Source organism: Fundulus heteroclitus, chromosome 18 (genome assembly GCF_011125445.2).
Source record: "Fundulus heteroclitus isolate FHET01 chromosome 18, MU-UCD_Fhet_4.1, whole genome shotgun sequence".
Taxonomy (NCBI): Eukaryota; Metazoa; Chordata; class Actinopteri; order Cyprinodontiformes; family Fundulidae; genus Fundulus; species Fundulus heteroclitus.
The window spans coordinates 36,971,636-37,043,724 of NC_046378.1; the positions used below are offsets into that span (position 1 = coordinate 36,971,636).

At 40.8% G+C, this 72,089-nt stretch overlaps 1 protein-coding gene and 2 long non-coding RNA genes across 4 annotated transcripts; all 3 read right to left on the bottom strand.

The window, feature by feature from the left end:
* Window positions 1–26,765: 26,765 nt before the first annotated feature.
* On the bottom strand, window positions 26,766–35,503 carry LOC110369135. Its single transcript, XR_002428739.2, has 2 exons — window positions 35,208–35,503; window positions 26,766–26,941 (listed from the first exon to the last, which is right to left on the bottom strand). It is a non-coding gene; the product is annotated as an uncharacterized LOC110369135 (long non-coding RNA).
* A 2,485-nt stretch (window positions 35,504–37,988) lies between these two features.
* On the bottom strand, window positions 37,989–58,805 carry pld3 (phospholipase D family, member 3). 2 transcript variants are annotated; one of them, XM_021321447.2, is made up of 13 exons: window positions 58,649–58,805; window positions 55,487–55,653; window positions 55,238–55,309; window positions 52,727–52,777; window positions 52,492–52,649; window positions 47,013–47,190; window positions 46,621–46,735; window positions 44,625–44,752; window positions 44,322–44,519; window positions 44,096–44,235; window positions 41,967–42,132; window positions 41,768–41,867; window positions 37,989–39,836 (listed from the first exon to the last, which is right to left on the bottom strand). In XM_021321447.2, exons 3-13 carry the CDS (start codon window positions 55,262–55,264, stop codon window positions 39,649–39,651), a joined length of 1,449 nt encoding a protein of 482 aa, XP_021177122.2. In that variant the 5' UTR covers window positions 55,265–55,309; window positions 55,487–55,653; window positions 58,649–58,805; the 3' UTR covers window positions 37,989–39,648. The 2 variants fall into 2 exon arrangements, with proteins under 2 accessions (XP_021177122.2, XP_012727929.2); XM_012872475.3 differs by lacking the exon at window positions 55,487–55,653.
* Window positions 58,806–61,935: 3,130 nt separating this feature from the next.
* LOC118566803 lies at window positions 61,936–63,167 on the bottom strand. The gene is made up of 2 exons (XR_004933298.1): window positions 62,755–63,167; window positions 61,936–62,643 (listed from the first exon to the last, which is right to left on the bottom strand). It is a non-coding gene; the product is annotated as an uncharacterized LOC118566803 (long non-coding RNA).
* Between the last annotated feature and the right edge of the window lie 8,922 nt (window positions 63,168–72,089).

The following is a 72,089-nucleotide window of genomic DNA, read 5'->3' on the forward strand; positions in this document are numbered from 1 at the left end:
CTCCTGTGGAACCAGACACCCTGTCTACTTTTAAGACTAGGCTTAAAACTTTCCTTTTTGACAAAGCTTCTAGTTAGAGTGGCTCATGTTACCCTGAGCTATCTCTGTAGTTATGCTGCTATAGGCTTAGGCTGCTGGTGGACATCAAGGTCCTACTTTTCTCCAATTTGCATTGTTTATTGTTATTTCAACGATTAACTTTATGTTCCCTCTGTCATTTTTCTCTTCATAGAAGGTACACCTGGTCTGGCGTTCTGCTTGGAGAGACTTGATGCAGCCTGCTGGGTTTCCTTAGAGAGGAAACTTTCTGACCAACCTGGAGGATTTGTCAGACACACTACTCCTAACATTTTAGGAGTAGCAAAGACGCTCTCTTCCTGCTCTCTGTGAAGGGGAGCACTTTTACCCTCTCCTCTCTCCTTCCCCCATAACGGCCCTTCTATTAATCCTTTTGGAGCCTATTTGTACATATCATCCAAATTGTAAATTATGGATCTGGTCAGCTGGACTCTCAACGCAATGAGTTTCTCAATGAGAAGACTGGGTGAAGGAGAGCCTCTGAACCCGACGAGACATGTGCAGCTGGACACACGGTGGACTCCTGGGAGGATTGTGTCTATTGAGGATGTTGAAAATGTGTTCAAAATTGGATTTATGATAACAAGATTTCTGCTTTTTGGAGCTGCCGGTTACCTGGAGTATCAGAAAATTGTGAAAACGTCGACAGCTGTTTCGGCCCGTGTCAAGACTGCCTGAACTATATCAGTGACATGTCCGCTCCCAGCACTTCTTTCACTTCTTTCAATGATCAGACTGAAATGCTGTGTAAGCAGAACTGCAGGCCAGCTGCTATTTCAGAAATTGATGGCAGGATGGGAACGATCTTGGAGAAAGCTGGAAGCTGCAATCTGGCAGAAGGACCATAATTTTGTCTGTTTTGGAATTGCCATTGAGAAGAACCAGTGAGACTTTAAGGCAGACAGAAAATGAAAACAGTCTACCTGCCCAAAACAAATGCTATTATCAGAATCTGTCCTCTCCGTGTCCGCCTCGAAAGGCTGAATATCTTAATTTCTTCTGGATTTTATGTAAGCAAGACGCTCTGTGACATCTGTGGCCTGGAACAGAGCGCTACTGAACTGCCTGATAACGTTCCATCACTATTAATGACTTTGGCTGCAAGATCTATCTGCCACAGTTCACAGACTAACACACACACACACACACACACACACACACACACACACACACACACACACACACACACACACACACACACACACACCGCCTTTGCTGTGCTTTTTTCCTGCAGTTGCTTTTGCCTCCCATTTTAGCTGTAGCTTAGAAAAGTCAGATCAGAGACTTGCAGCTTGTAGCTTTACTTTGTTAGTGTATGAATAGTAACAATCCAGCTTTGAATTTTTTTGTGATGAAGCTTGTTCCAGTGAAACTAATCTAGTCAAGAATTTAATTAGCTTAATGTACTGTTTTTCTTTTGGTAATATATAAATAGAAATAATTAAGCTTTAAAATGTTAGTGATGAAGCTTGTTCCAGTGAAACAATGAAGGTTATTCAAAGTTATTCTAGTTGTAGCTTTAGAAAAGTTGAACAAGATTACTTAGATTGGAAACCCCCAAGGATATACTTAGCCTATTTCGGATTATGAATAGAAACAATTAGGTACTGTGATTTTATTCTTTCTGTATGTTCGTTTAAACATTTACTTAGCTTATTCCTTTGTTACTGTAATGTTTTTCTTTTCCTGTGGAATATTTCTCTCTGTAATGTTTTTCTGATGCTTTCTGATTAACTTTTATCTTACTGAGGTAAAATTATAAGAAAAATTTAGGAATTCCGGAAATTCTAAGATTTTTTCTAAAATTATGTGACTAATAGCTGCTTTTAATCTAAGGAATCTTTGAGAATACAGGCGGGTATAGAAAGTCAAAAGGGCCAATTAACAGAAAAGCTCTAAAATCAAGATTTATACATTTTAATGAGATGCATGTATAAAATTAAGGAATCTATGTTTAGCTTGAATAAATATATTTTTTCTGTCAGTTATTATTCTTTCAGTTCAGTAATTGATTAATAAATAAATAAATATATTTACATCATGGCCATGTGTTAACAACATCATGGATTTATGAGTTTGATTTGTTATCTCCACATAACAAATCAAACTCATTCTTGCTAAAAGAAAGCCAATCTATAAAGTGCTTTGCAGCTGAGTTGCTGTTCTGGTTAACCAGTCAGACATTAGGGTTTATTAAGTGAGATGCAGCAGCAATTAGCAAATATTTCCTGATGTACTTTAGCACATTAAGCAAAAAAGTATATAAAAAAAGGTAATTTATAATTTGTATTTGGTTCAGATTTAGATCGGATTCCCGATTAAATTATTGCACTAAGTAATTATGTCCAAGGCATGGACCAGATTAGGGGAGATTTTTAACAGAGAAAATATATGGAACAAAAAACACACCAGAAGAATGTATCAATTATGTCTTAAAAAAAGTAAATATGAATTATTTTCTACTATTTGCAGACTGCTGTGGATGGGGGCCCATCTTGAGCTGGCCTACTAACATCTGAGAGGAAGATAAATTCCACCTTAAGGAACAGCTCTGCCTCTGGTCCACATGATTTCCATAAAGTGATGCAACTTAAACACAACATAATGAACCAAATTGTAAAACATCTGTATGAGAGCAGAAAACTGAAGCCCTGTCTGGACTGGAAAGCTTTTCACATCCCACCGGCCAACATATCACATACCCTCTCCTTTTAAATCCAGCTAGCATCACTCAGCCAGCAGTAGACCCTCGGGCATAGCTGGGGTTTGTAAGGGAGGAGATGCTGTCAGCACAGATCAGGCAGCCAGCACTCTGTCAGCTAACATTGTCATTGTTTCATCCCAGCTCCAACACAAAGCGAGGATTTAGAGATGGGGGAAGCCTGGGACCTGAAAACAAGGGTTGGGTCAGACAGAGGCGTGAGTCTGGGTGAGGCAGATGGGGAGTGACAGAGATTATCTAGTGTATACCACATAAAATATCTCTTTTAGTAATTTTAAGTCATCTGAGTTCAATTACAGCTACTTAACACGTTACAGCATTATTTTAGACTGCATTTTCTAAGTGAAGATAAACAGACCAGAGCTGAGGAGCGCAGCTGTCGTGGAGGGCGGGGTTGGGGTGTTGGTAGGTGAGTAGGGGTGAGGTGTGTGGTCTCAGCAGACCACAGCTATGCCCTCATCAGCACTTAAATGAGCCAGGAAATCAGAGCTGGCTAAGGGTATGCATGAGTATGTGCAGAGCAGGTGTTACTCATGGTGTGGAGATCCAAACCTGTTTACGCTGTTGCATTATGTGGAGACTGCCTATGGTGATTCTCCAACTCAGGGGCCAGAGGGATCAGGGCCCAAGAGATGTCGCTCTAGAGCTGCAATCAATAAATCTATTTGTATACGCCTACCTAACAAAGTTAACAAAGTTAAGCAACCAGAAAGAAATGGTGACACTGTTCTGGTCACCAATCACCAGCATCAAATTGTGCACCAAGCATCACAGAACCCTTTGACCAGAACTCGACTTTTTACAACAAGGTATGGGATTCCCTGAGATGATCCTCTCATACCCGTCGTTGCTAACATCTGGCACAGAGATTGCACAAGCCAATCAACACTCGCCTTGATGACAGACCTTAGACAAAACAAACCCACATAATTTCCAGTTGGAGTTATGCAAAGATAAATAATGAATACGAAGGAAAATTTGACCAAGAAAATCTTACATAGTTTAAACTTTTAGGACCTCCTGTACCAGAACCAGCCAGTGCACAGAACCAGCCAGATACATTTTACCTTGTTCAAAAGCATCCCCAAAACCCCACAGCCTAGTCAGAGAAAAATCTTTTAACACTTCTTTCAGCTGCTCCTCTCAGAGGTCACCCAACCGGATCACCTGCCTCTTTCTCAACTAGTCCTTTGCCTCGTCAGTTGCCACAGCCATCGTCTCCATGCCCTCTTTCATGATGTTCATGGATCTCCATCTTATACATCTTCTTTCCAATGTGTCATCTACCTATTCTCAGAATATATCTCAACCATGACTCTATAACTTAATCTTCAAACAACACAACATCAGTTGTCCCTCTAATCTGTTGATTTTTAATCCTGGTCGCTTCCAGGTAAATCTCTGCATCTTCACAACTAGTTCATCTTTTATTGTTCAGTCTCCAAACTATCCTGGCTGGATTTACCACTGTAGACTTTACCAGTCAATTTGAGCTTTAAACCTTTTGATACTATAACAGATAAGTAGGTGTCTGCCCTTCGAATTTTTATGTTTTTACCCCCACATTGTATATATCAAAATGTGTGTCTTGATCATGTGAAGTGTGCTTTCTGTACCACCCGCCATTTTGAGTTACCATGGCGACGTAATAAGCCAAAAACCATGCCCGAATATCCCATAGTATTTTCTCCCCTTTTCAGGCACTTTTAACCAAACTAACAGAGTACATTCACGCGGTGATACTGAACACAACCATGTTAGCGGCTAATGGTTAGCATGTTGCTAACCGGAAGTAGCCCTAGGAAGGTCCTACCAACTTCTGCTAAGCCAGGTTTGTTCTGCATTTACAGAGAAAGAGAGGGCTGTAGCTGTGAGTGAGTTTTCATGACAACGGAACTCTGCTAGCCAGAGGCTCCTAGGAGGTCGGGAACATGCTCCATTGGCTTAGCATGGCACCTTTCGATGCTCACTGTGGGGGCTGTGATGAACGTAGGAATATGATATTCGCAAGGGTAACTCTTACGGTTAGGACGGTACGCACCATGAGGCAGGCACCTTTCTAAATTTCTTCAGAAATTTTCTAGTTTAGATATGATATTATGATAAAATGTTTAAAACATTTTACAAACCCCTTAACTGGGCCCCCTAAAATTTAAAAAAAATGGCTAAAAAAATATACACAAATTAAATTAGGTGCTGCCCTTGAACCCTTTGGAGTAGAGGCAAAAACTTCAAATTTTTAAAATAAGAAGTCCAGTATGATGTTCTGGTAACGAGGTTATAGTTATTGAAGTTGGAACACGCACATATTGTCCATTTTATTGCTCTTGTTTCTCTCTCCGACATGCAGCTGCAGGCTGATGCAAGGACATTCTAGCTGAACAATAAGGGAGTCAAAAGAGACAAGTAAAACATGATTATCCTAGACCTGTTTTTTCTGTAGTTATGTCGAAGTGCTCTCCAAAACTTTTCTGATAAGTAATCATAAAAAACATTGCCAGCCCTGTGACAAACTCCACCCCTTCTTCTGTTGCTATTCGGGTCTTCCCAGAAGATTTACACATATTTCCAAGTGAAAATGGACGTCAAACACCAAAAGCTGACTTTTACACACAAGGATGCACAGAGAGCACATGCTGTTGCTATGGAGTTTTAAATGCCCCAAAAGCGATACTTCGACATGATGGTAATTTCACTGGCTACAATCTCCTACATTGGCTCATTGGCTACAATGAGCATGTAAACTGACCAGTCCGAGCAGCGTAGCTCAAAACAGGAGGAGAGAGAGTTTTGAGAAATTACCTATGATGAATAAGATTAGCTCTAGTGAAACTGTGGCTCAACACAGTTGGTCAAAAGAGGTCTCAATCAAAAGAGGAAGGCCTAGATAACCATCCTGAAACAAGATTTCAAAATCGATGGTGCCACTGAAAATGATAGCTTAAGTGTACCCTTTAATGCTATCTCAGACTCAGTTGGCTTTTGTCAAAACATATGCAGACCTACCCACTTTTGTCTTCATACTACGCACCCTGTGCTGTCATATGGGATTGAGTGTGATCCTTTTTAGAACATTATTATTGAATTTAATTGAGTAAGCTACTCCTCCCTGAAAAAAATATTTCATTATAGTAAGCCCTTATCAGACAATGGTGTAATTTTTAATGAAAGAATTTGTGAAAGAATTTGATGTGTCGGGGTTGAGCTAAGTAACATAATGGACAAATATTTAACTGTCCACTTGATCAAATCTGGTAAAAGCCAAATCAGCTAAAATGAGAAAGTATGACAACAGTTACATTGAGTTTGGCTTTATCGAGTATGAGGATCTAATCTCTAATATTAGGTGTACTTATATAATTTTTTTAAAAACGTACATAATTCCTAATGTATTTAACAGTATAAAACACTATTTAAAAATACTATCAGCATGAGGAATCTAAAGGAGTCCTTGGAATAATGTCACTGCTGCTAAGGGGTCCCTGGCCACGAAAAGTTTCAGAATCCCTGCTATAGATGACACACTTGGCCTTGTCTTTCAGTGTTTACCCCTGTTTCTCTCCTAGACGTAGTTATTGGCTGAGCTTTTACTGCAACTAATGCAACTAGTAGGCCATAGGCTTTTACTCTTTTCTCACATAGAAAGTACTCCCAGATCAGAGCTGTGTTCTTCTTATATGTGTCATCTGTCTTCTCAAACCACCAGTAGGTTATGGCAGATGGCCGTTCACACTGAGCCGGGTTTTATTAGAAGTTTCTTCCTGCCAAAGGGGAGTTATCCTTTGCGTTGTCGATACATTGATGCTCGGTATGAGGGATTGCTGCAAAGTCAGTGACATGATGCCAGCAACAGTCCAGAGAGAGTGAATGCTGCAAGTCAATGACTTGATGCATCTGATGGGTTTCATCAGATAGAAAACTTTTATCCAGTCTGTCTGGGTGGTTTGATAGAACTGACTTTGTAAAGAGCCTCAAGATGAGGTGTTGTTAAGTGATGCTGCATAATGGAATTGAATTGAATAATGGAAACTACAATGGTTTAGAAATCGGTCAAAAACACTCATGTTTTGTGTAAATCTATAGTTTTACTTCTTAGATCTAGTTTCTGACTAATGGTCAGCCTAAAGAAGCTGCCCAGCAAATCTTAATTTGCTGTCAAAGAGAAACTGGGAGTTGCAGCCAATCATGATCAGCAACACAGACTTAATAAGTCTTCTCCAGTTAAAATACATGCAGGCACCTTCATCATTCCTTAATAATATATCTGAAGAACGCATTTATATATGTAAGCCTGTATGTATATATAATTCTGAGCTTGTTTTATCTAACTTCTTGTTTTTAGTGAATCATTCCACTGTGGAAAAACCTTCTTCAAACAAATTATTATCTCAAATAAAATTATGTTGATGCCATTGATAAGTATGAACTTCTGACCTTTGCTTACAACAAGAATTAGGGACAGAAGGTAATGTTGTCATATGTTGATTTAAGATGCTTGCCTTCATGCTTTGCTTCATGTCTCTGCCAGTTTTCTAGATATTTTCTGCTGTAGATTGTCATTTAAAGTTCTGTTATGCATTTCCAAAAAACACAAGAAGTGTCAACATCTATACCAGGCATAGTAGAAGGCTAAACGTAAACGTCACAAACAACATGTAAGCTTGTTGACAACCTAAAAATATATCAAAGTGATTTATGTTTTAAAATGCCATCTAATCGTTTATCACATCAAAGTTTAGCATGATCAGTATATTACATTAGTCTTCTGTGGTTCATTTCTCTGACCTGTACAGAAATTCAGTCTGACCTGCATTGGAGGAGGGCGTCCAGGTGACTCTGAATAACCCACGCAGACACTCACACATGATCCGCAGCAGGAGGCCAAAAAGGAGGAGATGAACCGCTGGAGCAGCCCACACACAGGCTGCACGGCCGGGAGAGCTCTGCAGCAGAGCCGGGGCAGGCCGGTGGGTGTTGGAGGCGATCAGAGGGTCAGTTTGAATGTTTGGGTCGGAGGGACACTGAGCTACACCGTCAGCATGGATACTCAATGGACAGACGACAAGAGAGAAAGAGGGTGGAGAGTACCATGGATGGATGGATAATGGATGGGTGGATGGATGGATGCGATAGTGTTTCATCAGTGCATGTGCACATAAAAGAGTGGAGCAGTTATCGTTTCCGAGAGAAATCTTTCTGTTTGAATGTGTGTGTTTATAAGTGTCTTGTTTGTTCGGAAAGGACACATATGTGTGTGCAAAGACAGAATAGGAGCGTATTAGCAGTAGTGAGCTGTCAGCGGTTTGAGGTGACGTTTGGTAAAGCCCGGCTCTATTGTCCGTTGGTGGTGAGGGCTTTATCTGTGGCCCGGTGTGGCCTTGTTTCCTGGCTTAGAGGGGCTGGACTCTGGATGTTATTCAGACAAAATGACTGCAAACTCACCACAAACATGGCAGCTTAGCTGAGAGATCATTTGTGATGATTTAAAACTAAACTTAGAAAACCCAGACGTACACTGTTGTTGGTCTTTCCGGATCAGTATTTCATTTTTTATATGGTGAAAGTTGTGCCTCTGTCTAAAACTCAGCTTCTGTTCTATCTCAAATATTAGAATGAATTTTCCTGAAAAAAAAAAAAATTTCACTTCTTATTTGCAAAGTTTTTTGTGCAAAACACTAGAAATTATGGTGTTAACTGAAGCTTCAGTTACACTTTTTAATAAAAGTGGTATTTTACTTAAAGATATAAAATTGTCTTATACATCTTTGTTAATATGTTGATAGAAAAAAGGCTGTTTTGAGGAATTTTGTGTCCTCTTGGGTGAAGTTAATTGAAAATCGTCACTCAAGGGCTAAATTTGACAATCCTACACATCATGTCCCATTTATCTCTGTTCCTGATAGGAGCAACATCTCAGGCATTGACAGACCATGCGGGAGAGAGACATTGTCATATGGGTGTTGGCTTCCCTCTCAACCAAGGCAGGCTGTGAACAAGGTCCAGCATCACTATCTGGGCCTTGTAAGATTGTAATAATAACTGGTTAGACTTATTTGGTCACAAGAAATCCCGTGTTAATACCATCAAAATATTGACGTTATTTTTGCACTATTTTTTAGTTTTGTGTCACCAGTGCAAGCATGAATAACACAGCGGTTTTGAATGCTTCTGATGAAGTTGATCTATGATTAAAGTCTAATATGGAGAGTAATACAGCATCTGAGAGGAATAATCAAGGAGTTTGGCTGAAATTCACCACTTTACCATCTGCGTCACCAATTTCCCCCGTCTCCAAAATGCGCCTGGGTCAGAGCTGCCGTGAGTGACGCATTTTCCCGTAATTCTTTTTAAATGGATCCCAAGTTTTGCGCGGAAAGTGACGTACACAAGTTTCAGGCCCCATTTTGTGTGTACGCAAGTTTCATAAATGAGACTCCAGGTGCTAAAGCCCCGGAGGCCCAGGTCCAATGGCCTATCAATCAAACGTGGAAGCAAATCATCAAACCAACAAAGTGGTCTCGTTATGGTTTACCTAAAATCTATTCACAGGAGTACTCACAGAATTACACATAGGCTACATGCCATGATTTACACTTATAAGTCCTCTCCCGCTGTTGTGGCATTTAAGAAAAATAGAAGTTTGTTTTCCTGAAATAAATAATGTCGTTATCACAAGAAAACAGTCTTTGTTATCTTTAGGTAACGAGGAAATTAACTCGTTATCTCGAAAAAAACATGTAGAACAGGTATGGGACGGCAATTCTATGCCACTCCTACTTTTTTCAGCAGCAACAGCATTGTTTAGTGTTGTTAATTATGTATTTATATTCTCTTTATCGTTAAGATTTCTAATTCCATTGGTGAGAAATTTGCGCTTGAAGTTTTTTTTTTTAATCTCCTGCCATTGCCATGGTGAATGGCGTTTATTAGGAAAGGCGCCTCAGATTGCTGTGCTGATTTTGGACGGCCTTTAACTCATTCGCGATGGAAACGCACATGGACGATACTAGTCAACTCCGGGTCTTCAGCCTTATGAAAAATAACTTAAAAAACCCCGGAGGTTAGAAAATATAGCAGATGGCTGAAGGTTTCCATTACACAAACCAAAACATATGAACGCGCGTACATTTTCAAATGTCACACACAGTACACATGAAGTAATGACGACACTGTAAAGAATACTAGCGTTACTGATTGGCCTCTCATCGCTTCACTCCACCCATAAGAAAGAGGAAATCTCCTGTCTTGCTGTGACTGTGTGTCATGTGACATTGTGCATTTTAAAGCCCGTGTCTGCCTCACCACAACTTTCATCACGGTGACACATAGATTAGATTAGATTAGATTAGATTAGATTAGATTAGATTAGATTAGATTCAACTTTATTGTCATTACACAGGTACAGGTACAAGGCAACAAAATGCAGTTTAGGTCTAACCAGAAGTGCAATAGCAGCAAGTGCAAGACATAAAGACAATAAACCTTCTTGATTCTTGATGACAGTGCTAACAACTTCAAAATAACTTTGTGCTTATACGGCATGTCACACAAAGGATTGTGGGATTCCTTGTGGTTCCTTAGTTCCAGTGAGGGACATTGTGAGCTTCCTATGCTAAAGGAACTATGATAGGAAGCATACAGCCTCCTTTTCCTACCTCCTTCCTTACAGCACTCAGGGTGACCGCTGAAGCACTTCCCCTTTGACTTAAGAGTCCTTAGCAGTTAGCCTCTTCGGACGCAGCCCAAGTGTTTTAGGAAGTAGTTTTACAGGCAACCATATATGGGCGTTAATTCCTGTTTAAATTGAACTGAATTAATTAGCTTTATTTGTCCCCCAGGGGGGAAATTACATTTCAGTGCAGTCCATCCTATGGGTAGACAGATGACTGAGGCTACCGCCCTAAGAAGCTCTTTCTTTTGCCATGTTTCAAAAGAATGTTTTTGTTTCAGAAATTTGTCATTTAGTTATTAGCTTATTCAGAAAGAAAAGAGTTGTAGGTTTCCAGGTTCAAAAATATGATGCTTTGAACTCAGTAAGCTTGATCCCTTTGTTTGAGATTTTGAAGTATAAATGGGTTGATTATCAGATAATTAGGATTTATCATGAAAAATGGCTACATCTGAGGTTATTTTTTAACAATTAATCACTGAAAGGCCTCAACATTTTTTTCTTTCTGCTTCTCGTTGAGATTTTCACAGATTGTTAAAAGCAGAATTTCCCCATAGTTTCACAGGAAGTTGACAGGGAACATATGACCTTCAGGATGGTAAACATGGTGTGATTCCTGTATTTTTGTGTGCAATAAGCCTCAGATAATCCGTACAAAGTGCAGAGCAGCTGACAGCTGAGTCACTGAGGATCCAGTCAGCATGTGAACACAGACAGGCGTGCATGCTTTCTCTTTTTGCAGAGCTGAAACCCTGAGAATACTGTGGGTTTAACAGAAACTGACTCAGATGGATCAAACAGGCGTTCTTCACCTTATTCCCACTCACATCTCCGCTCCTAAATCTTAAACACTTCTTTTTTCACCACTGCTCAGAGAGAAATTGTGTGCTATAAGCCATTAATCTTTGTTTTTACCCCGTCTTTTGCTGTTGGAAGCAGTAGCACTTATACAGCATGTCAACAATCAGCCTTGTTCCTTTGTGGCTTATTCCATTTGCTCATCCTTTGTTATCTAATTCGTGACGAGAATGTTTTTTTCTCTCTATCCAATGACTCATATGTGAGCTTTAACAGCAGAGAGTTTTAGTTTTTTAAACACAGTATTTACCACATAGACAAGGTTGGAAAAAAGATCTAAACTTACATCGTCACGAATCTGCTATAGCAGTCAGATACATCTGAGGAACCAGAGTCTGTCTGTCTTAAAAGGAAGCCGATGAAACACCAGTGTCACCGTCTACAGAGAGGTCAAATCTACGTTGTTGCGTACTGAGAGGGAGCCGACCAAAAAAACACAAACCCCCGCAACAAAGCTTACATCTTCAAGTTGGCCTGAAATTAGCAGAATTCTCTAATAGACAAGACGAATTCTTTCCACAGAGATGTTTTATGGTGAGATGAGACAAAGACTGAGGTTTTTTTTTGGCCACATTGACATAAAGTATATTTGGATTATTATTCAATGATTTATTAATTAATTTGTTTAATAGCTTGGGACTGCTGGACCAAGGTAGATTATTTCATTGTAAAAAAAACACACAGATTATCACTTTTTTTCTCTTTTAGCGGTAAAATTAGTCTTATTTTATTAATTGGAGCACATTTCTGCAGTGGGGAACGAAATCCAATGTTAAATTAAAACCGCAAGCGGTGATGATTGGCCCTCGCAGCAAAGCGCCGCTCTGGCCTATTGGCCACCGCTGGGATTTGCGCACCGCCCACCGCCCGCCACCGCAGATGCTGTCACGCATTTTGCCCACCCGTCCACTGGGCGATTTACACGAACGTGTTCGGCAGCGCTCCCCCACGACTCACAAAAAAATCTGGTGCAGATCGCTCGATGCAGCGAGGAGATACAGCCGTTGAATAATGATAATGCATTTGGCCACAGGACCGGACTAAATCGTTCGTCGGGCCGAATTCGGCCCGCGGGCCGTAGCTTTGACACCCCTGGTTTAAACATTAGTATACCAATTTAATCAAAGGTATCCTACTAGCTGTTAATCCAGCTTAATGTGAAAAGTTAACAAAACCATTTTAGTTTTTTAAAGTTACTTGCTATTTCATGTGTTTAAGGGTTTTGTTTCTTGCATTAAGACAGCTTTTTTGAAAGTTTAACATCTAAATTGGTGGATACACACCCAAAAGTAATGTAAAAGTAACACTTTAGCAATTGGACTATTGCTAAAGGAACACTTTAGCAATATCGCGGGGGGTAGCAGCTTTATAAAGGAGGCCCAGACGTCCCTCTCCCCAGCCACTTGGGCCAGCTCCTCAGGAGGAATCCCAAGGCGTTCCCAGGCCAGCCGGGAGACATAGTCCCTCCAGCGTGTCCTGGGTCTTCCCCTGGGCCTCCTCCCGGTGGGACGTGCCCGGAACACCTCACCAGGGAGGTGTCCAGGAGGCATCCTGACCAGATGCCCGAGCCACCTCAACTGGCTCCTCTCGACGTGAAGAAGCAGTGGCTCTACTCTGAGTCCTCCCCGGATGACTGAGCTCCTCACCCTATCTCTAAGGGAAAGCTCAGACACACTACGGAGAAAACTCATTTCGGCCGCTTGTATCCGGGATCTCGTTCTTTCGGTCACGACCCAAAGCTCGTGACCATAGATGAGGGTAGGAACGTAGATCAACCGGTAAATCGAGAGCTTCGCCTTTTGGATCAGCTCTCTCTTCACCACCACGGACCGGTACAGCGCCCGCTTCACAGCAGACGCCGCACCAATCCGCCTGTCGATCTCCCGCTCCATCTTCCCCTCATTCGTGAGCAAGACCCCAAGATACTTGAACTTCTCCGCTAGAAGCTGGCTCTTTGGACTTTCCTTTTTTTAAAAGCTTATAGTTAGAGTGGCTGATGTTACCCTGAGCTACCTCTATAGTTATGCTGCTATAGGTTTAGGCTACTGCAGGACATCAGGGTCTATTGTTCTTCAATTTTGAATGACTGTTGTAATTTCAGCTTTTAACTTTTTGATTTTTCTTTTTTCTTCATAGTAGGTACACCTGGTCTGGCGTTCTGTTAGCTGTGGCATCATCCAGGGAAGACAGATCACCCGCTATTACCATCTAATGTAGAACTTCTGTGCTTTTTTGTCTGTCTTGTTGTGTCTCTGCTCTGTCTTCTGTAACCCCCAGTCTGTCAAGGCAGATGACCGTTCATACTGAGCCCGGTTCTGCTGGAGGTTTTTCCTTCCCGTTAATGGGGAGTTTTTTTCCCGCTGTTGCTTCATGCTTGCTCAGTAGGTAGGATTGCTGCAAAGCCATCGACAATGCAGACGACTCTCCCTGTGGCTCTACGCTTCTTCAAGAGAGAGTGCTACTTGTCAAGACTTTGATGCACTGAACTGGTTCCATTATATAGGAATTTTTTTGACCAATGTGTATAATCTGACCCAATCTGTATAATCTGATTTATTTTGACTTTGTAAAGTGCCTTGAGATGACATATTTCATGAATTGGCGCTATATAAATAACATTGAATTGAATCATCTCTTTAGACCAAGTAAACTATCACATTTTATGAGACAGTTATCTCATTTTAAAGATATAATCATCTAACGTTATTACTCTTAGCAAGTTAAAGTTCCATAAAAATTTTAGACCAGCTTTTTTTTTTTAGACCACCAATTTTCACAGCAAGATGGAAATAACGACTATCTAACATTTTAAGATTTTGTAAAAACTTTTTTCCTCTTTTACCTACCTTTTGAAATTAATACTTGTTTCTACTTCTCCAAAATTATAATTTAAGAAAACTATTGTGCTGTCCTGGGCCCATATGCAGCTAGACAGCTGGGACAAAAGTTCCCCACACAAAGCTTCCTTTTCTTGCGTTCTCTGAATAACCTTTATTCACAAATCTGGCTTTAAACATTGTTTTTGTAAAAAGACGAATATTTTCTAAGGCAGAAGCGTGTAGAACAAATTCAACTTCAACATTAGCAGTTTCCCTAGCTTCATCGCTGAAAAGCAGCTTTTACCAGAGCAAAATACATCAAAGATCTTTTATTTAAGGTGAGAGCACTAACTATCTCACGTAATTCACATAGAGATCTAACAAAGTTGTGATGTCTCACTCTGATTAAATATGAACCCAAAACGTTTCTAACTGTTTTTACCATGGATTTCCTCTGACTAATAATTAATTTATATCTTATTTATGTAATGTATTCACGACATGAATTCCTTGCTGTCTTAACAAAAGGCAGAACAACTATAACGTTACTTTCTATAATTATTACAGGTTCTGCTGAGATGTCAAATTATGGAGAGTGCTTAGACACCCTGACACACAAATATGGATTAACTTCATTTCATGTGCACTCGTGAACTTGTTTTAGTTGATTTGGTTTTCTTGATGTACTGTAGAGCGTGATGAGGTCTGTTGTGGTATTGTGTGCACTGGATTGAGGGGACAGTTGGTGTTGTCTGTCAAACCCAATCTTCTTAAGCTGCAAATTCAGTATAGTTAAAAGATTTCTTGCAACCTTACATATGGAACTAGTCTAAAAAATAAATTATGCATTTTATTGTAAATATAAAATACTTAAAAACAAGATAAACATACAGTATACAAATGTTTACAAATAATTATAAACATTGTTTTGCTTTGAGTCAAGCTCCAGAAAAATATTTTACAATTCCTTTTAAATCTTTATTGTGCTCAGCTACGGCCTATTGGCCACCGCAGGGGTTCGCGCACCGCCAGCCGCCAGCCACGGCAGAAGCTGTCACGCATTTTCCCCGCCTGTCCACCGGGCAATACACACGAAGGCATTGAGCAGCGCTCCCCCACTACTCGCAAAAAATCTGGTGCAGATCAGTTGATGCAGTGAAGCATTTGGCCACCGGAGGCAGTGGCGACCCACCAGCTTAAAATCTATGTATTGACATCTTAAAAATGGTCTTATAGCTTAAAAGATCATCCTGTTTTGGTTGATTGTGTAGCCGAATAGAAGAGATATTCTCAAAGCATTAAATAAGCCCTTTGACTTTTAAAAATGTTGTCCTTCTAAGGTAATTTTAAGTTACTTTTTATTAAATTTGTCAATATCCTATGGAAGTCTGGACATGTGGCAGCGGCGTTTATGGTGACTTCGCCACGCCACCACGCTGCCCCGCTCCATCAAATCCAGTTGATTTTGTAGCCGAATAGAAGAGAAGTTCTCAAAGCATTAAATAAGCCTTTTGACTTTTAAAAATGTTGTCCTTTTAAGGTAATTTTAAGTTACTTTTCATTAAATTTGTCAATATCCTATGGAAGTCTGGACATATGGCATCGGCGTTTCAGGTGACTTCGCCACGCCACCACGCCGCACTGCTACATGGAATCCACTTGGGCCTGGAATCCACAACACACTAACATGTCTTCTGTTTCTAAACACAGTCTCATGTTGATTAGCTCAGAGGGGTAACATAGCGACTGTTAACAATAAAACATGACACTTCCTGTTGTCAGGGGGCGTGGCCTAAGCAATGTCATCATTTGACCATTGGATATTGTAGGAGACCTGATGATGATCAATCACAGAAAGTTTGGTGCCTCTGTGTGTGTCTGTGTAGGAGATATAACAGTTTTATTTTTTGTGGCGAGTAGGTGAACTTTGACCCCTGCTAACGCCCCTTCAGAATGCTCAAAAACTCACCATTTTGATAACGTTTAATTGGCCATGCCTTATGATCAGACTGACCGAGTTTCAAGCCGCTCACTAAAAATCCCTAGGAGGGGTTCGATCAAATACCAATGCTGTAAACATCAAAAATGGGGTCAAAATACGACATTCAATCTAAAATGGCCAACTTCCTGTGATACTTGCACTATGACATTAACTGTAAATTCTGAGCGTCTTGTTCAGTTCTACAACTATACCAAATTTCATGTCTCTACGATGAAGTAAGTGAATAGCAAAGGGTCCTTTGAAAATTGCTAGGTGGCGCCGTTGAGGCATTAGGTCACGCCCACCAAAGTTTGTTATGGATTCCTGTCGGGGGCTAGATAAGGATGCATCCAAGTGAGTTTTAAGCAGCTCGGCCCAAAAATGTGGAATTCAGAGCCAAACGTATGGCAGCGGCGTTTGAGGTGACTTCGTCACGCCGCCACGCTCCCCTGCTCCATCGAATCCACTTGGGGCTGGAATCCACAACACAACAACATGTCTTCTGTCTCTGGACACAGTTTCATATTGATTAGTTCAGAGGGGTAACATAGCGACCGTTTACAGCAAAACATGACACTTCCTGTTGTCAGGGGGCGTGGCCTAAGCAATGTCATCATTTGACCATTGGATATTGTAGGAGACCTGATGATGATCAATCACAGAAAGTTTGGTGCCTCTGTGTGTGTCTGTGTAGGAGATATAACAGTTTTATTTTTTGTGGCGAGTAGGTGAACTTTGACCCCTGCTAACGCCCCTTCAGAATGCTCAAAAACTCACCGTTTTGATAACGTTTAATTGGCCATGCCTTATGATCAGACTGACCGAGTTTCAAGCCGCTCACTAAAAATCCCTAGGAGGGGTTCGATCAAATACCAATGCTGTAAACATCAAAAATGGGGTCAAAATACGACATTCAATCTAAAATGGCCAACTTCCTGTGATACTTGCACTATGACATTAACTGTAAATTCTGAGCGTCTTGTTCAGTTCTACAACTATACCAAATTTCATGTCTCTAAGATGAAGTAAGTGAATAGCAAAGGGTCCTTTGAAAATTGCTAGGTGGCGCCGTTGAGGCATTAGGTCACGCCCACCAAAGTTTGTTATGGATTCCTGTCGGGGGCTAGATAAGGATGCATCCAAGTGAGTTTTAAGCAGCTCGGCCCAAAAATGTGGAATTCAGAGCCAAACGTATGGCAGCGGCGTTTGAGGTGACTTCGTCACGCCGCCACGCTCCCCTGCTCCATCGAATCCACTTGGGGCTGGAATCCACAACACAACAACATGTCTTCTGTCTCTGGACACAGTTTCATATTGATTAGTTCAGAGGGGTAACATAGCGACCGTTTACAGCAAAACATGACACTTCCTGTTGTCAGGGGGCGTGGCCTAAGCAATGTCATCATTTGACCATTGGATATTGTAGAAGACCCGATGATGATCAATCACAGAAAGTTTGGTGCCTCTGTGTGTTTCTGTGTAGGAGATAAAACAGTTTTATTTTTTGTGGCGAATAGGTGAACTTTGACCCCTGCTAACGCCCCTTCAGAATGCTCAAAAACTCACCATTTTGATAACGTTTAATTGGCCATGCCTTATGATCAGACTGACCGAGTTTCAAGCCGCTCACTAAAAATCCCTAGGAGGGGTTCGATCAAATACCAATGCTGTAAACATCAAAAATGGGGTCAAAATACGACATTCAATCTAAAATGGCCAACTTCCTGTGATACTTGCACTATGACATTAACTGTAAATTCTGAGCGTCTTGTTCAGTTCTACAACTATACCAAATTTCATGTCTCTACGATGAAGTAAGTGAATAGCAAAGGGTCCTTTGAAAATTGCTAGGTGGCGCCGTTGAGGCATTAGGTCACGCCCACCAAAGTTTGTTATGGATTCCTGTCGGGGGCTAGATAAGGATGCATCCAAGTGAGTTTTAAGCAGCTCGGCCCAAAAATGTGGAATTCAGAGCCAAACGTATGGCAGCGGCGTTTGAGGTGACTTCGTCACGCCGCCACGCTCCCCTGCTCCATCGAATCCACTTGGGGCTGGAATCCACAACACAACAACATGTCTTCTGTCTCTGGACACAGTTTCATATTGATTAGTTCAGAGGGGTAACATAGCGACCGTTTACAGCAAAACATGACACTTCCTGTTGTCAGGGGGCGTGGCCTAAGCAATGTCATCATTTGACCATTGGATATTGTAGGAGACCTGATGATGATCAATCACAGAAAGTTTGGTGCCTCTGTGTGTGTCTGTGTAGGAGATATAACAGTTTTATTTTTTGTGGCGAGTAGGTGAACTTTGACCCCTGCTAACGCCCCTTCAGAATGCTCAAAAACTCACCGTTTTGATAACGTTTAATTGGCCATGCCTTATGATCAGACTGACCGAGTTTCAAGCCGCTCACTAAAAATCCCTAGGAGGGGTTCGATCAAATACCAATGCTGTAAACATCAAAAATGGGGTCAAAATACGACATTCAATCTAAAATGGCCAACTTCCTGTGATACTTGCACTATGACATTAACTGTAAATTCTGAGCGTCTTGTTCAGTTCTACAACTATACCAAATTTCATGTCTCTACGATGAAGTAAGTGAATAGCAAAGGGTCCTTTGAAAATTGCTAGGTGGCGCCGTTGAGGCATTAGGTCACGCCCACCAAAGTTTGTTATGGATTCCTGTCGGGGGCTAGATAAGGATGCATCCAAGTGAGTTTTAAGCAGCTCGGCCCAAAAATGTGGAATTCAGAGCCAAACGTATGGCAGCGGCGTTTGAGGTGACTTCGTCACGCCGCCACGCTCCCCTGCTCCATCGAATCCACTTGGGGCTGGAATCCACAACACAACAACATGTCTTCTGTCTCTGGACACAGTTTCATATTGATTAGTTCAGAGGGGTAACATAGCGACCGTTTACAGCAAAACATGACACTTCCTGTTGTCAGGGGGCGTGGCCTAAGCAATGTCATCATTTGACCATTGGATATTGTAGAAGACCCGATGATGATCAATCACAGAAAGTTTGGTGCCTCTGTGTGTTTCTGTGTAGGAGATAAAACAGTTTTATTTTTTGTGGCGAATAGGTGAACTTTGACCCCTGCTAACGCCCCTTCAAAATGCTCAAAAACTCACCGTTTTGATAACGTTTAATTGGCCATGCCTTATGATCAGACTGACCGAGTTTCAAGCCGCTCGCTCGAAATCCCTAGGAGGAGTTAGATCAAATATCAATGCTGTAAACGTCAAAAATCGGGTCAAAATCAGACATTCAGTCTAAAATGGCCGACTTCCTGTGATACTTGCACTATGACATTAATTATAAATTCTGAGCGTCTTGGTGAGCTCTACAACTGTACCAAATCTCATGTCTCTACGATGAAGTAAGTGAATAGCAAAGGGTCCTTTGAAAATTGCTAGGTGGCGCCGTTGAGGCATTTTTCTTTTGATTTTTGTGACGACCTTAAAATACAAAATTTTTAAACAGTCTTCATGCATCTGCCAAGTTTGGTGAGTTTTTGAATATGATAAAGCCCCCAAAAAGGCCCCTCTTTAGGGTGGAAGATTAATAATAATTAAAGCCGCAAGCGGCGATGAGCGGCCCTCGCAGCCAAGCACCGCTGGGGTACGCGCACCGCCTGCCGCCAGCCACCGCAGAACCTGTCACGCATTTTCCCCGCCCGCCCACCAGGCGATTCACACGAACCTGTTCGGCAGCGCTCCACCACGACTCACAAAAAATCTTGTGCAGATTGGTCGATGCAGCGAGGAGATACAGCCGTTGAATAATGATAATGCATTTGGCCACTGGGCCGGACCGCTGGGGTTGTAAAGAGATGACATGTTGGAACTATATAAATAAAATTGAATTGAATTAATTTGTCTTTATATAAAACACACGAGTTGCCTCTTGGCATGACATGCACTATATATATATATATATATATATATATATATATATATATATACATTTGACCTAATAAAATACATTATTCATGTTTTTATTAGGTCAAATGCAATAATTCAATTCAATTTTATTTATATAGCGCCAATTCATGAAACATGTCATCTCAAGGCACTTTACAAAGTTACGTTCAATCATATTATACATATTGGGTCAGATTATACAGATTGGTCAAAAATGTTCCTATATAAGGAAACCGGTTGATTGCATCAAAGTCCCGACAAGCAGCATTCACTCCTGGAGAAGCGTAGAGCCACAGGGAGAGTCGTCTGCATTGTCCATGGCTTTGCAGCAATCCCTCATACTGAGCAAGCATGAAGTGTCAGTGGTAAGAAAAACCACCCATTAGCGGGAAGGAAAAACCTCCAGCAGAACCGGGCTCAGTATGAACAGTCACGTGCCTCGACCGACTGGGGGTTACAGAAGACAGAGCAGAGACACAACAAGACAGACAAAAAAGCACAGAAGCACACATGGATCCAGTGATCTGTTATACATTAGATGGTAATAGTGGTGATCTGTCTTCCCTGGATGATGTTACAGTTAACAGAACGTCAGACTAGGTTTACCTACTATGAAGAAAAAGAGAGAGAGCAAAAAGTTACAAGCTGAAATGACAACAGTCATTTCAATGTAATGCAATGCAAAACTGGAGAACAGTAGACTGGAGAACAGTAGAAATCAGTAGAGTGAGAGAAATAGGCCCTGATGTCCTCCAGCAGCCTAAGCCTATAGCAGCATAACTACAGATGTAGCTCAGGGTAACATGAGCCACTCTAACTATAAGCTTAAATTCTATTCTTGATTTAACAGGAAGCCAATGAAGGGAAGCTAAAATTGGAGAAATATGATCCCTCTTGTTGATTTTCATCAGAACTCTTGCTGCAGCATTTTGGATCAGCTGAAGACTTCAAACTGCATTTTGTGGACTTCCTGATAGTAAAGAATTACAATAGTCCAGCCTTGAAGTAACAAATGCATGGAATAGTTTTTCAGCATCACCCCTGGACAGAATGTTTCTAATTTTGGCCATATTCCTGAGGTGAAAAAAGGAAACTCTGGAAACCTGTTTAATATGGGATTTAAATGATATGTCTTGGTCGAAGACAACACCAAGATTTTTAACTTTATTTCCAGAGGCCAGAATGGATAATACAGGTAAGAGTTGGTAAGAGTCTTTCAGGGAGAAATTAAAAAGAACCACACAAGGCAGTATTATCAGTCCTTTATTATTTTCAGTTATGATAAATGATGCACTTAAAGAAATAGAAAATGAATTGGGTTGTTCATTGTTTGCCGATGACGGAGCTATTTGGAAACGTAGAAGGAATGTTAAATTTATTGTAGGGAAAGTCCAAAAAGCAATTCATAAGATTGAACAATGGTCTTACAAATGGAGTTTTAAATTTTCGGTAGATAAAACAAAAGTATTGCTTTTTACTCAGAAAAGAAATCAAGAAGTACAACTGAAGTTATATAATCAAGATTGTACTGTTCTCTGTATGTGTTTTGCTCTTGCGTGAACACAGATAAACAGCCAGCCAAACTCTTTATTCAAGAGCCAGGAAGTGAGCGGCTTGCTCCTTTATTATCTTCTTACACATTTAGTCAGCATTTCTGACCTCTTTGAATCCGGTGTAAAACTAGAAAAGAAAGATACAAAAAAATGGCTTAATAAACAGCCATGTAAATATCAGTATTAACGTATCAAAGTATCAGCTGCTTAATATTAACTCAACAGGTATTTTCACAGCCGGCTAGAAAAGCGGCAAATTAGCAAGTAAACCCACAGACCACGACATTTTACCGTTGCTTTTATACACAAAATAACCATAAAAGATATTAACATATCTTATCGAATCTGTAAACAATGAGCAACACTTACAACCATTGCTTTCGGAGAGATTAACTGCATTGTTGCTGCCCTGAGACGATGACCACACGCTCTCTTCTTCTTGTTTGCGTCTTTACTTCCTACTTCCGGTTTGGAAGATTTTCAACATAAAAGCACCGCAAATACATATAAAATAGAGAACGGTATATTAACATTTCAAAGTAGTTTTTAAATGTCTTTTAAACATATTAAACATATTCGGGGCAGAACAAAGATCTAGAGAGAGTAAAGCAATTAAAATTCTTAGGAGTATGGTTTGATGAAAAACTATCCTGGGAAGTGCACATAGATAAGGTTTTTGAAAAATGTAAAAAGATACTTAATATATTGAGATGTTTAATTGGGTATGAATGATCAGATAGGAAAGCTATAAGATTAGTTTATATAAATCTAATTAGATCTACAATTGATTATGGAAGTATAGTGTATGGATCAGCATCGGAGACAGTACTTAAAAAATTGGATATCATACAATATCAAGCATTGCGCTTAATAACAGGAGCAATAAGGACAACTTCAACATCAGTTTTACAGGTGGAAGTGGGTGAAATGCCGTTAGGACTGAGAAGAATACAACTGTCATTAAATTACTGGGTTAATTTGCAAGGACACGATCAAGTCCAACCTACAAAGGTAACTTTACATTCTTGCAGTGAAAAAGAAGGTTCATAATAAGTCATTTGGTTGGACAATTATTCAGAAAGCAACAGAATTAGGATTAAATCATTGAAATATTAGTCCAACAGTACCATTATCAATAACACCACCATGGATTTTACCTGAAACAATAGTAGATTTAACAATATTGGAAAAGAAAAATAGAGATAAAATGTATATATGTAATTCTTTAATAGTGGAGGAATATATAGAACAGTTTTATAATTATGTAAAAATGTATACGGATGAATCAAAAAAATCAATTAGGAAAAACTGGAGTAGGTGTAATAATTCCAGAGTTTAAACTGCACATAGGGAAGAAATTAAATGAAGGAATATCTGTTTATACGGCAGAAATGATTGCATTATTAGTTGCTGTAGAATGGATTGAGGAAGTGAGACCATTAAGAGCTGTCATATGTTCAGATTCAAGTTCATCATTGATCAGTTTAAAAAGAAATCATTCAGAAAGCCGTCCAGATATCTTATTAGTAATTCAACAAATATTATATCATATTCAGATGATGGGGTTATCAGCTGTGTTTCTTTGGGTTCCTGCACATATAGGAGTGAAAGGTAATTAAATGGCTGATAAGAAAGCTAAAGAGTCGATAAATAAAAGTAAGAGTGATTAAGAGTAGACATGGGTAAATCAGAGGTTCAAAGTATTATGCTGCCATCTTGTGGTCAAAAATAATACCTGTTTTTATGACAAAATGACATCTTTGATGAAAATTAATTGACTTTCTTTAGGGTTTACACAATTGGTCCAAGAGACTTTTTTGTAGGGACTGAGAAGTTACATCTGCTTACCAAGTTTCATAATTCTCAGACAAAGCATGGCTTGGGGCTTACTGATTTAATGCGTTTTTAATGGTTTTCCACAAACCTGATTTTTGCAATGTGACAGCTCAGGCAAATATGCATATTTCATAAAACCTTTGATAACTTTTAACCCTCAAGGTCTCATCTCCACGCTGAAAAAATTTGAAAATGATAGCTTAAAATGCCTAGGACTAGTTCGTTAAAGTTTGAGGCAAAAACCGTCAATATTTTACCCTTTTACCCAAAATGGCAGGCTTCCTGTGGGTTTTAGAGCATACCCACAATAGACTTTTTTTCATAACTTTAAAAAAGCTACCTAGGTAAAAAATTTCAGCTTTCTACGTGTTACGGTTTGGCCCAACTCACTCTAGTTGGCGCTGTTGAGCGGGTTTGCCACGCCCGCTTTCAATTACACTAAAATCATGCGATTTCTCACGGGGGACAATTTTGGGCAAAGTTTGGTGAGTTTTCATGCATGTTTAGGCCTCCAAAAAGCCGTTTCAAAAGTCCCAAGAATAAATAATAATAATAATAATAATAATGATAAAATCTGCAGTTACAATAGGCCTTCGCAGCGCTTAGCTGCTCGGGCCTAATAAGAAACAACACAGAAACAATAGGCCTTCGCAGCGCTTCGCTGCTCGGGCCTAATAATAAGAAACAACACAGATACAATAGGCCTTCGCAGCGCTTAGCTGCTCGGGCCTAAAAAGCCGCAAGCGGCATCGAGCGGCCCTCACAGCCAAGCGCCGCTCCGGCCTTGGCCACCGCTGGGATTTGCGCACCGCTGGCCGCCCGCCAGGATCTCGTTCATGTTGATTAGCTACTGCTAACAATAAAACATGACACTTCCTGTTGTCAGGGGGCGTGGTCTAAGTGATGTCATCATTTGACCATTGGATATTGTAGAAGACCCGATGATGATCAATCACAGAAAGTTTGGTGCCTCTGTGTGTTTCTGTGTAGGAGATATAACAGTTTTTCCTGTTTTCAGGGGGCGTGGCCTAAGTGATGTCATCATTTGACCATTGGATATTGTAGAAGACCTGATGATGATCAATCACAGAAAGTTTGGTGCCTCTGTGTGTTTCTGTGTAGGAGATATAGCAGTTTTTCCTGTTGTCAGGGGGCGTGGCCTAAGTGACGTCATCATTTGACCATTGGATATTGTAGAAGACCCGATGATGATCAATCACAGAAAGTTTGGTGCCTCTGTGTGTTTCTGTGTAGGAGATATAACAGTTTTTCCTGTTGTCAGGGGGCGTGGCCTAAGTGATGTCATCATTTGACCATTGGATATTGTAGAAGACCCGATGATGAACAATCACAGAAAGTTTGGTGCCTCTGTGTGTTTCTGTGTGGGAGATATAACAGTTTTATGTTTGTGGCGAGTAGGTGAACTTTGACCCCTGCTAACGCCCCTTCAAAATGCTCAAAAACTCACCGTTTTGATAACTTTTAATTGGCCATGCCTTATGATCAGACTGACGGAGTTTTAAGCCGCTCGCTCGAAATCCCTAGGACGAGTTCGATCAAATACCAATGCTGTAAACGTCAAAAATGAGGTCAAATTACGACTTTCAATCTAAAATGGCCGACTTCCTGTGATATTTGCACTATGACGTTAATTGTAAATTCTGAGCGTCTTGCTTAGATCTACAACTGTACAAAATTTCATTACTCTACGATGAAGTAAGTGAATAGCAAAGGGTCCTTTGAAAATTTCTAGGTGGCGCCGTTGAGGCATTTTTCTTTTGATTTTTGTGACGACCTTAAAATCCAAAATTTTTAAACAGTCTTCTTGCATCCACCAAGTTTGGTGAGTTTTTGAAAATGGTAAGGCCCCCAAAAAGGCCCCTCTTTAGGGGGGCAGAATAATAATAATAAGAAACAACACAGATACAATAGGCCTTCGCAGCGCTTAGCTGCTCGGGCCTAATAATTAACACTACAGATACAATAGGCCTTCGCAGCGCTTAGCTGCTCGGGCCTAAATAAGGGTAAAGGTGTGAGGTTTTTGCAGACCCAACGGCAGCCGGGACGATGCAGAGCCATGGTGTGACGACGATGACGACGATGATGATGATGATGATAGATTTAATGATGAAACAGAAACTTACAAGAATGGGAAACGCAGGAGCCAGGAAGAACAGAAGTCAACAGGGTAACCAAAAGAAATAAGCAGATAATCTTGGAAGAAACAGAAACCGGGAGCTTAAATACTACTGGAAATGAATCTACTGAAGCGACAGCCTAAATACACTGCCAATAAAAGGGGAAAACATTCACGGAACGGCACAATCCCCTGGAACCTACAATTATTCAAAGACCTGAATATATGAATAAGTGTAATATCTGCACCACCATATGGTCTGTTCATTGTTGCAATACATCCTGCTGTTCATATACTCACACCATTCATATGGTCATAACTCTGATAATCAGATGATTACCAATATGAAACGACTGGCACATATTTGTAATAATAATGCATAAAGGACTGGGTTATAAGCGTGGCTGTTAGAAGCAATGATTTTCATGAATCTGGAAAAAGAAGCAATTGTTCTATGAAGAAAGATATGGATTGACACAGAGAGAGCAGTATGAAGCAGCAGGTGGACAACTGTCTGAATAAAGTTAAAGATGAATGCAATCAGTTGTATGATTCATGAGATGTTCATGGTTAAGACACCTTTGAAGTGTGCCGTTAACCCAAATAATAACACCCAAACCAATGGAGCGATGAGAGGGAGCTTTTCACTGAGACGCAGGCTGGACGGAGGAATTTGAGCATCTACTTCAAAGGAATCAGCATCTTTCAGAGCAGAACGCTGCAGACGGTCTTTTTCCTTGAATATGAAGTTATTCTCTGTAACAAGCAGGAATGCTGGAACAATCAGCATCTTTCAGAAAAGGAACCTGCAGGAATCCTGTTTAAAAAGAGAAAAATGGAAAATGGCGCTGTCCAAAACCAGTTACATAAATTTTATTTGCATTATGATTTGATTATTCTTTTAATTCTGCTGTTACTTTACCCTGCATTCTTAATTAAAGAAGCATATAAAACTCTAAAGAATTTCTGGGCATTCCTTTTTTTTTTTTAAACATGTCCTGTCTGGCAATGTAGCGTTAAGGATTGTTGTCTTAATGCCAAATACAGCCCAACAAGTTTTACTTTCACAAGTGGAGACATATATATTGTCATATATATGTCAAATATCTCTGTAATGGTGGTGATAAAGGCAATAAATGCAAATCTCTAAAATAAATGAAGACAGAATGCAAAAGCGTCATTGATTAAACTTGCATTTATTTCTCTTAGATCAGTCATTTTAAAAGACAAAAGTGCATAAATTCGTTTTAATGAGATATAATCACGGGACACCTGTAGTACGTTTGACAGGAAACACATTTAAAGTTCTTCTCTTGGCTGAATCTGTGGAGTTGGTCCGATGCTCCTCATACCTGGGGGAGAAAGAACAGAAGCTTTATTCATGTGGATTTCTGGAGAGTTTGGATTCCACAATTTTCACTTTAAAACAGACTAAAGGAGCCCCTTTGGAACATATTTTTCTCCGTTTTAACCTTGCTTTAGTTATTCTGGGATGTAGTCCGTACTGCAGGGCTTATGCTCATTTTGCAGTTTCTCGTCTAGAATGACTGCGATAAAAATCATTTGGAACAAATGATAGCACCTTGCAATATGAGTCATTTAAGGTCACATAATTTATGGACAAACAAAATGATTAAACATTCAACTAAACAAAATGGTGAGTTTTATTTCTCTAACATAAATTTGATTAGATTAAAATCCGATCGTCTCATCCAGCTCAGTTCTTCAGACAGTGTGGTGGAGCCAGTTTTACCTCCAAACGCTGGTCAGGTACATGAACCGACCACGTCAGAGAGGAGGAGCCCACCCTTTAATGTTTGCACCCTCGTCACCACGTCTGTCCACGGGGAGAACAGACGGGTAATTAAAGTGCAGAGAGGTCACACAAAATTAAAAAAAATTGCCCTTTCCTCCCTTAAAGTAATATTAAAAAGTCAAAGTTGTGCACTTTGTGATTTCTGTCCCTGCAGATAAAGCATGCTATTTTTTCTTTTAATTTCTCTTATTACATCTGGACCTAGACTGTTTGAAATATAAAGGCTATCCATCATTTCTACCAAATACTCTATATACATGGGATGTTAGATAAGTGGTTGCCAAAAATAAAACCCTATGGACAGTAAAGCAGTCTTCAGGGAGGAAAAAGAAGACTCCTATATGAATTTACATGCCTCAATTTTATCTTAAGCTTAAGATTTGCTGAAATTTCTTGAACTGCTTAAACTTTTCTAGAGGAGTGGAAAATTTTATATAATTTCTGTTTGAAAACATCCACGCTATGCCTATTTTCCTAGATGTATAATGTTGTATTCTTTCTTATATTTCTTAATTTTTAAGCCAGCTTTGTACATTCAATGAAACTAAATAAAAAAGGGAGAGGGGGCAGCAAAAATTACTTTTCTTTCATTAATTGTGAAGGTTTCTGGAGGACCAGAATGCAGTCAGGATCTCAAAAGCTGCACGATGAAAACAAGGGTTTCCCTGAGAAAATTAAACTAGAGAAACAAACTTATAGCAGGCACAAATCAGGAAGAACATCTGCTCTACAGTTTACAGGAAATCAAACCAAAGAAATGAAAACCAGGGAGTTTAAATACAGAGTGCAACAAACAAACTGAATGGAAATAAGTGGCAGGAAATATAAATAAATGTGCATATAATGAACTAAGAACAAAATCTATTAAGTGATCCACAAAAAGTATGAACTAACATGGGAGCAACAAGAAAACATGAGTTGGAAAAAAACTGAAACCCAAAAACACAATACCTAAGAATAAAAAGCATCTGGGAATAACTAAAGAAAGCATGACTAAGAAAACTGAACAGTAAATAACTCGTAAAAATACAAACGCTAAAGAAAATCAAAATACAAACACCTGGAGATCGTCACCATTTTATAGAGATTTTTTTAGGGTTTAGAGACCCAAGGTGCCATAATTCAATACAAATGAATCATGTTTTATATTTCTTTAAATAGGACATGATTAGGATATTAGTTCATTGAATGTATATTTGAACAAAAATGTCAACAAACAATTTGGTTAGATTTATGCAACCCTTTTTGGAAGGCCCGTAATAACACAAAGTGTTTAAAAGTGTGGAGTCACATGTATTCAGTTACATTTTTTAAACCATTTAATCATGTTAATGTTACACGGTGCAGCACATGGGGACATTTTTTTTTTGCCTGCTTCAAAATTAGTGGGCAAGGCTAAGAATGCGTCAGGCCGGATGATTGGCCGGCAGTGGACTTACTGTGGAGGTCAGCCAATCAGATGTTATGGTCTAATTGAAAAGGTGGAAGGTTTAAATTATTTCTGGTGCGCTGCAGCAAACAGACCCTGAAGTAACTGAATAATACTAAACTATTGATGTTATAATATTCATAATGAGAAAAATCTTTTATTAATTTAATAAATCACTGACATAACTAAATACTCATGTATACGTAGTTTTATCAATGTATGTTTGTGCCTTAAACAAGTCTAAAAGGATAATTTATTTTAAAATGTTTAACAAGCCTTAACCATCCCTACCAGGGATGCAAAAGTGCGTCAGATGCTGTTTATTTCAGCATCCTGGCACAGAAACATCCACGCAAGCTCTAACATAAACACAGAAGATATAAATCTGCAATAACCCTGGATAGTAAATAAATGATGTCCACATTTACTGGGTGGTCCCTCAGTGTGGAGGACACACAAAGATGTCCCCTGGCAGCAGACGCTGTCCCATTACTACATTTATCAGATGGTCGCTGCAGAGATAAGCTAACAAGCTTGACAGCAAAAGTTAAAGTGGTGATGTAAGTCTGATTTAATTCAATAAGTAAGTGTAGGAGCGTTTCAAATAATAATAATAATAATAATAATAATAATAATAATAATAATAATAATAATAATTATTATTATTATTATTAATAATAATAATAATAATAATAATACATTTTATTTGAACGCACCTTTCAGAGCGCCGAAAGAAACTGTACAAATCCAACAATATATCAACAATAAATCATGACAAAAACAACGCACATTATAAAGTTTCAATTGACATGAAATTACAGTGAGTTAATCTTTTTTAAGTAAAATGGACTAACTTTATGATCAGTAAGGCTTTACATGTGCACATAGTGTCCAACTCCATCAATTTATTTCCTTCTGCTTATCCCATATTGGCTCATGAGGCCACAGGTGTAGGAGAGAAACCAAGACCTCCCTCTCTCCAGCAACATCCTCCATTTTCATTCTGGGGAACCATAGTCCCTCCAGCGAGTTCTGGGTCTTCCCTGCATGTCCTCCCAGTGGGACGTAACTGGATGCTACAAGGGAGGTGCCCAGGGAGCATCCTGATCAGATGCCCAAACCACCTGAACCAGCTCCTTTCGATGTGGAGAAGCAGCGGCTCTACTTTGAGCTCCCCCCGGATAACAGAGCTCCTCACCCTATCTCAGTCCTGATCCAAACCTCATGACCATAGTTGAGGGTTGGAATGTATACAGACCAGAAAATAGACAGCTTTGCTTTTTGATTCAGCCCTTTCTTCACCAACAGACTGCACCCCCAAACCACCTGTCCATCTCTCGTTCCATCCTCCCATCACTCGTGAACATGATCCTTAAATTCCTCCGCTCGAGGCACAGACTGACCAATAGTTTCTAAAGGAAGCTCTTAAATCTTTAAAATTAACATTTATTGAAATAAACAAACAAAAAAGAGTAACTACTCAGCACTGCAATGGCTTGAATCTTATTTAAGGGACCGAATTTTCAAAATTAGACTAGTTGATGCATTATCTTTAAGCAATCGTCTCTCTTTTGGTGTCCCACAGGGATCAGTTCTTGTTCCTCTCCTTTTTTGCTCCCTGTGTGCTTCCTTTTGGGTTCTATTTTCAGAAAGCGCGGCTTCATATTCCTTTGCCACGTGGATGACTCTAAAGTTTATGTACATATAAAGCGCGATGCCATTACTCTCTTGAAATACTTTATTTTATTTATTTAACCTTTATACCGATGTTCTCATTGAGATCCAAGAACTCATTTTCAAGACACCTGTTTGACAAACAGGTCTTAAGTGTTTAGACGAAATTAAGGCAGGGATGGCACTAAACCTTCTAAAACTAAATCATGACAAAACAGAGGTCTGACGTTACCAAGATTCTAACCTCCTAGTTTTTGTTCCTTTAAGAAATTACATGAGACTTTCTGAAAGACACATAACAGTTTGAACTTGAACAGATAAATGTTGTCCTAGCAGCTAACTTTTTCACTTTTTGCAGCGTTTTAGAATTGACATTAACATTTCAATGGTTAATTTTAAAACTTCAATGGACTGGCACAACATCACTGCGATCGTTTAAGTGTACAGCCTCCATCTAGACCACTAAACGTCTGCTGAGCAACGTCTTCTTGTTAGTCCCAGATCCAGGTTGAAACACAGAGGAAAATAGAACTGTGGAATAGACTTCATATGTTTCCACCATTGGATATTTAAATCACTATTCTGTATTATCTGTTAATAATTGTGCAATATGTTTTCCCTTACGGATAAATTAATTCCTTTCTGCTTTAGAACTTAACTTTAAATGAGCCTTTTCATTCATATTATTACATTTAGCGTGTAACTCTGTTGTGTCTTGTCACACCTGGATTTCCCCATTGTGGGACAATAAAGGTATTTCTATTTTTAAACCTATTTAAAAGCCAAGTTCTATTCAGTCGTTGTAAAACCTGTCCAGATTCACGTCTTTTCTGTCTGTCTTGTTATTTTTTTGCCTTTTGGATGTTCTACAAGTTGAACGGCTCTTTGGCCAACTCGTTTTAAAATGTGCTTCATAAAAACATAAAGACACGTTTAACTGCCGGCAGGGACTGCATGCAAGCTAAACTCAAGCTGCCTCCTCCTTCAAAGTGTAGAAGTCTAGAGAGGAGGTGGATTTGGACGGTTCCCAGGGACAGAAATAGCCCTCAGGGTTGGGCTTTGCTCCGTTCCATGACCACTGATAGTTTGGACATCGGGAAGTGACAAGTTGGAGATTCCTTTGAGGCTGCCTGTGCATGCTTCTGGTTAAGATTTGCTGCCTGTGTATTTTAAAAGTCCCTGCCTACAGTTACGGTAAATCAGTAGTTGTTGGTTGACTGTTGAATCACCTTTACTGGTGGAAACGCTCAGCAATAAATTTCTGTCACACTCCATCAGTGTGTCACATTATTCAGGAGGAATTTTGTTGGCAAATTATATTTCCAACGTTGCTACAGTTCATTGATATTCAGAGTTTGAGTTTCTGCACAACTCAGCTGTTTGGTACCGCAGCATTTCAATCAACTTGTGCCTGACTTTGACTAGACCATTGCAAATCATAAATCTGTTTCTTATTCAGTTGTCTGTGGTAGATTTGTCTGTATATGGGACCAGTGTCCTGTTGATGAACCAGTCTGGGTCAAAATGTAGCTGTTAGAAGTTTGACTGGTACTCAGAGGAGTTCATGGTGAACTTTAAGTGTAACTTACCCCGATGTAAAGGCATAACCCTGTCCCAAGACACATTTTGAATGATGCCACCAAAGTGGGCGGTTCCAAGAGACACGGATCAGTGGTGGGAGTTTTAAGTGGGGCTTGTTTCTGTGGCGGTCAGGGCAAGGGAAAGTGACACTCTGAAACATGGAGTGACCACAGCGACATCCTGTGGTTTGCCAGGGAACTGTTTTTTAAGGTGGAGGATAAACCATTTCAACCAATAACTAAATTTAACTGCAATAGCCACGTTCAACCCTAAGAGGGCAGCACTAAGATGGTTTTAATGCAAATATTGCAAAACTAAACAAGTTCACATGGAAATGTAAAAAAAAAAAAGCACAGTAACATTAGGCCCAGTTTTTACAGCAACTGGGTGGCTGTTAGGTGGTACAATAATGATTTAGTCTAAGCTATATTTTGTTTTTCATCGCTCTATCAACATATTCTTTGACCCAAAGTTACATCTTCAGCTGTCAGAAGGTTAAATCCAATAAACAAAATTAACTCTGGTAATCTGAACGTCGTAAGTTAACGACTTGCGAGGATGTGGAACATGTTTTTACATCTTCTTATACTTGCAATAAACCTGATGGAACAAGTTATGCTGTCCAGGTGAAGAACATTTTCTCTAACCTACAAACAATCAGTCTGTTGCATTCACGGGTCTGTGTGGACATTGAGAAATAACTGGCTTAGGGTTAATTTAAAAAACACACGCAGTCGTAAGAGATGAGGGCCGAATGTTTTCGTCAGCGGAGAGTTTTTATCTTGGGCTCGGCGTATTTAAACCCCACTTTGCTGACTTCAGGTCAGACGTGTGTTTATCAAACAGCACGTATCATCCTGGTCTGCAGTCAGCAGAGACTGGGTGGGTTTGGGTCTCCCATTTAGACCCACCCAGCAGCCAGAGGTCAACAGCTGAGCTGACCAACACATACCCTGTGAGTGAGAGGCAGCGGGGCTAAAATCAGGAATCTGTGCACTTTCAGGGGACTTTCTTCTTTCCATGCTGCTTCACTAACATTTCTAACAAATGTCTGCTATTCAGCCATAAGGGGAAGTTGAACCTGGACCAAGAGTGCCCACAAGTGTCAGTAATCGGCTACTGCAGCTAATGTAAGGACTAATAACTGGAAATGATAAATAAATGCTGGAAATAAGAAATGTTTCAGCATACTTAAACTACTAAAGGAAATATAGTAACACACACATATGAGAGCACCGTTGGTAAACATGTTTTAAATTACATTTAACATTATTCAAAATTTCCCATAACAAAGAACCTGGCAAGAATATAAAAATAGACTTCTGATTTGTTTTAGAATTTCAGAGAAATCTTGAACTAAAATGTATATCTGTAAAACCAAATCTTTTGGAAGACATGAAATCTAAAGTCAAACAGTCTTTATTTCAATAATTTAAGACAAATGCATTAATTTGGTTATTTACTATCGTCAGTAACTACTAACTTCTTGCAACATAAGAAAATAATAATTATTAAAGATTGAGAGTGTATCCGTTTAGCATTACGACTGACATATAACTTCCAATAATAACATTTAGATCATAATTAAAATGGACAAAAAACAGATGATAGATCCAGTTCCCGGGAGTCCGAATGATGCAGGAGAAAACTTTAAGAGTAAAGAACCCAACTGCAAAAGCGTTAGCGTTAACGCCACTTCAGGTTGGTCAAACCGTAGCGCATTAAGCTCCACTGATGCTGCTAAATGGGAACAGCCAAAGAAAGACTACCGCTGTCCTGGAGAGGTGAACCTGTAAGGACAGAGAATCACTGGCAGTACTCCAGGTAAACTGTTTTATCGCTCTTGGTGCTTCCCACATCACATCCCAATGGGGGCAGTTCTCAAATGACGTCACATTTTCCCCAGAGACAGCCCGGTTTCCCGGCTGGTCCGACAGGATGAGTGTAAATCACATTGGCAACAACAGCAAAACGAATCATCGTCCCAGGAGCTTCATTTCAACCTGCGTCAATCGAGAAACCCAACATAGAACAGCTGAAACGTAGAGGCCTCAAAGTGAAAACTGCACCACCATTCACCATGCGCTCCAAGAAACACTGCACCCCCAAGTCTTTCAGACGCTGAAGCAAAAGTCGGCAAATCACAAGACCGAGGAAAAATAGATGCATACAGAATCTACAACATGGGTGGTCAGTAGCTGTCCATGTGAGGACCAATGTCGCACATGTTTAGGTGTTTGCCTCCTTGGACACATAGCTTTTTTTTTCTTATTTAAGTAAATCACTGTATCTGACATCAAAGGGGCAGGTGGCCTCTGCTCCCACATACCTCCCAAGAATAGCCGCGGGCCTTACGGAGAGAGACTGAGCACTGAGCAACCCTGCAGCCACAGGCAAGTCAAACCCTGGTGGCTAAGTGCTGCACAAGCTGGGGCGGTTCTGTATCCCCCCCCACAATCTCCCTGTGTTGGTCACAGTTTAAGCAACTTCTGTGCTTTCTGTGTAGTATGCACTGTGTTGACCACATTTGGTCTGTGCTACATTCTTTTCAGCAGGGGGAGTGGGTTTCTGGTTGATTGCATGTGGAGTGGCAGGAAGAGGTCACCCAAGCAGGGTCCCACTCTGTCCAGAACCGCCACTGTTCTGTGTCTCGCCACAGGGCGGGTGGAAGAGAGGGGGGGGGGGGGGGGTGCATTAATGATGTATTCATTTTGAAAGTCCGTTTAAATCCGTTTAAAATCAAAGTGAAACCGTTGGTGGGTTATGAATAAGACCTGTTCCAAAAACAGCATTTAGAATCTGGTATCTTAAGGTTAGTTTTGTGTGGAGAAGTTTGAAAAGCTCACCGTGTGGGAGTGAACATGGAGTTCCCTGCACAGGGATGGGAGGAGCGGGAGGCGCTGAAACGCATATTTTAACCGCTAAAGAATGACAAAAGCATTTTCTCCAGAGAGCTGCGAGGCTCAAGTTAAATCCTCTCCACGCTATGTTCTTCCCTTCTCTTAGGATCGCGTTTTATAAATGTAACCATACTGCTGCGCTAGGTCAACACAACTGGACAAGAAAGGAAAACTGCTTTAAATGCCTTAAATGTGAACTCCATGCAGTTTGCGCTCACCTTTATTTCCCTGGAACAGCCGCCCAGCTTCGCAAATCTGGCCGCAGAGTTTGGAGAGCTTTGCGCACCAAAGCGCGCCGGCAGCATCTGTTTCTCCCGCATGTCCCCAGATCTCACTTCAACAGATCATTTTATTTCTGCTTTGTGTGGCCGGAGAAAAGTCCTCTCCGGCGCAGCGGCCATGTCCGCTTCTCTGGCCGGCCGGGGGCCCCTCAGACGCCCCTCCTTCCTGTCTGCTTGGAACAGACGGAGGTTTGTAATGTATGGCGACGGAAACACCCAGAGGCTCTGACAGATCGCAGCAGCTGGACCGGCGATGGCAGTTTATTTTTGGGGACTCTTTACGCACAGAAAGCTGATACCCGCGGTCACATATCTCAGTCGTGACCGTGTTCTCCGATGCCGATGTTTGTTAACACGAATACATTTGTTACGATATGTTTCTTTAATCACCTGGTGCTAAAAAAGAAAGAAAAAAATAAAATAAAATAAAAAAGACATCACACAAGAACAGCAAGCAGCAAAATAAAATACTGTCAGCGGAATTAGGCGAAGAATTTCCCCCTGCTCAACCAACCCCGTATAGCCCATGGTGAGCTCTCCCTGCAAAAGAGGAACAAGCAGTTCTTTCTAATGAAATAAGAGTTATGGCCAAGAAGCATCATTGTTACAACAAGGCGAAATTTGACCAAATACAAATTAGTCCATTATTTATGAAGTCAAAGTGAGTGGATTCAGATTCAGTGAACTGGAACTGTTCAATTCAATTCAATTCAATTTTATTTCTATAGCGCCAATGCATGATACATGTCATCTCAAGGCTCTTTCCAAAGACAAATTCAATCAGATTATACAGATTGATCAAAAAATGTCCTATATAAGGAAACCCAGTTGATTGCATCAAAGTCTTGAAGCGTTGAGCCACAGGGAGAGTCGTGTTGATGGTTTTGCAGCAATCCCTCATACTGAGCATGCATGAAGCGACAGTGGAAAGTAAAAAACCACATTAACAGGAAGGAAAACCTCCAGCAGAACCAGAACCAGGCTCAGTGTGAACGCTCATCTGCCTCGACCCACTGGGGCTTAGAGAAGACAGAGCAGAGACACAGAAAGCAGAGAAGCTCACATTGATCCATGAATCTGTTCTACATTATTCATTATTATTATTCAGGCCTGTAGACAGAGCCTCCTACCCAATGAGATGCTCTAGGCTGTATATAATATATTATATAATGCATAGGCTAACAAAATTAATAAATAAATAAATACCATATAAATACCACAGAATAAAAGAATAAATAATTATAGTTATAAATTATAAATTCAAGTCAAACATGAAATTTTAATAACCACACCGTTTTCACACAATAACTCTATATACGGGTTACATTTACACTTTGCAATAACTATACAAAAACTAGATAAAATACCTATATACAACTATATGCAACAGGGGCATTTTACAGACCTCCAGTGGTGCTTTTTATTACTACATCCACTAGAGCGACAAACTGGGCTCCACCAGAATACCCTCACAGAGTAAGGACTCTTTAGCCAAAGTGGAAGTGCGTCAGCGGTCACCATGATAAGTGCTGTCCGAATAGTGCGGTCAGTGAGGAAGGAGGTAGGAAAATTAACCTGGATGCTTCCTCTCGCGGCTAGATATGCCGAGGAAACCGCCGACCTGTCGTTTATCGGCGCTAAGGAGCCTTAAGGAATCCAGATGCAGATGTGTTGACACCGAGCTCCCCACATCTGCATCTGGAATCGCTGCCATTGGGAGGGGTTTCAACACCACATAAAATGGATGAGCCAATGGGGATCACCGGGCGTGCATGATTTTCGTAGATGTGACGTATCAGAGAAGCGATTGTTTGGATTCAGACAACAACGGCGACTCACAGCGAGGAAGCAAGCCGCAACATTGATGCTATTTCATCAGGGTTGTCCAATCTACTGAATGCTAATTCTTCAAAAGAACACCAGAGAATGGCTTTGAAGGCTTTTGCTAGTAGGAAACGATGTTTTCGTGCTTCTCCCAACAGGCTTTGACAAGAGCTTGTAGCGCGTCAGTAAAGATGCCAGAATAGTGGTGAATTCAATCATATGCCAGGATGTTTGATAAGGCCCCTGCTTCTGAAATACATCTCCAATGGAGCGGTCCCAGATGGACGTGTGGAGCTCTGCGGGACTACATCCATCTGCCGAGGGTCGGGTTTAGGAAGTGGCTCTTTTAGCACCTAATCTGCACAGAGACAGCAGCAGCTCTAGGGCGCCCCCACATGGGGAGAGCAGTCTGGTTAGAAAAATAGCTCCAGAAAACCACTAATATTTCATAACAAATACTCCGTAGTGCCAAAGGCAATATTTCATCATATATTTACTTATTATTGTTGCCTTTGGAAGGCGTAAAAAAGATAGACACAGAGTTAGAATATATAGAATATTTAACAACGTCTAGATAGAATAAATATGGCTGGGTCTCTCTGATTTTTTATGTAACCTGTTGGAAATTATCCGGTTTATTTAGAACTTTTGAGACCAAGTATTTGCATGGAGCTGCTACTTTGGGACGCTTTGTGAATAACTGGTGTGCTACAGCTGAATATGTCTGTTTTTAACCATTCTTTACTCCATGTGAGGGAAAATATGAACATTTAGAGTCATAAACGAAATGAAATGAGCTGTTTTTGTCACCAAATTCACGTGTAGGTGATGTGAAGGTCACAGACCGCAGATAGGAAACGTAAGCCAGTCAACAGCAAACAGACAACAACAAAGTTACTTTGAAGCTTTTATTGAAAATGATTTATTGACAATGAATGATGAAGGCTGCACACAATAACACTGCTGCAGGTAATTATGCTTATTCCAGGACTCCCTGAAAACATGTTGATTTGCTGCTTTTTAATCACTCGACAACAAGGGTGTCAGCCTCCAGTCCTGGACGTCTCAGGTCCAACACCCATGAGCTGAACATCTGATTTACCTCAGCGGGTTCTAAAGAGTCCTGGTGACGTGATATTTGACTCGGGTAACTTAAACCCATCTATTAGCTACGGGACACCTGACTTCCAGGACTGGACTTTGAGACCCTTGTTCTGATCAGTGGAGACCAGATTAATGTTATTTAACTACTACATCCCCTGCAAGATTATTGAAGGTGGGCTTAAAACGCCCAGTACACAGTACAAGAACAGAGCAGCAGCTCAGGCAATAATGCGATAATAGTGCTCATTTTCACCTCGTTAGAGCTAACGATAAAGGAAAAGTCTCTGAATTTAATCCCTGAGTTGAACTGGGATGTAAAACTCCCACAGAGGCTGAAGTTAGCAAAGCTGCAGAACAACAGCCACTACAGTCCCAAGAACTACCGTACCGAATCCGGCTAACAGCATGTCTGTGCTTTGCTAACTTACCAGGCTGCTGCTGCACATCCCGACTGGGTTCAAAATATCAGTGTCTATTTACTAAAAGAGAAAAATGCTACAAATTGTTTTGTACAGAAGGCTTTGCTGTGGATTGAAAGCACATTATTCCACAGGGGAAACGAGGCGTTTGGCAGTAAAGCTGCGTAGTGAACAAGGAAACCCGCTTTACGTTTGTAACTTCACCCCACCAAAGTATTTATACTCCAACTTCTCATATTTTGTCACTTGATAAACTTCAATGTGTTTTCCATGGATCGTATGTAACAGAGCAGCACACGAAACACAGTTTACCGCTCCAACCACCTGAGTAGTCACACAACCTGTGAACAGAGTCCAGAGCGTTACTGCGGCTGTTCTGTGAAGGCCTCAGAGGTTCATTAGAGAACAAGCAGCTTCACGAAGACCAGGGGACCCGGCACACAGGTCAGGGAGAAAGTTCTGGTTCCGTTTAAGGCAACAAAGCATGACTGTCCTTCTGGCCTATGTGGGGAAAACCCAGAAAAACGAACTCTGCGTGTCACCCTGAACACACCAGTCTCACTGAGAAACAGGGTGGTGGCAGCATCATGCTGTGGGGAGGCTGTCCAGAAGGAAAGACTGGGAATCCCGTCAGAGCTGATAAAAATGTAGGAGCAGACCTGAGAATCTGTGGGCACGACTGATATTCAGATTATCAGCTAATCTGAGGGAGTTTGTGCTGCTTTTAAAAGGAAGGATAGGTAATGGTGTCAGTCTATAGAAACTATGTCTAGTTTTGTTTCCTTTCACATTTCTGCTGTGCTTTGTGTTGGTCTGTCACATAAACCACGGCTGAAACACATTGAAGTTTGTAGGCGTGACGTGACAACATGTGGATAACAACAAACGTCATGGAGTGAAGATGCTTTCACCTCACCGGGTTCCCCGTTAGAACCGTAGCTCCCCACCCAGGTGCAGAACGCGGGATGAATCCGAGCGCCACACATGTGCAAATGAGCGCTGATGTGAAAGTGTAACGCTGGCTGGAGAAACTAACAGAGGTGTTTGAGGTTTGAACTGTGGGTGACAGGAGTGCTGTAGGCCGAGTGCCAGTCCCGATCAAAGACGGCCTTCAGCTGGGACTGGACGGTCGGGTCCGCTGACTGGGAACCCGTCTGGTTCACGACCAGCGCCGAACCGGCCGTGTTCAGAAAATAGTCGCCCGACCAGTTAGACGTCCCTGTGAACAGAAATGTACATTATTATTATTATTATTATTATTATTATTATTATTATTATTATTATTATTATTATTATTATTATTGTGTTTATCAACCCTTCGTGTTTGGCAGTGAAGCAGATGCCTTCAATGCACGGCTGAGGATTCAACTCTTATTTGCACATAAAGGAGCACAGCGTCAGTCGCAGAGTTTCTGCAGACGTCTGCCCCCTTCTGGCGACGAGGTGAAATGACACCAGTGTTGTGGATGTGCATGAGAGAAGAGGACGAGCATCCGCCGCTGCGACTGCACAGATCTTTGTTTAGAGGCGGTATGTCTTCTGAGGTAAAAGCTATAAATATTGAAGTTAGCCCGTGTTCTCTCGCTAATGCGTCAGTTATGGCGGAAACTCAAACAAACATAGCAGGTGAACGAGAATGCAGCGCATCAGACTTGGGCTAGGCGATATGGCTTAAAAATTTTATGTGACCAAATCTGATTAATACATTTTTTTCTCCCTTTTGTTTCACAAAAAAACCTTAAAAACTTGCTTTTGTGTCAAGTATCTCGTCTAAGCGTTGACCTGAATTCAAAGTGCAGCTAAATACAAGCCGTGAAAAATGCTCGTAAAACAAGATGGCCGCCCATCCTTCCAAAAATTAAAATATAACTAAATGTTTGCTGCAAGTGGTTTTACGCCATAAGCTAGGAACAGACTTCACTTCACTTGTGTAACTTCAAACTAACGTAAAAAGAAATAAGTAAATGGGTAAATTAAAGTGTCTTATGGTAAAAAAAAAGGAAAAGAAAAGTTTCCTCTTTACAGTATTTTGACAATAGATTTTCTTAAACGTATTTTCAGCATTGGTGCTGTTCTCTTCATGGAAGTCCAATGAATGCATTGGAAATAAAAAACAGATTTTCCAAAAATGAAATTGTAAAAAATTGTAAATTCTCATTAATCGATTAAATGGATTTATGGCTCAGCCCTACGTCAGACGCAAGTGAACGCCCAGAGAATACGACCCAAATCACTCATGAACTGCATTCTATAGTAAGTAGAGGAAAACTCATTTTCAGTTGTAAGTGTATGTATGGGAAAGAAAATAAACAATTAACTTTTAAACTTGCGCAAAGTGCCGCCCGGAGGCCGTTTGTGGCCCTTGTGCTGATTTTGGGTGGCCCCCCCAAACACATTTTAAGAAAGGTTTGATCCACAAGCACAGGTGGCTGAATGCTGGTAGAAACTTTTTTTTTAATCAAAATTTAAATTATTACAAAAAAGTTAAAATCTTACTTTGAAAATATGATGAACAACAGAAGGTATTAATTTTATAACAACCATACATTCTCTTTAATTACTTAATAAAAAAGGAGCCATGACATTTTATTACGCAAATGCAGACTTTGGTGCTTTAAATTCATTTATTAAAATTGGCTAATTACTGCAAGTGTGTTCAAAGAACAACTGACCCAAATCCTGTTCGTATATTGCTAGACCAAAAAGAGTTTAGTTTATTATTATTACTAATATATTATTATTACTAATATATTATTATTACTAATATATTATTATTACTATTATTATTATTATCATCATCATCATCATCATCATCATCATCATCATCATCATCATCATCATCATCATCATTATTATTATTACTACTACTACTACTAATAATAATAATAATTATTATTATTATTAATTATGAACGAGCCAAATTAAATCATAAAAAAAAAAATGTTGCCACCTGGATGACCATCCTTTAATACGACAAATGAGAAAAAACCTTTTTACCTGTGGATCTACAATGATTTACAGTCATTTCCTACAGAAAACCTGATTGATTTCTTTTATTTTAAATTATCAATCAGAATTCCTCTGACATGACAACTTCGGCCCACCTGCTGAAAAGTTTGGACACGATAATCTCAAAACTATAAATCTCACCTATGTATGCCACTTTGTCAGTCACCATGTACTTGTTGTGGTTCACTCTGGCGTAGGGAATCTGTTTCTGCCTCGGGTCGGAGGGAACCACAAACAGCCTCTGCACAAACAACCGTAACATCCTCACTTCGTTACGAGAACAAACGCGTGAAAGTGAGAAGCCGTGGCCGTTTGTGGGCGCAGCAGAAGACGCACTCACCACCTGGATGTCCAGCTTGTTTTTGGAGTCGTGAACCGAAGCCAGAGACTTCAGGAAGGGAAACATGACGAGCGGAGAGTTGGGCCAGCAGCTGATCAGCAGACGCACTCTGACCTTTTTCTCGAACGCCAATCGCCGCAGCTGCGTGTCGATGTCCGCCCAGTACCTGCGCAGAGATCAGACAACAGATAAGACTCAACAACACGGCTTTTAGAACATTTTCCACCTGCAATTAACTCTTTACCGGACCTGAACGCCCATCACCTTTGTTAGATGAATTTAGTAGAGCAGAGGTTAAGTGGAAATACTGGAGCTAAAATCTGAAACATGCAGCCTAAAATGGACGTGACTACTATGTCAAATAATACTTTGCAATCAGGGAAGGGATGATTATACAACATTTAGCTGCAATTATTTCTAAAACCTAACGGGGTGCACAAGTTACTGCGATCCACAAAGAGTAAAACTCATTCATAAAAGGATCAAATATAAACTAAAATAAAATTATATTGGGTTAAGTATCCCTTAGAACAGGCGTGTCCAAAGTGCGGCCCGGGGCCATTTGTGACCCCTCTACTGATTTTAGTTTTTATTGAGGACAAAATGATCACAGAAAAGTTAAAATCTGACAATAGAAAATGTTGAGTAAAACACAAAGTATTCATCTTTTAGTAAACACACTTCTGACATTCTCTTTTATTTCATGGTAACATCTATCCAATGACATTTAATCAGTTAAATGCAGACTTTGGTGCATTAAAATCTGCTTTGAACTCTATTAAAATTGGCTGATTACAGCAAGTGTTTTCATAGAACAACTGACCCAAATACTGTTCTTATATTACTAGACCAAAAAGAGTTTATTATTGTTAAAGAGTCAAATTAAATTATAGTAAATAATTTGATAACTGGACGACCTTCTTTTAACATGACAAATGAGCAAAACCCTTTTTTTTTAAATTATTTGAATCTACATTGATTAATCATTAATTTCCTACTTATTATTTTTTTATATATTTTTTCAATAATCACATTTTGTAGAGCAGGTAAAAAATTTACATAATATTTTTAGTAAAAAAAAAAAATTAGTTTTTGGCCCTCGAGTTCCTTTGACTCAAAAATTTTGGCCCATGCGCCGAAAAAGTTACGTCACCCCCGGTTTAGGACGTGTCGCCTCATCTATGCATATTTCTACAGCCATCAACAAGTTTCTGACACTTTTCTGCAACATTGTTTGGCAGAATTTGTCAAATGTGTTTAAAACTCCTTAACAGCAGAAAAAAGAGGAGGAGGGAAAAATGTCTGTGGCCTCCACCTGCAGAACCGTCTCATTGTCGCCCCCTAGCGGCCCCTGATGTCATTAACACTAGAACAGCCTCCACTGCAGCCCAGATCAACGATCCACAGGTTGAACTGACTTGATCTTAGTCTCTATTTTTGAGCAGTGAAGCAAACCTATCGTTGCCCAACCGTACAGTGTTCCCAGGTTTAACAGCCTGCAGATATGATTATTTGGATTATTGTGGCCAAGCAGCTCAAGTTTCGCCTCGTCTGGCAATAAATATTAATAAATAAATCTAGCGCTTGTGAGCAGCTGCTTCTTTGCTGCTCTGCAACCTCCCAGTCAGTGCAGATGTGAAACCGGCCTGCTTAGGGACCGCGGCTCTGGCTTCCAGTGCATGACTGGCTGGAGTCCTGCTGGTTCTTTCCTTGTTCCTGAACATCAAAGCCGATCTGCGATCCCTTTTAGCTCCGTCATCCTAACTTGAAAAGATTTAGGTGAACGTATGAATATAATGGACCCTATTTCTATATTATGTCAACTGTCGACAAGAGAAAATCCATAATTAATTCAAACTTGTGACCTCAGTTCTTGTTTCTAAAATTCTTGTTGCTGTATAATTATTTGTCTTTGGAAGAAGAAAGGAGAAACGATGAGTGGATGTCAAGTTGCATTACTGAACCTCAGGAAACATTGACAGAAATCAGCTAAAGGAGGAAGTAAATAACGTTTAACATCTTGGTTCGACGTGTTAACATTAGCAGGCGGTCCCTAAATGTCTTCAATGCAGAGATGAGCGCCGTGCTGCTATTCCTGGGCTACAGGAATCCACAAACATAAGCTTCACCTTTTAGGATGCGTGAACTCCGTCGTGGGCAGGTAGTTCATGACAGCGATGTAGATGAACTTCTCTGCGTCGTCCATCACGCTGAGAATGGACTGGAGGTCTGGAGTCCTGCCGGCGGCGCAGAAGGACGGCGGAGAACTCTGAGCAGGAGAGGAGATTCAGAGAAGCAGGGGCGACCATCAGAGGAGGACTCGGATGTTCTGGTATTCAAAGAACCGATCCTCACCGAGAGATAGACGCTGGAGGGCGTGCTGTTGAGCGGGAGCTGAAGAGGCGTGTCCTTGTTGTACAGGGTGGAGAAGCTGGACGGCCACGGGGACGGGATGGACTCGCTCTCTCCTACCAACCAATACGCTTCAAAGATCTTCTCCAGATCTGCGGCCAAACAGCTGCAGTTGTAGACGACAGCGCCCAGCTCCTTCACCTGCAGAACCGGAGTCCAGAATGAGACTGGTTTCTGGTTCCTAAGCTCCCTAACGTTCCTCTGAACCAGCATCCGTCCGTTTGTACCGGTCCTGCTGTCGCGTACCTGCGTGAGGGACCTCCAGTCCATGTTGGCGCTGCCGATGTAAATGTGCTTCTTGTCTACGACCCAGAACTTGGTGTGAAGAACCCCCGAGGTGAGCGCCCTCATGTCAACGGTCCGGATGGAGGCTCCTGAAACACATCAGAGCTTTTTGGAGTGAGCAGAGGCGAGCCGACCGTGAAGCGCTCAACTCCACAACACATTTAGACCCGAATGTTCGCTTTAAACAGAAGATTCTCATTCCTAATGTTCAGATTCTAGCATTTTATTGCAAAGATATATGAACAAATAGATGTGCAGTATGCATAGATATGTACAAACCTGTAATTAAAGACACAGATCCATAAATACATAGAGAATTAAATGTATAAACATAAACAAATGCATGGATTAATCACTAAATGGCCTATATGTATTTATATTTCTTAGTCTTTAAATGCATAAACAGATCAATGTCTCTGCTTTAAACTCAATTGATGTCAATGAAAAGTATAGATTAAGATGTTCCAGAAGTTCTGTTTTGTGTTTTAGATCTTTTTTCACACCTACGCTGATGTTCCTGCTGCTTTGTGTGAATGCATCTACTATATCATTCTTCTTTGAGAATGCTCCAGAATAAAATAAAAAAAGAATCTACATAAAAGACTGTTAAAATGTCTGGAAATCCCACAGCAGGCACATCCCTGGTAATTATTTCTGCAGAGTGGTGCAACTGGTAGCAATACTGCCTTGCAGGGCTTAAACCGCGGCCTGGGGTCGTTCTACATGGAGTCTGTATGTTCTCCCTGTACACGTGTGGGTTCTCTCCAGGTACTCCGGCCAAAGACACCAATTAACATGACATTTTTCGGACTATGAGTCGCATTTTAGAAATTTATTTCACACAATCCAGACTAAAAACTGACCTTTAATCTGTTACGCGGACTTATTCAATAACTCAGCTGAATAATATGGAACATACCTGAGAGGATGAAAGGGGTAAATTAGCATAACAAGCCAGAAACGGCAACCCGGAAGGTTCTCATCAGAGCATTTCTACGTAACGGCCCGTTACTCTGAAAGTTGTTTACTCCTAAATCAGGATAACAAGCTAGGAACTCCAACCGGTAAGGTTCTTGCCTCCGAGGTTGTCAAAATTACGCCTAAATTAGACCGTGAGTATAACGGTGCTACGTGCTAAGCTAACAGTACGACGCGGATGTTTCAGAGCAACATAAAGCTCACGTGTATCAGTGAAGTTGTAACCCGCCCAGACATCAGACCTGTAGCTAGCGCTAGCTGCTGCTAGCTTCGCAGACAGCCCAGTAACGGTTCTGTTGCGTTCTGGTTCCTTCAAGCTGCACCACGCAACTCTTCCCTGCGTGAATGCAGACTGAAACAGTGAAACAACATGTGTACATGTGTTCAGTCTTTGTTGTCTATAAGTTAATGTTTCAATGACTTTTTAAGGGGTACAGGAGCAGCATGTAGTTTTCACAGGCCTAGAGCGCCCTCTTGTGGCTACAGACGGTAATGTTTACTCCTTGGTTCATGCAAGTCAGTATAATAGACCGTTTAAATTTGATATCTGAGTCACATCTGACTCTAAGTCGCTGGATCGGCTAAACTATTAAAAAAAAGTGCCACTTATAGTCCAAAAACGACGGTAATTGGTGTCTCTTAATTTTACCCTCAGGTGTGAGCGGGTGCTTATCCTGCATGTCTCTGCACATATAAGCGGGAACAGAAAGTGGATGGATGGACTTCTGCAGCAACATTGTTAAGTGTGTCATAGGAGTCTTTATGTTTTATTTCCGTACATTTAAAAAATTTCTGTATGGGCAACTTCTAAGATCTGAACGCCCCTTTTCTCTCCTGTTTCATATTCCTCTAGCATTCCACCTTTTAAGGGAAAGGACTAGAAAAGTTGCACTTAAAGGAAAAAGCAGAACATCTGATCAATCTTACGGGTGCTGATATAAAGATAGATGAAGAATAAAAATAAAATAAAAAAACACACCTGAATCTCTGAGCAGTGTGAGGTCAGCTTGTGGTTTATCGTCCTTCAAGTTGACTGCAATCCGAACATCAAGCTTCCCTGAGAGTTCGGCCAGTTTCTTCAAAACTTCCTCTCCCTGTGCAAACAGCAACCATCACATCGATTAGCTCAGCTAGCAAAGGCAGCGCAATCCAACACGGCTGTCACAACAAACACAGACTCGACCGATCACCTCGGCGACTTTAGGAGCCTGAAAATAAAATGTGCATCAAGAGACACAGAGAGCCGGACCGGACGGGTCTCAGTGCCGCCAACTCGTACGAAGCCTCACCAAATATTCACAATCTGACCTCATAGGTTCAGATGTATCCTGAAGAGTCAGTTACGTTAGACAGTAAAGGGTCGGCGCTCACCTGAGAGGCTGTGGGTTCATGGGTGCCCGTGTCCTCGTTGGTCAGCGTCCAGTAAAAGGAGGCGATGTCCACGCTGCTGCGCGCCTCGCTCATCAGACGGCTCCACGCCTGGAAGATGGAGGGGTTGCTGGTGGAGTTAAACTCCAGCCCCTCGGGGATGCTCTCCACCAGAACGATCCTGACGTGGATGAAGAGAAGAAAGCGCTGGAAATTAACCACCAGCAGCACATGGCTGCTAACAGCGAGGCCATGAGCATTACAGTCAGTGTTGGGTAAGTTACTTTAAAAATGTAATCCGTTACAGTTACAAGTTACTTTGTTTAAAATGTAATTGTAGTGTAACTTTTTCGATTACTTTTGAAAAGTAATGTAACTAATTACTTTTGATTACTTTAAGGTTTTAATGAGTATTGACCCATGTTCAACATTTAATTTTTGAGAACTGAATGTGAACCTTAAAAAAGCGGAATTGGGAATTGGCACTTGTATGACTCTATTCCTGTATATTCATCAGTAGTTAAAAAACAAGAGTCAGCAAATGCAAATTCTGCCCTGTAAAACAATGACAGCACAATTGTTGCTGTGTGATCTGAAGCCCCATTTGGAGCTTTTAAACAGGCTTTAAAAAACTTTGATAATTTGCTGCTGTAATATTATAGATTTTTTTAGAATAAAAAGCTAGCAGATGTGCATAACAAAAAATAACAAATACAATTATAGAGCATTCAGTATTGTAAGAAAGCCCACACTGTTTCTGGATTAATATTGTATGAGTTAAGTTCTGTTCCGTTTTCTGCCTTTTTCGTTGTAAAACTGAAATGTCCCATGCTCCTGAATGCACCATAGCTTTCCGACGCTCACGAACGCAACACTGTGAACGCTGAGCTGTGCAGACACGCGTTTGATTTTCCGCTTAAGACAAAGTTTTGCAGTTTCACAACACAGGTCGGCTCTCACGGTTTATTATGTGTGAATAACAAGAGGCGGCTGTCAACAAGCTTGAAGGCCGTCATTTTTGATGCGCTGCTTGAGCTGAAATAAAACCGTGAAACGTCCGCTCGCTTGCTGTTCTTTCAGAAGGCTCCACCAGCACAGGATGGATCATTAGTGATAGAGACAAGGACCCGTAGCGGGAAACGGCGATACAGGGCGCGAAGCAATAAAAATATCATTACATATTTCGCAAAGGTTCTTTCTTTATATTTTTTTTAAAAAATGTAACTAAATTTGTAATTCTTAATATTTTCGGAAGTAACTGTAACTGAATTACAGTTACTCTTTTTTTTTGTAATTAAATTACGTAACGTCGTTACATGTAATCCGTTACTCCCCAACACTGTTTATAATATATATATATATATATATATATATAAAAATATATATATATAGATATAAAAATATATATATATATATATATATATATATATATATAGATATATATATATATATATATATATATATATATATATATATATATATATATATATATATATATATATATATATATGGGTTGCCCACAAGCTCTCACAGGTTTACAGATCCTGGTTAAAAGGCCCGGTTTGATGTTTAAATGAAAAAGAAACTTTTTCTACCTTTAATGTGATGTAAAATTCAACCAAAACACAAAAGCATCTGTCCATTTAACAATCAGCAACTGCCCACATTAGATCACACGTGTCAAACTCAAGGCCCGTGGGCTGAATCCGGCCCGTCAAGGCAATTTTTCCGGCCCTTAAGAGACAAAAAAGGCATATCATGTCATAAAGCAGAGGCATATATCATTTTAAGTTGTATAAAGTGGCTAAAACTGTTAACCTGACAACAGCCAGCTGTATGTATCGCTCCGCCTAGCTCCACTCACATACATCTGGGACACCGCCATAGGCATTGCCTTTACTGAAGGCTGGGCCTTATCAAAACTCCTTGCATATGATTGGATAAGCCACTTGTCTGTCATCTTTATCAACGTGCTATTTCAACCACTCACACCGAAGCTAACCCGTGACGCTGATGAGACCGACGCCGGAAAAAAAAAAACTTTTTTTTTTTTTTTTTTTATGTGTTTGCGGCTCTAGTGCAGGGTTTCCCGCAGCGCTATCTTGGCGAGGCGGCCGCGGAAAACGTGTCGTCCACCCCCCCGCTCCGCGAGTCGGTCCGCCTCGCATAAGCAAATCCATGCGGGAAACACTGTAGTGGCACACCTTTTATTGACAGTGAGCTGACAGGAAGAGGGGGAAGACAGGCGGCAAAGCGCCGCGGGTCGGAGTCGATCCCGGGCTGACCGCGTTGAGGACTAATACCCAATATGGTTAGCGCTAACCGCTAACCGCTCCGGGGCGCGTCCGCGTACGCGCCCCGGAAAACAAAACTTGCCAAATCCGGTCGGGAGAAGGGCGAAAACATCGTTTCCACCAACAAAAGCCTTCAGAGCCGTTCTCTGATGTTCTTTTAATGAAACAATATCAGATAGATTGGACAACACGGAAGAAATAGCAGCATCAATGCTAACGCTTGCTTCCTCGATGCGAGCCGCCATTGTTGTTGGAATCTCACGGTGGCTTCTCCACTACGTCACATTCATGAAACACCCGCCCTGCGTCCTGATTGGCCAGACCAAAAATTTGGTTGGGGAAATCATTTTCAATGAGCCGTGTCCCAGATGTATGTGAGTGGAGCTAGGCGGAGCGATACATACAGCTGGCTGTTGTCAGGTTATAAAACTGTGCCTTCTGTAGCGAATGTTAATTATTTTAACTGTGTAGTAACAGCATCCTGCCACTAGGTGTCGGTTTTCCCACAACACATTAAAAAAAAGTGATCCAGAATGATGAGTTAAAAGTGTAACTCACCCCAATATCAACCATTTTTTTTTCTCGCAGATAAACTGTTTAAACTGGGCCTAAGGTGCTAATTTTATGTTACTGTGAAGTTTTTTTTTTTTTTTTTACATTTTTATGTAAACTGGAATGAAATTATGAAATCAAAAGTATCACCTATACAGGAGCAAACAGGCCTTTTAATGACTTCATGATGCCAAAGTGGCCCAATATAGAAACGAGTTAGAAACGCCTGCATTAGATCAATTACTGGGCTATAAACATTAACTTAGGTAATCAAAAACCTAATGGTTAAATGCACCTAAATAAGCAACAAATGTACTGCAGCTTCTCTGCATTCAGTGTAGAGCATAACCCAGGAAAATGTTGGGATGTAATAAAACTAAAAGTGAAGCAGTTTTAGGTGTTTTACAGGCCTGCTGCCCTCTGTTGGGGATTTTCAGATAGATTTAGTCCTGGGTACAAACTTTCTTCACATTTGAACCGATACGGTACCGATAACCGCTACCTGGCAATCGATGCCGGTACTTAACGGTAGCTATTTTTGGTGCTTCTGTGTTTTTATGTAGTAACAAATGTTAGTCTACTAATAAAATCTCTAAATTTTTCAATTTAACATATTTATTTCTCAATATCTAAACTTGTTTGGATCTACAAATGAACCTTATTAAATGATTTATGAATTTTAAGACATAAAGCCTGAATAATAATTAAGGCAGTGCAATAATAAAACAGAGTTTTACCAAAACAACAGTTATTATCACAGGCCCAGAGAACGGGGTGAATACGGCATTGAAGCTGTGTGTGAACAAACTTCAGGGAACTGTTTTAGTACAACAGTTTCAGACCAAAAAAATGTATTAAAAACATATTTTATCCGGCTTTGTAAATCAGTGTGGGACACATTTACAATAAGGGAACAGAGACTCTGTTGTCTGACTGCAGGCGAGTTTCAGGACGAGGCAGCAGTGTGTCGGGGAGGCAGCGCTTGGAGAAGCTTGTAGAAGTGATCGGATAATAACCCCAGAATGATTGTTACTTTCACAGGAAGTCACCGATAACAGAAGTGAGTCGGTATATTTTCCGCTAGTCGCTTTTTTGGAACAAAGGGTCGCTGGATGGGTCTAAAAAAGCTGCTACATATATGGAGAAATTAGCTAAATTCTCAGATTAGAAGTATTCCTGGGGCTGCTGACGTCGTCGCGCTGTGTTCATGTACGGCATGGAAAATCGCCCACTCTTATACTCCCTCAGTGTCACAGTGATGCGTTTAGGTACCAAAACATGGTACCGTTTGATTTTACGTGATTCAGTACCCGTCCCTACGCAGAGAGCGAATGCCTGACACCTGAAATAAAGCATCTTTCCCATGATGGTAAGATTTACTGAGCGGCTCTATTTGTCGGTGATGCAGTTTGTCATTTGCCGTCATCTGACCAATAAGTCATGGCTGTTTTTTTACTCTGCAGTGTTTATAGTGAGGAGGGTTGGCCTGGTGGCCCCCAGTGGGTGGAGGCAGATGAGCGTTCACACTGAGCCTGGTTCTGGTTCTGCTGGAGGTCCTCCTCCCTGTTAAAGGGGAGTTTTCCTCTCCACTGTCGCTTCATGCATGCTCAGTATGAGGGATTGCTGCAAAGCCATCAACAATGCAGACGACTGTCCACTGTGGCTCTACGCTCTTTCAGGAGGAGTGAATGCTGCTTGGAGAGACTTGATGCAACCTGCTGGGTTTCCTTAGAGAGGAAACTTTCTGACCAACCTGGAGGATATGATGGAGTCTGACTTTGGAAAGAACCTTTAGATGACATGTTTCATGAATTTGCGCTATATAAATAAAATTTAATTGAATTGGTGATTGAAGGAAGACGCTTGCGTCCTGGAGAGGCTGCGAGTTTTCAGGTTTGAGTCCCACAAAATGCCAGCCTGGGTCCCTGAGCAAGACCCTTAGCCCCTAAAGCTAAAGCTAAAGCTAAAGCCAAGCGAAGGGACCAGGATGCAAAGGAGCGAATGTCGAGAAAATCTTTCCACGCCCGCTGAAGTTTATTCCTGGTTCCTCAGATTGAGTTTTAGAATTTTTTACATTTTTCCCCTCTAACAGATTCGGGTCTTTTTCTTGTTTTGGACATGATATTTGCTCCATTAAAAAGGTGAAAAAACTAAACTAGGCAGTTTGTAGACCTTTAATATCAACAGTTTTTTTAAATAATCCAAATAGCCATCACAAAGCAGACATGATGGACGCCTCCTAACTTCCTCCCATTTTGTCAGGTTACCACCAGAAGCCTCAGTGCGTCTTGTTGGGATTTCATGAGACAAAAGCAAACTGGAACCTAATTGTGAACCGCAATCATAAAAAAAATTAATTATAGGATGCTTTTTAAAACTTGTCACTAATAAAAAGATCTGAAAAGTGTGGCGTGCATTTGTTTTCAGCCCAACAAAAAGAATATTTTCCTTCTGTTGATCGCAAACATTGCAATAAAACACACTGGAGCGGTGTGTTAAAAAGATACGGCGGCCTTTACTGGACCACAATGAAAAATCAAACAAACACTGAAAAAAAAAAACACCAGGTGGGCCTGATTATTTTTTTTTTATTTCCCATTCCCAACACCTTGGTTGCTCAGCTGAGGCTTGCTTACCTGCAGGGGTCTGAGCAGGACTCCAGCTTCTCCCCGATGCGGCTGGCGACGGAGGCCGGATGGTCGGAGGAGGCCGGTGGGGTCAGGAATCTGTAGAGGAGCACGGCAGCAACGAGCACACAGGCCAGGGAGGCCAGAGCGATCCAACACCTGGAGTCCTGACAGAGAGAAACGGCCCGAGTTACTGGTTCAGTCCGGAGGGAGAACAGCAGACCGAACAGGAGGAGGAACTTACCAGCCGGGCTCTCCGGGAGCATCCCTGCCTCCTGCTGTCAGCATCCACCATCTGCAACACATCCACAGTTATTACACAACCCTGAGGGCGTTTTCACACACAACCGGGGACGGCTGCTGAAACTAGAACCAGAAAGACGCTCTTTTCTTTATATATTTATATTTATACAAAGTATTCAGACCCCTTTAAATGTTTCACACTTTGTTTCATTGCAGCTATTTGCTGAAATCCAAAAAGTTATTTTTATTTCTCATTAATGTACACAGAAAAAAAAAACAAACAGATGTAGACATTTTTGCAAATGTATTAAAAACCAAAACTGAAATATCACATGGTCATAAGTATTCAGACCCTTTGCTCAGTACCGAGTAGAAGCGCCCTTTTCAATTCAATTCAATTTTATTTATAAAGCGCCAATTCATGAAACATGTCATCTCGAGGCACTTTACAAAGTCAAATCAGTCATATTATACAGATTGGTCAAAAATGTCCTATATAAGGAAACCAGTTGATTGCATCAAAGTCCCGACAAGCAGCATTCACTCCTGGAGAAGCGTAGAGCCACAGGGAGAGTCATCTGCATTGTACATGGCTTTGCAGCAATTCCTCATACTGAGCAAGCATGAAGCGACAGTGGGAAGAAAAACTCCCCATTAACGGGAAGGAAAACCTCCGGCAGAACCGGGCTCAGTGTGAACGGTCATCTGCCTCGACCGACTGGGGTTACAGAAGACAGAGCAGAGACACAACAAGAGAGACAAAAAAGCACAGAAGCACACATTGATCTAGTAATCTGTTCTACATTAGATCCGCTGGGCAGCTCAGAAATGGTCACAGAGTCATTCTGAAGCCACTCCTCTGTCATCTTAGCTGTGCTTTGGGTCATCGTCTTGTTGGAAGGTGGACCTTGGGCCCAGGCTGAGGTCCTGAGCACTCTAGACGAGGTTTTCTTCAAGGATATATCTGTACTCGGCTGCATTCATCTCTCCTTCAATTTCAACCGGTCGTCCCGTCCCTGCAGCTGAATAACAGCCCATAGCATGATGCTGCCACCACCGTGTTTCACTGTGGCCATTGTATTGTTGGGCAGGTGATGAGCAGATCCTGCTGTTCTCCACACATACCGCTTAGAATTAACGGCAAAAAGCTCAACCTTGGTCCCATCAGACCAGAGAATCTTATTTCTCATAGTCTGGGAGTCCTTCGTGTGTTTTTTTGGCAGACTCTATGCGGGCTTTCGTACGTCTTGCTCTGCTGGATCTCTGGAGCTCAGCCACGGTGATCTTTGGCTTCTTCTTTACTTCTCTCACCGAGGCTCTTCTACCACGATTGCTCAGTTTGGCTGGACGGCCAGGAAGAGTTCTGGTGTTCGTCCCAAACTTCTTCCATTTAAGGATTATGGAGGCCACCGTGGTCTTAGGAACCTCAGAGCAGAAATTATTTGGTAACCTTGGCCAGATCTGTGCTTTGCTACAATTCTGTCTCTGAGCTCCTTCGACCGGATGATTTTCATTTGCTCTGACACGCACTGTGAGCTGTAAGGTCGTATATAGACAGATGTGTGCCAATCAACAGAATTAAACACAGCTGGACTTTAATGAAGGAGTAGAACCATCTCAAGGAGGATCAGAAGACATGGACAGCATGTGAGTTTTTTCCTTTTTAATACATTTGTAAAAATGACTCCATGTCTGTTTTTTTTTCTGTGTACATTAATGAGAATTAAAATGAACTTTTTTGATTTCAGCAAATGGCTGCAATGAAACGAAGAGTGAAAAAGTCAAAGGGGTCTGAATACTTTCTGTACCCACCGTATATTAAGAGTCAGCTCCGAGACTTGATGAGTTTCCTGAGAAGTGAAACCAGTTCCTGTAATATGTGGGAGGATCTGAAATAACGCCTTACCGCTATTAAACTTTCTCATTTATAAGATTAGGAACTTCCTGTTTTTAGTTTTTTTATTGCAGAATAATCCCATGACTCTCTGAGACACAATGATTTAACAAAACAGTTTTTACCAGGGAAGGAATATATCACAAAACAAGACAAACAAAAGCTTAAATTGGTGTTTTAATAGGCAGGGTTAATATTTTGTTAAAATTATGTTTTTATTGGCACAGATCAAGATAATTAACCAATAAAAATAGTAAAAAAAATAGACGTGCTGGTGATAATTATCAGTCATCCAGGTCGTGGTCATTCCAAATTAAGTTTAAAAAACAAAAACAACTGGACCTTTTTCCAAAGTTTGAAGACGTTTCACTTCCTGTCCAGAAAGCTTTCTCAATTCAAAAAGTCTGGAGAAATGTGGAGCTGCAAGCTTTAAGTCAAGTCAAGTTTAAATCAAGTCCAGTTGTTTTTGTGTTTTAAACTTTTTAGGAATAAAAAAAAAGAGACAAACTCCAGTCAGAACCCACATGGGAGGTGATGTGTGTTAACAGAACTCTGTAAAACTTTTCTAATCCGACCCAGAACCGTCGCAGGTCCCGGCTGCTCGGAGAACAGAGTTACCTGGTTGTAGGTGACGTCCGTCTTCATGTTGACGAGGTCTTTCAGTTCAGGCCAGACGTTTCATCTGTGACTCTGAGAGCAAGAATCATGAAGGAAACAGGAAACAGAGCAGAACAGGTGATCAGACGGTAAAACTCACACCTGCCGGCGACAGCGAGGACAAGAGAAGAAGCGATGTAGAGCGACCGTCTGGGTTTAGCTGCTGGATCATGGGTCTCACGCGGAGCCACGTCTTCTCCACAAACTCACCTCAGCCTCGTCCTTTACAAACAGGACAAAGAGAAGCTTCCAGGTGGTGGAGACGTTCAGACAATCAGCGGCACGGCTCCCCACACACAGCAGGAGCTGCTCAGGCGCCGGCCTCAAACTAAACGCTGCTGGTCAGTAAATTAATAAAAAAAAAAAATGCAATAGAGCTACGATAAAAGAAGAAGAAAGACAGGAAGTTTAGATGCTGACGGCAGCAGCGTGGCCAAGCAGCGCTGTGAAATCCCTGAGTTGGCAGAGAAACATGTGACCCGTCTGCGGCGCTGGACCCTGAACGCAGCGCGGCTTCATCGATGCGGTACGTCAAGAGATCCTGACAGTCTAAATATATAAAGGAAAAACATTTAATGTGCTCCAACTGCTGTTTAAAACTCCTAACCCCGTTTATGCAAAATGTTAAACATCACAGTTATAATAAGTGTCAACAAGAGAAACAATTACTGGATGTTTAAATTCTGATTCACCCAAACTTATAAGATCGCCCCAAAACTGTGCAGTTTTAACGGCGGCATCTTAATCATGCTAAATCCTTTGTTTTCTGCTCTTTGAAGTTAAACACTGAAAATCTGACAAGCTAATATCAGCGGCTCATTTAAGCCGGCCGTACCCTGTACGTTATTTTCAATCGTTTTACTCATATGCAGCTAAAACTGTAGCAGGAAACCTCAGGGTTTAAAAGTTCACAGCTCTCCATTTCTGTTCTGTACGGTCCGACGCTCTGATGCGATCTGACTGCTCACACTGTACGTCTAAAAACCACGTAGTACTCAGCGCCGTGGAGAGATGGCGCTACTCGGACTCATCTACCTGGAAGCCAAATGACAACAGTAGAAGAAGAAAAAGACGGAAGTTTTGATGCTATCTGTTAAATATGAGGCTCACCCACTGAGCTATATAATACACTGGAGTGCTGATTTTGCTGAAAAACTGAAGTCACTGGCCGCCATCTTGCTACTCCCTGCTCTCACAGAATCCCATAGGATTTGGTTGCAACAACAAGCAGTTTTCTGGCTGTGTGAAAACGTTTCACAGGTAATTCTACAGTCAGTGGATGTACTAACACTATCAACTACTAGGAAATTAGGTGCTGAAATATTTTACATGTTATTCATATTAAATATATATGTATATATAAGTATGTGTATATGTATATATGTATATATATTTATACACATATGTAAATATATGTTTTTGTATATTGTTATTTATATATTTATAAATGTTAAACATATATATTTAAATGAATAAAATGCAAAATATTTCAGCACATGACTTTCTCAGTACTTGATATTTTTAGAACATAACATAAAAATATATGGCATTTGACATTTTAAAAGTTTTAAGCCCCCCCTGAACATGAGAAAATCCTCGTTATTCGATGCTGTAGCGCACATATTCCCTAGTTACTGGGGGGAAATAGGGAGTACCAATATGGCGGCTGGTGGCTTCAAAGCGACTCGTTCAAACAGACGGTGATTAGCACTCCAGTGTATTATATAGCTCAGTGGGCTCACTAGAACGAAATGCGCTGCCTTGGTAATTCTGCGAGTTTCTCCTCCGCAGTTTGACTCCATGTCACACGTACTGCCGCCATGGTTCTCTCCACTCCTATGTTTTCATCTGAGAAGAAGAAGAAGAAGAATTCCCTTGTCTGCACATGCTCAGTGCGCGAGGTTGGATGAAATCGGCTCGTAGCTCTGCTTCACCAGCAGGAGGCGCTCACCATCACCTCAGGAGGGCCGACTGAATGTCAGACATGTTTGATTTTCATCAGACGGTACGATTCCTGATCAGCAGGTGGAGGTGAGAGGCTGATCCAAAACTGGTGCGTTGTACGCCCGGCTTAGTCAGGCTGCCTGCTCAGGTAGCCGTACTGCAGTCTGCTGCTTTACAGAAAGGCTGCTGGGAGGTTTAAAAGCTCAATAAAAGCCACGGCTGGAGCTGCATATCATTACCACACCAGACCCTATTACTGAGGAGGGACAAAACAACAAGCTGACCTTAGTTTTTTTTTTAAATATCAACTACATGAAATGGTTTATGCAGTGATGTCATGGCACCTTTCATCCATTTTTACTTTAATTTTTTACTTGGATATGCTGCATTTTCTATTGATAATAGTGCATTCCCCCTGTCTCTGATAATTTCTTTCTCTGCTGCCTTACAGCTTAACTTTAAACTCAGCTTTTTATTCATGTTATTCCATCTAGTGTGCAAGTCTGGTTTCTTCTTTCTACGTGTTTTTTTTGTCACGGCCGGACGTCCCCATTGTGGGACAATAAGGGTATTCCTATTGTATTCTAATGGGCAACGTGCAGTTCGGGGAAGAAAGAAACGGGGGAAATACACACAAAAGCAGAAGATCTGACCATAAAGCTGAACGCAACACCAGTTTAGTTTAGTTAAAAAAACGATAAAAGGACATTAAAACATTGTGTAGAGTTCAGAAAGAACATATTTTGTAATGGGGACAGCATTGAAGCAGTCCATGGCTTATGAATGGGGCCAAGTAACATTTTAAATAGAGCATATGTACATAAAATTACAAATTCAAACCTACCATATCTAACCTAACCCGTTTCTATGCCTACATTAGAATAAAAGACAACAATGTCAATTTCTTACGACAATTAGTAAAAGATATAAGGACATACAAATATATTATTACATGCAGACCTATATGGGCTTTTTAATGGACATAAATAAGCCTTCAGCTGGACATTAAAACATTTTTACCATAGGGAACTGGGAAATCCCAGCTTCCCCGAACAAATTAAACGCAGCATTAAACTCTAAGACACTTAATGGTGTAAAACTATTTAAAACTAAAGGTTTGAGCGTCTCTCTGTGCTGCATTAGCGAGAATCTTCTCATGTCTCGAAGCTAAGATCACGAAGATCTTGTTAATAATGAGTAAAAGGAGCAAAGCACCGAGGAGAGGAACCATGAACCGAGGAGTTTCTGGTTAATCTTGTGACGATGTGTCACTAAATAACCGAGAAAAAAAGAAAAAAAAAAACAGACAAACTGGCGGTGGGAGAATCAGCTCGGAGCGTTTGAGTGAGTTGAGAGGACAGAAAGTCGCTGACGGAGCAAAACAAACAAGTTTCAGTTAGAATTAGGAAAAAAAAACTGCCAACTCACCTGTTGCCATGGAACCGGGTGGGTTAAAATCCTTCTATAGCTTCAGGCTAGGTGTTCTCCTAAAACACGGTAATGTTTAAAGAGGTGAGTTACAGGTCACACGTTTAAAAAGCACAAAGCAGGGAGTGTTTGGAACTAGCTCTGCTTAACACCAACAACAGGGGAGGCGGTCATGTGATCATTCAAGGCAGCCAATCAGAACTGATCTGTCACCGTGACGAAACTGCAAGAATTTACAGTTTCGCTTTCTGCCACACGAGGTCGCTGTTTTACCTCTCTCGAGGTTAGTCAACTAATACATTGAGTATGCAGAAAAAAGCAACGTGCTGATCTGAAAATGTAATAATCAGAATTAGACATACTTTAATAATCCCAGAGGGAAATAATAATAATAATAATAATAATAATAATAATAATAATAATAATAATAATAATAATGGATACTTATAGTTTTACTTTTTAAATTTCTGTAGTGCATTCTAATCTAAAAAGCTGAAAGGGGAAAATAGTAAAGAGCCTTTTAAAATATCTCAATTCCAGCCAAAAATTAAAGAGTAAAAAAAAAAAATAGAAATCTGCCGTTACATCTCTTTCGAGCTTAGTTAACTAATACATTGAATATATACAGAAAAAAGCAACGTGCTGATCTGAAAATGTATTAATAATAATAATAATAATAATAATAAATTAATTAATATATTCAGAAAATAACTGTTACCATTATGTGCATTACAGAAAAACATTGAGTACCTTTAATAGATTGGCCAACCTAAAACTCTATAAAAGACACACTCTCATGTAAGATGACCTTCCTTATAATTGCCATTGCCATCATCCTGTAACTCCATCCTCATTTTAGGGTGAGGGTCCATCTACATTCATATGGATCATGAAAAGAATGAGATCTCGGATCTAAGCAGAGGGTGGCCGGTCTCTAACCTGACTCCGCCAGATAGATTTGCTCCGCATATCCATCTGGAAACCTTCCGTTGAAGTAATTTTGGGAAGGGGCGAAAATACTGGTTAGCTGATTGGCCTATGTTGGTGATAGACGGGCCAAATGAACCAATCAGATTCGTCGTCACTCTGTTACGAGCGACGACGAAAACACAACCACAAGCCAAGCTACTCTTGCTGCTGCAGGTAAGGGCTCGTTAGCTCAGCAAAGAAATACTCTGTAATTCCGATAAAACTTGCTCGATAGCCACGCTAACGCTAGTTTCATCGGCTGAAGCCGCCATGTTGTTTAGACTGAACTGACGCGCTTCCCGTTGCGTCACACCTCAACCCGCCTCAAAGCCAACGCTGATTGGACGTTCGTTTGGTGAACGGCTCCAAATTTTCTTTAACGGTGTTGACATGAATGTTTTTATGCTCTCATTTGTTGTTGTTTTTATCATTATTGGATTATTGTGTGTCTGATCACGTGACCTGTCTAATTTAAGACACTCTTGTTCAATAAAGGGTGTGTCCTTCAAACAAAGGGGGTCCACCACGAAAGCCACAACCTGTGTGAGTCTCATGATGTCACGTTGTATGCTGTGTTAAAGAATGACTCTGCTAACAGGTTATGGGCCCAGGATCAATGAAGAAACGGGTAAATGTCCCGACAGACAGTGAACACCCGCTGTGTAAGTAAACAAGGAAAATGAACAGAAGAGAAAAAGACTTGCCGCACAGCCGCTGGTCAAGGCTTCTCTTTGATGGAGACGAGAAAAATTACGAACTATGGGAGATAAAGTTTTTAGGACATCTTCGATTGCAAGGGCTGAAAGAGACAATTTTGAAGGAACCCACCCCCGATGAGGACGATGAAGAGAAAAACGCTGAGGCGTATGCAGAGCTCATTCAGTTTTTGGATGACAAAAGTCTATCACTCGTCATGCATGATGCAGCAGACGACGGACGTGCAGCGCTTAGAATCTTGCGGACACATTATGCCGGAAAAGGAAAGCCCAGAGTGATTAACCTGTATACCGAGCTGACTTCATTGCAGAAATCATCCTGCGAGACAGTGACGGAGTACATCATCAGAGCTGAGACCGCAATCACCGCGTTAAGGAGTGCAGGTGAGGAGCTGAGCGATGGACTTCTGATCGCCATGGTCTTGAAAGGACTTCCAGGTACATTTAAGCCATTTGCTATTTATATCACTCAAAGCGAAGATGGTGAGAACTTGACTTTTGCAGAGTTTAAGACAAAACTCAGAAGTTTTGAAGACATTGAAAATATGCGTGCCACAGTATCTGAGGACAATGTGATGAAAGCTAAGGCACATTTTGGCACGAAATGCGCACCAAGAGGTGCAAATGATCCTGGAGCAGGAAGTTGTGACATTGTGTGTTTTAAATGTGGGAGTAAAGGCCACATAAGCAGAACCTGCCAGCGAAAGCAATGGTGCAGTTACTGTAAGAATAACAGTCACAGCAACGCAACCTGCAGACGGAGAAAACAACGAGACAACGCACGGAAAGTAGCCGAAGAGACGGGCGGCGACAAAGAGTTTGCTTTCCGGGTGAGCGACGCTGACACGCGAGTGGACGACATCAACAGGACAGGTCTGATGGTGGACGCTGGTGCGACATCGCACATAATCACCGACATCAGGAAGTTTCGGAAGCTTGATGGGAGTTTCCAGGCCGAGACGCACTGCATGGAATTAGCAGATGGATCAAGGTGTCTTGGGGTTGCTAAGCAACGAGGAGACGCGGAAGTGTGTTTGATCGACAGTAGAGGTCGACGTCTTAAAACAGTGCTGAGGAACGCATTATACATCCCTTCATATCCGCAAGACATCTTCTCAGTGAAAGCTGCAACATCCAGCGGAGCAACGCTGATCTTCAAAGAAGGAAAGAACGTTCTTCTCAGAGGCAATACCAAGATCCCCATTCACGTATGTAACAAATTGTATTACTTACAAACTATGGACAATGAATGTGGTGATCAGTGTAAAAAATGTTATGACTTACAAAGTTGGCATGAGATTCTTGGACATTGCAATTTCAGAGATGTACTGAAACTAGAAAATGTTGTTCAAGGCATGGAAATTAAAGGGAAAGGTGAACCGAAGCCATATTGTGAAGTTTGCACAAAAGGAAAATTTGTTCAAACTAGGAACAGGGAGCCAGATGCAAGAGCTAAAGAACCGCTAGCAATGGTCCACACAGATTTAGCAGGACCTATAGATCCAATGTCCAAAGATGGTCACAGATATGCATTATCCTTCTCAGATGATTATTCCAGTGCAGTCTTTGTATACTTTTTAAAAAACAAGAGTGACACAGTACAAGCTACTGAAAAGTTTATTGCTGACATGGCTCCATATGGGAAGATAAAATGTATGAGGTCAGACAATGGTACAGAATTCACAGGAAAAGAGTATCAAGCATTACTGAGCAGAAACGGTATCAGACATGAGACCTCTGCACCATATTCTCCACATCAAAATGGCACGGCAGAACGAAATTGGAGAACTTTGTTTGACATGGCTAGATGTATGTTAATTGATGGTGAGATACCAAAAATGTTATGGCCGTATGCAGTTCAGACAGCTGCTGTAGTGCGAAATAGATGTTTTAATAATCGCACAAACCAAACGCCTTATTTCATGTTGACGGGCAGACAGCCTAACATTTCTAGGATGCACAAGTTTGGATGTGTTTGTTACACTTACAAACAAGAGAAAGGGAAGCTGGATTCAAGGTGTGAAAAAGGCATTTTTATAGGATATGACAAGAATAGTCCAGCCTATATGGTGTACTATCCAAACAGCAGGAAAATCCAGAAACATAGGCTTGTGGATTTTGTATCCAGAGAGAAAAAAGAGAAGGATGTAACTTTGGATGATGATGATTTGATTAGAATTAATTCCAGAGCAACCAAAACTTCAAAGGCTGATCCAGAAAACGTTTCTGACCATAAAATGAGCACAGAGGAAGAACCAATGGCGAGTACCAGTGACACAACAAGACATGAACAACCTGAGGGGCGATACCCTGTCAGAGAAAGAAAGAAACCAGGTTATTTAGATGACTATGTATGTGGCATTGATGATGAAGAACAGATAGCTAACATTGATTATTGTTACAGAATGATAAGTGGAGTACCTCAAACCTATAAGGAAGCTGTAACATCTGTAAATGCAAAAGAATGGGTTACGGCAATGGATGAGGAAATGAAATCATTAAAGGACAATGTTACTTTTACCCTGACCAATTTACCTGAGGGTAAAACTGTAGTGGGTGGTAAATGGGTATATGCAATCAAAAAGAATAGTGATGGTTCAGACAGATATAAGGCTAGATATGTTGCTAGAGGATTCAGTCAAAAGAAAGGTATGAACTATGATGAAACCTTTTCACCAACTGCTAGCATGACAAGCATCAGAGTGTTGATGCAAAAGGTGGCACAGGAGAACATGTTTGTTCACCAGATGGATGTAAAGACAGCATATTTACATGCCCCAATTGAATGTGAACTTTATATTGAACAACCAGAGGGCTATAAGAAGGAATCTCAAGAAAATAAGAAACTGGTGTATAAACTGCAAAAATCTCTTTATGGACTTAAACAGTCAGGCAGGAACTGGAACAGAATGTTGCATGACTATTTATGTGAAATCAAGTTTGTTCAAAACCCTGCTGATCATTGTGTTTACACAATGATTACTGATAATGAAACTGTATTTATCATTATATGGGTCGATGATTTGATTATTGCTGCCAGTGATATGAATATCCTTAGAGATATAAAAGAAAAACTTGATTCCAAATTTAGGATGAAGGACTTAGGGAATTTGACACATTTTCTTGGCATTGACTTTGAAAGAGATGCTGAAAGTATTAAAATGTCACAGTCAAAATATGTGAAGAAAATATTGGAAAAGTTTGACATGCTGAACTGTAAGCCACGAATTACCCCTTGTGAGCAGAAACTTAACTATGCTGATAATGCTGAAGTAATGAATGATGTCAGAAAATACAGGGAGGCAGTAGGAAGCTTAATCTATTTGTCAACATGTACAAGACCAGATTTAAGCTATGTTGTAAGCAAGCTGTCACAGTACTTTGCAAACCCAACCACAGAACAGTGGAAAACTGTAAAGCATGTTTTTAGGTATCTAAGAGGCACACAAGATAAAGTACTATGTTTTAGAAAAGGTGCCTGTGATAACCTTATATATGCATACAGTGATGCCGATTGGGCAGGCGATGTAACAGATCGAAGAAGTACAACAGGTTACTGTATGAGTCTAAACAGAGATGGTCCGTTGGTCTCGTGGAAGACCAAAAGACAGCCTACAGTATCTCTATCTACATGTGAAGCAGAGTACATGGCATTAGCTGTTACTGTACAGGAATGCTTATACTTGAAACAACTGTTGTTCAACATGGACGGTAAGGATTATTTAGCTAAGATTTATGAGGATAATCAGGGTACCATATCCTTAGCCAAAAATCCTGTGTATAGACAAAGATGTAAACATATTGATATTAAATATCATTTTGTCAGATCAGTTGTAAATGAAGGAAAAGTCATTCTAGAGTACTGTCCAACTAATGAAATGATTGCAGATGTACTAACTAAACCAGCAACAAAGATTAAGTTGAGGAAGTATGAAATGTTTATGTTTGGTGTAACATGAATGTATTTTGGTAGAAATATTAAGAGTCAAAGAAAGTTACCCAAATGTGAGCAAGTGGGGGTGTTGACATGAATGTTTTTATGCTCTCATTTGTTGTTGTTTTTATCATTATTGGATTATTGTGTGTCTGATCACGTGACCTGTCTAATTTAAGACACTCTTGTTCAATAAAGGGTGTGTCCTTCAAACAAAGGGGGTCCACCACGAAAGCCACAACCTGTGTGAGTCTCATGATGTCACGTTGTATGCTGTGTTAAAGAATGACTCTGCTAACAAACGGAGAGTAGCCAGACTGATCTGCGAGTGAAACCTTGAAACCTCGCGAGATCAGGATGGTCTCACGAGGCTAGCCGGTCTCGGCCTCCGCATCGAAAAGATTCAGTTCAGGTGGTTTGGGCATCTGATCAGTATGAGTTGGAGGATGTTGCTGAGGAGAGTGATATCTGGGTTTCTCTCCTGGACCTGCTGCCATCGCAACCTCGGATAAGTGGAAGGTATGGATGGATGGATGAAGCCCCAGAGGATGCAAATGGGCTTTAAAAATATCACTCATTGCTAGTCTGTAATGGGCCTGTCCAGGAAAGATAGGCACCCCCCTAAAGTAAAGAATAACATATTTTTGAGAACGTTTCACAGCTGTGGAGGAGATATTTATTTGTGATAATTAGGAAATAAACACGTGAACGGCAAATATATATCAAGTTTGTTAAATGTTTGCCAAACTGCAACTTAAATTGTAAAATTACATCACTTCTGCTGGACACATTTTTTAACCTCGCTTCAGGTTGCATTGAAGATGGTGGGTTGACATCCAGCAGGGGGCACCAAAGCGCAACAATAGACAGTTTACGCAGACGGATGATGGTTAGGAGTGGGAACAGAGTGAAGGAGGGAGAGTTTATTTCCACCAGCAGCTCGGAGCAGCAGAAATATCCACGTAAAACGGAGGAATGTGCCTTTATTTAAAGGCGTGATGAATGGGCCCGGTTGCCTTTTGTTAGCGGTGAAACCTGCAGATTGATAAGAAAGAAAGGAGCAGAGAAATTCCAGGTTGGTCACACATGCAAACACACCTGTTTCCTTCGGCCTGGTCGCTGCAGCCTTTCTTACAACATCCCTGCACCCCGAAACACTGATGTCAGGACGCGGGGGGTTCCTCCATGCACCATGGAGGTGTGCTGCTGTGTAACCACAGAAACCAGGCCAGAAAAAAAACCTAGACAGTTTTATTATTTTACAACAAAGACAGACATGGAGAGGCAATAAAAGCCTGGCAGACTTCACTTCTGCAGCACAGAAACACAACAAATCATGTTCCTATGTATTATTATTATTGTTATTAGGCGCCTGCCTTGCATGTGCAATGAGGAGGCAGTGCTGTGTGAAGCCTTGCTAAATTTCTTCAGAAATTTTCTAGTTATTATTATTATTGAGTAGCTTTTATCCCAATTAAGTAGAATAAATCTGCATTACTCAACATTAAAATCCCAACCTGTTAGTGTCTAAATTGTTCTGTCTTTCAAGGATAACTTGTGTCTTTTTAAGCTTTTTTCCATCTTTTTTTTTTTTTTTGTAAACGTGGGCCGGTTTCCTGTAACTTTTAGATGCATCCCTGCTTCCTGACTCTGACATTAGTTCATTAGCAGAGTTCTGCAGGGCTTGGCTGCATGCTAGTGAGGCAGTTTAGCCATTTTGTTTCAGGTGTGCAGGGCAAAGGGACACGTCCAAAAGTTGCAGTTGGATTTTGAGACCCCTGTCGCAAGAAGCGGGCTGACGACACATCGCTGTCCTTTGGAAGGCCGTTTTCCCAAAGTAGGCGTGTTTGTGTCCCTGTGACCACAGGACTGATCCTGGTGACTCACACACCTGAATTCAACCGCGGCTAACCTTTTATTACTTACACAACTTCCCTTTTTTTTTTCTTCTTCTGTTTTTACAATGCTGTCCTGCTTAAATAATCTCTCCTTTGTGGTGGACAGGCTTTGGTTCTGTGGTAGTCCAGGTTATTCTTTTGCAGGTGAAAAACTTGCACAAACAAAGATCCTTGGAAAAAAAAAAAGAAGCATCTTCTGAAAACAATCGGAGCTAAAAGAAGAGAATTTCTTTCTGGTTCTATGCATGACCAGAGCTCTTTTTAATAAATGAATGTCAGCCATTGCTGTTTTATTTCTATTGTGTGAGCCCTGCGGCGGCTATTTATGGCTGAGAGGGCCATAAAGTCCAGTGACATCACTACAGCAGGCTGTAATAGCTGCTGAGGGATGGTGCACATGGAAACCTATGAACATACTATTCTAGGTCACGGCTTTGTTTTCCTCAGCAGATTGGTCTTCTCTCCCTTGAGCGCTAACGAGTGCTAACCGCCGCTAACAAGTTTGGATCTGATTGAATGTTAGGTGGCAGTTTTCATAGTTCAAAAGACAAGAGACGTGGAAGCCAAGACTTAAAATACATTTTCTTTTCTTTTATTTAATCGTTCGTTCTGTTCTTTAAAAAAAATAAATAAATAAACCCCATACATTGCCAAAAGAAGGTTTGCATTGTTAAGGCCCAGCAGAGTTTTCCACGTAAGTTACAGAAAAGTGATAGGATTCATGCATTCATGGTTCCCACAGCTAATCCAAAATCCAAAAACTGACGTACTCATTGTTTGATTTGGATTTGGTTTGGCGGTCGTCCAGGAGAGACGGTGTGAATCGTTCCCTCAGAGTTTATTTCTAATGTTTGTTTTTTTTGTTTTTTTTTTGGGGGGGGGGGGGGGGGGTGCTAGCAGAAGATATAATTATTTAATTATCTAATAATTAGTGCGGATCATTCAACTTTATTTATAAAGCATATTTAAAACACCAGAGCTGAACAAAATGTTGGACAAGACGTGAAGATGTGAGACTCAGAAAAAAGAACCTAAAAATGCCTTAAAATGACAAAATGATTTTGAAACAAATTTAAAGTCGATTTTCTAGAGTTCTAGCATTAAAAACAGGAAAAAGTGTTTCTGAAATATGTTTGTGTTATCCATGTAAAAGCTTAAAAAACAAACAAGTCAGGAATGGAGAGACACGAACGTAGGAGGGATGTTGTTTTTTTTTTTTTCTGGTTCCAGTCACAGGTCCAGCTGCAGAATTCAGAACCAGCTGCTGGTAAGATAACAGGAAATGGCCCAGGAGAAATAAAGACTAATGTGTTTGCATCAAATTTCAAAGAGCTGTCAAAAAATTAAACTTAAATTATTGGTTTGGGCCTTACATTACATTTAGCGACCAGAATCACTTCTCTGGAGCATTTTCTTCAAAACATTTATTACATAAAAGCTGAAATGGTGCAAAAAATATCCTCTGGTATCTCCAGGACAATAGTAAACCTTTCTCTGCTGTGTTTCATTTGATCAAATATATGTTTATTGTTTTTTCAGAATTATTGGGAATTTGGTGGTGCAGGGTGTCGTTTTATGGCAATCTTCTATTATTTAAATCGATTCATGAGGTTTTTTGTTGTCATCACGTTATCTACGTGGAAAAAAACACAAACTAAAACAAAAGAACATGGGTTTATGTTGGTGTAAATGCTTCGACTTATGTAGCACAACTTTACAGCAGGTTCCTGGGCAACTGCCTCAGCATTTTCTTTTGCTTTTCCCCTTTTCAATAAAATAAAACTACAAATTTAAAGTAAAGTGAATTACTTTAAAGTGGCTTAATCTTCAAAAAATCCAATCAACTGTTTCCACCTCTGGAGGGGGGTTATTACCAATAATAACAGATATTAGGGCATTAATGCAGCTTACACAACTAAATCATCGATCGTGGGAGTTTAAACCTGCTCATTCTTAAATGTTTGGCTTTTGAAGCCAATGAGCTTTTTTTGTTACATTGAATGGTTTTAGATCAACTGGAGGTTTCCTCCTTTGGAGGATGTGGAGGTTGCAAACATAATGCAAAAGCAAATATGCAGAAAACGTATCGCATGCATGAGATGCAGCTGCATAATCTTTATGCTCCCAGATTTAGACCAAGTTTATTTTTCTGCTTCAGGTTAAAATAACATGTAAGTCCCATTATGCAAATGAGCAAATGCGCTATTGTCCCGCACCTGTTAACAGGTTTAGCACCTCTGCTGTTAACTAAACAACAGCTCGTATGATAAGCCTCCTAAAAGTAACTTGGGCTCACACCCACATCATGTAACACACTAACTCATGAATTCCTGTTTGGAGGTGGAGAGCACAAGGGAACAAAGGATCATTGGTCATCTACCATTGATCCGTTGTTCCTTCGCACTATCTCTCTCCCCGTCTCCGAGCTGCAAACACGCAGCCTCCAGGATCTCCGGAAAGCTGCTCACCTGTGCAGTTAAAGGATGCAGAGAAGGAAGTGGAGCGGCCGCTATAAACCAGTCACCGCCCAAATGACTGTCACAGACGACATCAGGTGTGCCTCTGCACGCCACTGTTGGAGCTTATATTCCACAAACAGACAGCTACTCTGTCATAAACACCCGCTGCCATGCAGAACCGCCGAAACACGACTCCGGATCCTGCAGATGCAACTCCACAATGGAGTCAATTCACCACAACTCTTTATTTCATAGTTACAGATCTGATGTGTGGTTAAAAAAAAGTTTACCTGTGTCACCTGGATGCCCTGGTGAACTCACTTTGCTTTATTGTCACAGATAAACCTCCTGGTTTCCTTTCCTTTATCCATGTATATGTTGGAACTGATGCTGGAGGATTGATTATGACTAACTGGTTTGTTTTGGTAGAGAGCAAACTGTATTTTAACTAGCTGGTTAGCAGTGTAGGTCATTTTTCTGTCTGTTACGTTAATCAAACATTTTCATACATGACCAGTTGAAGCTCAGACTTGTCCGTGTTTATGGTGCTTTTTGCGGCTGCACCTTCAGCTGGGGTGTGTCCAACATGGATAGTTTTCCTTCGGTTATCAACAGAAAACCTGTTGTAGTTTAAAACCCAGTGTTCGCTGCAAAAAGGGAACTAAGAGTAACATTTTCTTGAAATGAGTGCATTTCCTTGATTTGAGCAGCAAGTTTAAATGTTCTGCCAATGGAATAAGATAAGATCTCCATCATATTACTTCAAGTGCAGTTTATGTAATTATCTTATTTCAGGGGTAAAAATACTCATTCCATTGGCAGATAGTCTTATTTATCTCCTTAAATCAAGGACAAATACACTCATTTCAAGATAATTTTTACTTACTTTTAGTTCCCTTTTTGCAGTGTTTGGACTGCAACAGGTCACCAAGGGAGAAACATCAGCATCTGGAAACAGTAACAGCTTTGGTTTGAGTTTCAGAAATCACAATTAACAAAGTTTCAACCTCTCCCTGGCAAAATTATTATCCTGTAACAGAAAACCGCCACTGAAAAAAAAATATAGTCAAATACACAATTATTGGTCTCAAAGTGATTTAAAAGCAGAGAACACGACAAATCTAAATTTCTTGTCTGTAGCTGTGGCGTTGACGAGGTAGATAAATGTGCTGGCGTAAGTAATGCGTAATGCTTCAAGTCATTCCTCCTGTGTGTGAAAGGTGAAGGGATGATATCATCCAGTTTAAAGTGTAAAACTTGGTTGTTGCCGTGAAAAAAAACCACGGGATGCCATTAACAGAATTAACACAATGCGTCACATTGGGAAAATCTCCAGCCACTTCTCATCGTTCACAGCCCTAGTTGAGGTACAGAGGCTGCACGGTGTGCCAGCAGCAAGAAGGTCTGGGGTTTGAATCCCGGCCTGGGTTCTTTCTGCATGGAGCCTGCACGTTCTCACCATGCATGCGTTGTTTCTCTCTTGGTACTTGGGCTTTTCTCCACAGTCCCAAGAAAGAAATAACAGAAAAACCTGCATTCTATGTTGATTAGGGTAGCTAAGTTGTCATTATGGTTAAATGTGTGTAAGTAGCTGCCTGTCGTGTCTCTCTGCTGCCCTGAAAGGACAGGCGACCTGCCCAGGGTTTACCTTGTTTTGCCCAATGACTGCCTGTCCTCCCTTCTTATCCCGTGTTGCAGGGAGAATCTAGAGGGAAACTGCAAAAGACTAGAACCAGTGGAGGAGGTTCAACTTCAGTTAGATCTGGAGATCTAACTGCAGTTATCTTCATTCAATTCAATTCAATTCAATTCAATTTTATTTATATAGCGCCAAATCATGAAACATGTCATCTCAAGGCACTTTACAAAGTCAAGTTCAATCATATTATACAGATTGGGTCAGATTATACAGATTGGTCAAAAATGTCCTATATAAGGAAACCAGTTGATTGCATCAAAGTCCCGACAAGCAGCATTCACTCCTGGAGAACCGTAGAGCCACAGGGAGAGTCATCTGCATTGTACATGGCTTTGCTGCAATCCCTCATACTGAGCAAGCATGAAGCGACAGTGGGAAGAAAAACCACCCATTAACGGGAAGGAAAAACCTCCGGCAGAACCGGGCTCAGTATGAACGGTCATCTGCCTCGACCGACTGGGGTTACAGAAGACAGAACAGAGACACATCTTCATCCATGTTTGCGTCCCTCTTTAAAGAAAAGCCTCCCAGCAACAGGAAGCTGCCACCAGCGTGTTTTACTATGGGCATGGTGTGTTCTGGGTAATCTCTAAAGCATCATTAGACCACAAATTACAGCACTGGTTCCTTCATGTCTTTATAAAAGAACAGGTTTTCAAGGTTGCACACAGAAGAATTTTTTAGATATTTTTTTTTTACATTTATTTCATACAATGCTCCCATATTAAGCCTCAGAAAGATCAAATCTTCTCATTAAATCGAATACTTAATTAAATGTTTTAATTTACTTGCATTGTTCCGGTCTTTGCAACTTCTTTGTTGTTGTTTTATCAAAGCAGGTTTCCATTGTGAATGAGGTCTTGGATCGCAGTGAGACAACCTGTGTAGATAAAGGTTTGATAAAATAAAAATAAACTGTTTTCTAATTATACCTCAATCCCCAGAGAAGACCCCCCCCCCCCCCCCCGACAGACATCAAACAACTCTAGTTGTCACTCCGGGTTTAAATGCAAAAGTTTATTCAGGAATTATGAAATCTGCCACCTTCAGCTCACCCTGCGTGTGTCTGGGCATCGATTCAGCAGTTCGGCCGTGGGAGAACAGCTTGTTCTTCTGCCCCATGCACACTCTGGCCCGTATCGCCCACTCTCCCCCCACAATCTGGAGAAATGTGGGTGGAAGGGGAACAGAACGAACTGGCCCTCTGTCAAAATCAATCTGTTGTCATCGTATTGGGGCTCTAATTTACCTGCTGTGCTGCAGAATTCAAGCCCTGCAGCCAGTTTATGCACATTATCCCCTCAACATACCGTATACGACACTTTATGTTATTTACCTGCATTAATCCAGGTCAGCACCTGGCCATCAGGCAATAACTAAACAATTGGGCATTATTTCATGCCACAGAGGAGCAGGCTGAAAGTGAGTGCAGTGCTGATCTTTTTGTGCTGGGAGGAATTATAACAATCACTGTCAGAGGAGAATTAAAAAGAACAACCAGAGCGGATACAGACTTTGGGGACCAGGAGATTAATAAAGGTGCTAAAACGTAAACTTTGACTATCATCCATCCATCGGTTCTCAACACCCTTTTATCGTGGTTAGATTAATTATTTAGGCTAAATACAAATACACAATTTTCAGATTTCAAATATAAAAAATAGATAAAGAAATAAAGACTATGGATTGATTTTGATTCCTGATAAAATGCACTGATATTTGTGATGTAATGTTAGGAAACGTGACACTTTTATATTTTTTATTTT

Excerpts from the sequence above, each read along its gene's own strand:
- pld3 (XM_012872475.3), bottom strand. The coding sequence starts at position 55,264 with ATGAAGACGGACGTCACCTACAACCAG. Across the intron at positions 52,778-55,237 it reads CGGACGTCACCTACAACCAG|ATGGTGGATGCTGACAGCAG; the intron begins GTAACTCTGTTC and ends GATGTGTTGCAG. Across the intron at positions 44,520-44,624 it reads ACTGGAGGTCCCTCACGCAG|GTGAAGGAGCTGGGCGCTGT; the intron begins GTACGCGACAGC and ends CCGGTTCTGCAG.